Source organism: Ictidomys tridecemlineatus, unplaced genomic scaffold (genome assembly GCF_052094955.1).
Source record: "Ictidomys tridecemlineatus isolate mIctTri1 unplaced genomic scaffold, mIctTri1.hap1 Scaffold_4136, whole genome shotgun sequence".
In the NCBI taxonomy this organism is placed as follows: Eukaryota; Metazoa; Chordata; class Mammalia; order Rodentia; family Sciuridae; genus Ictidomys; species Ictidomys tridecemlineatus.
In genome coordinates, this window is record NW_027522680.1 from 11061 (window position 1) to 81731 (window position 70671).

At 46.6% G+C, this 70671-nt stretch overlaps 1 protein-coding gene across 1 annotated transcript; it reads left to right on the forward strand.

Moving 5' to 3' along the window:
* Positions 1 to 16053: 16053 nt before the first annotated feature.
* On the forward strand, positions 16054 to 52149 carry LOC144373488 (mitotic spindle assembly checkpoint protein MAD1-like). Its single transcript, XM_078036531.1, has 10 exons — positions 16054 to 16131; positions 19032 to 19194; positions 22504 to 22644; positions 25074 to 25253; positions 28051 to 28175; positions 28883 to 28964; positions 30954 to 31084; positions 31194 to 31308; positions 33248 to 33309; positions 51738 to 52149. The coding sequence occupies exons 2-10, from the start codon at positions 19045 to 19047 to the stop codon at positions 51757 to 51759; spliced, it is 1008 nt and encodes a 335-aa protein (XP_077892657.1). The 5' UTR covers positions 16054 to 16131; positions 19032 to 19044; the 3' UTR covers positions 51760 to 52149.
* The last annotated feature ends 18522 nt before the right edge of the window (positions 52150 to 70671 follow it).

A 70671-nucleotide genomic window follows, 5' to 3' on the forward strand; every position in this document is an offset into this window, starting at 1 on the left:
AAGATGCTTCTGCAAACCTGCATCCAATTTCTGCTATCTGTAACAGTCCTTCTGCACCCCAGTCTCCTACCTCTTCTCGCCTAACAGTCCTTCTGCACCCCAGTCTCCCAAATCTGCTCTCTGTAAGATCCTTTTGCAACCAAGTCTTTAAACTCTGCACTCTGTAAAAGTCCTTCTGCACAACAGTCTCCAACCTCTTCTCTCTGCAACGATTCTTCTCCACCCCATTCTCCAACATCTTCTCTCTGCAACAGTACTTCCGCACCCCAGTCTCCAAACTCTGCTCTCTGTAACAGTCCTTTTTTAACCCCAGTCTCCAAACTCTGCTCTCTGCAACGATCCTTCTGGAACCCAGTCTCCAATGTCTGCTCTCTGTAACAGTCCTTCTGCACCACAGTCCTCAACTTCTGCTCTCTGTAAGATCCTTCTGCACTCCAGTTTTCAAACTATGCTCTCTGTAACATTCCTTCTCCAAACCAGTCTCCAAACTCTGTTCTCTGCAAAAGTCCTTCTGCTCCCCAGTCTCTGAGATCTGCTCTCTGTAACAGTCCTTCTGTACCTCAGTCTCCAACCTTTGCTCTTCCTAACGGTTCTTCTACACCCCAGTTTCCAACCTTTGCTTGCTGTATCAGTATGTCTGAACCCCAGTCTCAAACCTCTGTTCTCTGTATCTAATCTTCTGCACCTCAGTCTCCAACCTGTGCTCTCTGTAAGAGCGCTTCTGCACCCCAGTCTCCAACATCTGCTCTCGATAACAATTCTATATCGCAGTCTCTAACGTCTGCTCTCTGTAAAAGTCCTTCTGCAACACAATTTCCAAACTCTGCTTCCTGCACCTGAGTCTCCAAGCTCTGCTCTCTGTAACACTCCTTCTACACCTCAGTCTCCAACCTCTGTTCTCTGTAACAGTCCTTCTACACGTCAGTCTTAAAAATCTGCTCTGTGCACGATCCTTTTACACCCAGTCTTCAACCACTGCTCTCTGTAACAGTCAAGCTACACCTCAGTCTCCAACCTCTTCTCTATTTGAGATCCTTCAGCAACCCAGTCTCCAAACATTTCTTTTTATAACAGTCCTTCTGCACCCCAGTCTCCAACATCTTCTCTCTTTACCAGGACTTCTGCACGCCAGTCTCCTTCTGCACTTAAGTCTTAAAACTCTGATCTCTGAAACAGTCCATCTGTACCTCAGTCTCCAACATCTGCTCTCTGTAAGATCCTTCTGCACCCCTGTCTCCAAGCTCTGCTCCTTGTAACGATCCTTCTGCACCCCACTCTCCAACCTCTGCTCTATGTAACAGGACTTCTGCACCTCAGTCTCCAATCTCTGCTTTCTTCAAAAGTCCTTCTGCACCCCAGTCTCCAAACACTGCTCTCTGCAACAGTCCTTCTATGATTCAGTTTTCAAAATCTGCTCTCTGTAACGGTCTGTCTGAACCCCAGTTTCCAACCTCTGCTCTCTGCAACAGTCCTTCTGCACCCCAGTCTCCAAACTCTGCTCTCTGTAACAATCTTTCTGCACCTCAGTCTCCAACCTCTGATCTATGTAACAAGACTTCTGCACCTCAGTCTGACACGTCTCCTCTCTGCACGGTCCTTCTGCACCTCAGTCTCCAACCACTGCTCTCTGTAACAGTCCACCTGCACCTCAGTCTCCAACCTCTTCTCTTCGTAAGATCCTTCAGCAACCCAGTCTCCAAATTCTACTCTCTATAACAGTCTTTCTGCACACCAGTCTCCAAACTCTTCTCTCTGTAACAGGCCTTCTGCACTCCAGTGTCCAAACTCTGCTCTCTTTAGCAGACCTTCTGCACCCCAGTCTCCAAAATCTGCTCTCTACAACAGTCCATCTGCACCTCAGTCTCCAAATTCTGCTCTCTGTAAGATGCTTCTGCACCCCTATCCAACCTTTGCTCTCTGAAACAGTCCTTCTGCACCCCAGTCTCCAACATCTGCTGTCTGCAACAGTTCTTCTGCACACTGGTTACAAACATCTGCTCTCTGCAAGATTCCTTCTGTACCCCAGTCTCCAACATCTGCTGTCTGCAACAGTTCTTCTGCACCTCAGTCTGAATACTCTGCTCTCTGCAACGACCCTTCTGCACCCCAGTCTCTTACCTCGGCTCTCCGTAACAGTCCTTCTGCACCTCAGTCTCCCAACTCTGCTCTTTGTAAGATTCTTCTTCAACCCAGTCTTTAAACTCTGCACTTTTTATCTGTCCCTCTGCACAACAGACTCCGAATTCTGCTCTCTGTAACAGGACTTGTGCAACCCAGTCTCCAACTTCTGCTCTCTGTAACAGGACTTCTGCACCCCAGGCTCCAACCTCTTCTATCTGCAATGATTCTTCTCCACCCCAGTCTCCAACATATGCTCTCTGCAACACTTTTTTTAAACCCCAGTCTCCAATCTCTGCTCTCTGTAAGATACAACTGAACCCCAGTCTCCAACCTATGCTCTCTGTAACAGTCCTTCTGCACCCATGTCTCCGAACTCTGTTCTCTGTAACAGTCCTTCTGCACCTCAGTCTCCAACCTCTGCTCTATGTAACAGTCCTTCTGCACCCCAGTCTCTAAAATCTGCTCTCTGCAAAAGTCCTTCTGCACCCCAGTCTTCAACATCTGCTCTCTGCAACAGTCCTTCTGCACCCCAGTCTCCAAACTCTCCTCTCTCCAACGATCCTTCTGGACCCCAGTCTCCAAACTCTTCTCTCTGCAACAGTCCTTCTGCACCACAGTCTCCAACATCTGCTCTCTGTATGATCCTTCTGCACTCCAGTTTCCAAACTCTGCTCTCTGTAACATTCCTTCTCCACCCAGTCTCCAACCTCTGTCTTCGTCAACAGTCCTTCTGCTCCCCAGTCTCCGAGATCAGCTCTCTGTAACAGTCCTTCTGTACTGCAGTCTCCAACCTCTATTCTTTGTTACAGTCCTTCTACACCCCAGTCTCCAACTTCTGCTTTCTGTATCAGTCTGCCTGAACCCCAGTTTCCAAAATCTGTTCTTTGTATCTATCCTTCTGCACCTCAGTCTCTAACCTATGCTCTATGTAAGAGTCCTTCTGCACCCCAGTCTCCAACTTCTGCTCTCAATAACAGTCCTATACCGCAGTCTCCAACCTCTGTTCTCTGTAACAGTCCTTCTGAACCTCAGTCTGAAACCTCTGCTCTGTGCACAATTCTTTTGCACCCAGTCTTCAACCACTGCTCTCTGTAACAGTCAAGCTACACCTCAGTCTCCAACCTCTGCTCTCTGTAAGATCCTTCAGCCACCCAGTCTCAAAACACTGCTCTCTATAACAGTCCTTCTGCAGCCCAGTCTCCAAACTCTCCTCTCAGTAACAGGCCTTCTGCACGCCAGTCTTAAAAATGTACTCTATGCAAAGATCATTTTGCACCCCTGTCTCCAACCTGTGCTCTCTGCAATGATCCTACTGCACCCCAGTTTCCAAACTCTCATCTCTGAAACAGTCTTTCTGCACCTCAGTCTCCAACCTCTGTTCTCTGTAAGATCCTTCAGCAACCCAGTGTCCAAACTCTGCTCTTTGTAACAGGCCTTCTGCACGCCAGTCTCCAAACTCTGCTCTCTGTAGCAGGCATTCTGCATCCCAGTCTCCAACCGCTGCTCTCTGCAAAGATCCTTCTGCACCCCAGTCTCCAACCTCTGCTCTCTGAAATGATCCTACTGCACCCCAGTCTCCGACCTCTGATCTCTGCAACAGTTCTTTTGCACCTCAGTCCCCAAACTCTGCTCTCTGTAAGATCCTTCTGCACCCCTGTTTTAAAACTCTTCTCTCTGTAACAGTTCTTCTGCACCCGAGTCTCCAAATTCTGCTCTCTGTAACAGGACTTCCGCACCTCATTCTGCAACCTGTGCTCTCTGCAACGGTCCTTCTGCATCCCAGTCTCCAAACTCTGCTCTCTACAACAGTCCTTCTACACCCTAGTTACGAACATCTGCTCTCTGCAACAGACCTTCTGCACCCCAGTCTCCAACATCTGCTCTCTTCAACAGATCTTCTGCACCTCAGTCTGAAAACTCTGCCCTCTGCAACGAACCTTCTGCACCCCAGTCTCCTACCTCTACTCTCTGTAACAGTCCTTCTGCACCTGAGTCTCTCAACTCTGCTCTCTATATGATCCTTCTCCAACACAGTCTTTAAACTCTGCACTCTGTAACAGTCCTTCTGCAAAACAGTCTCCAACCTCTGCTATCTGTAACAGGACTTTTGCAACCAAGTCTCCACACTCTGCTCTCTGTAATAGGCCTTCTGCACCCCAGTCTCCAACGTCTTCTCTCTGCAACGATTCTTCTCCACCCAAGTCTCCAAATCTGCTATCGGCAACTTTCCTTTTGCACCCAAGTCTAAAAACTCTGCTCTCTGTAAGATCAATCTGAACCCTAGTCTCCAAACTCTACTCTCTGAAACAGTCCTTCTGTACCCCAGTCTCCAAACGCTGCTCTCTGTAACAGTCCTTCCGCACGTCAGTCTCCATCCTCTGCTCTCTGTAACAGTCCTTCTGCACCCCAGTCTCTAAAATCTGCTCTCTGCAATAGTCCTTCTCCACCCCAGTCTCAAACATCTGCACTCTGCAACAGTCCTTCTGCACCCCAGTCTCCAAACTCTTCTCTCAGCAACGAACCTTCTGGACCCCAGTCTCCAAACTCTGCTCTCTGCAACAGTCCTTGTGCACCACAGTCTCCAACATCTGTTCTCTGTAAGATACTTCTGCACTCCAGTTTCCAAACTCTGCTATCTGTAACATTTCTTCTCCACCCCAGTCTCCAACCTCTGTCCTCTGCAACATTCCTTCTGCTCCCCTGTCTCCGAGATCTGCTCTCTGTAACAGACCTTATGTACTGCAGTTTCCAACCTCTGCTCTCTGTAATGGTCCTTCTACAACCCAGTCTCCAACCTCTGCTTTTTTGAATCAGTCCTTCTGAACCCAGTCTCCAACCTCTTCTCTTTGTATCTGTCCTTCTGCACCTCAGTCTCCAAACTGTGCTTTCTGTAACAGTCCTTCTTCACCCCAGTCTCCAAACTCTGCTCTCTGTAACAGTCCTTCCATACTGCAGTCTCCAACCTCTGCTCTCTGTAAGGATCTTTCTGCACCCCAATTTCCAACCTCTGCTTTCTGTAACAGTCCTACTGCACGTCAGTCTCCAATATCTGCTCTCTGTAAGTTTATTCAGCAAACCAGTCTCAAAACTCTGCTCTATGTAACAGTCCTTCTGCACCCCAGTCTCCAACGTCTCCTCTCTGTAACAGGCCTTCTGCACTCCAGTCTCGAAACTTTGCTCTCTGCAATGATCCTACTGCACCCCAGTCTCCAACCTCTAATCTCTGCAAAAGTCCTTCTGCACCTCAGTCTCCAAATTCTGCTCTCTGTAACATCCTTCTGCACCATAGTCTCCAACATCTGCTCTCTGAAAGGATCCTTCTTCTACCCATTCTCCAACCTCTGCTCTCTGTAACAGTCCTTTTGTATCGCAGTCTCCAACCTCTTCTCTTTTTAACGGTCCTTCTGCTCCCCAATTGCCAGAATCTGCTTTCTGTAACAGTCTTTCTGCACCCCAGTCACCAACCTCTTCTCTCTGCAACGATCCTTCTGCACCTCAGACTCCAACCTCTGCTCTCTGCATCAGTCCTTCTGCACCCTAGTCTCCAGACTCTGCTCTCTGGAAGATCATTTTTCATCACAGTCTCCAAACTCTGCTCTTTTTAGCAGCTCTTCTGCACCCCAGTATCCAAACTCTGCTCTCATTAAAAGTCTTTCTGCACCTCAGTCTCCAGCCTCTGCTCTCTGTAACAATCCTTCTGCACCTCAGTCTCAAATATCTGCTCTCTGTAACAGTCCTTCTCCACCCCAGTCTCCAACATCTGCTCTCTGCAATGGTCATTCTGCACCCCAGTCTCCAAACTCTGCTCTCTGTAACAGTCCTCGTTTAGTGCACTCTCAAAAATCTGCTCTATGTAACGGTCCTTCTGCACCCAAGTCTCCAATCTCTGCTCTCTGTAACACTCCTTTTGCACCTCAGTCTCCAAACTCTGCTCTCTGCAACAGACCTTCTGCACCTCAGTCTGAAAACTTTGTTCTCTGCAAAGATCCTTCTGCACCACAGTCTCAAAACTCTGCTCTCTGTAACAGTCCTTCTGCACTCTAGTCTCCAACCTCTGCTCTCTGTAACAGGCCTTTTGCACCCCATTCTCCAACCTCTGCTCTCTGTAATAGTGCTTCTTCACCTCGGTCTACAAACTCTGCTCTTTGCAACAGTCCATCCGAACCCCAGTCTCCAAACTCTGCTTACTGTATGACTCTATATGCACCACAGTTTCCAACATCTGCTCTCTGTAAGAGTCTTTCTGCACCTCAGTCTACAAATTCTGCTTTATTTAACAGTCCTTCTGCACCAAATCTCCAACCTCTGCCTCTGTAACAGTCCTATTGTAACCCAGTCTCCAAGCTCTGCTCTCTGCAACAGTCCTTCTGAATCCCAATGTGAACCTGTGCTCTCGGCTACAGTCCTTATACACCCCAGTGTCCAGCCTGTGCTATCTGCAACAGTCCCTCTGCAACCCAGTCTACAACATCTCCTCTCTGTAACAATTTTTCTGCACCTCAGTCTTCAACCTCTGCTCTCTGCAATGGTCCTTCTGCACCTCAGTTTCCAAAAACTACTCCCTGTAAATGTACTTTGTCAAAACTCTGCTGTCCGTAACAGGCCTTCTGCACCCAGGACTCCAACCTCTGTTCTTTATAACAATCCTTCTGCACCCCAGTCTCAAAATTTTGCTCTCTACAACGATCCTTCTGCACCCCATTCTCCAACCTCTGCTATCTGTAACAGGCCTTTTGCACCCAAATCTCCAACCTCTACTCACTGTAACAGTCCTTTTGCACCTCAGTCTCCAACTTCTGCTCTCTGCAACAGTCTTTTTGTACCTCAGTCTCCAAACTCAGCTCTCTGCATCGATCTTTCTGCACCTTAGTCTCAAAACGCTACTCTCTGTAACACTCCTTCTGCAAACCAGTCTCAAACTTCTGCTGTTTGCAAAGATCCTTCTGCACACAAGTCTCCAACATCTGCTCTCTGCAACAGTTCTTCTGCACCTCAGTCTCCAACCTCTGCTCTCTGCAATGATCTTTCTGACCCTCAGTATCCAACATCTGCTCTATGCAACAGTCCTTCTGCTCCCCTGTCTCCAACCTCTGCTCTTTGCAACAGTCCTACTGCAACTCAGTCTGAAAACTCTGTTATCTGCAACGATCCTTCTGCACACCAGTCTTCAAACTCTGCTCTCTGTTATAGTCCCGTTGCACCTCAGTCTCGAAACTCTGCTCTCTGTAAGATCCTTCTGCAATCCTGTCTCCAAACTCTGCTCTCTGTAACAGTCTTTCTGCACCCCAGTCTCCAACCTCTGCTCTCTGCAACACTGCTTGTAAACCCCAGTCTCCAAACTCTGCTCTCTGCAACAGTCGTTCTGCACGTCAGGCTCCAACTTCTGTTCTCTGTAACAATCCTTCTTCACCTCAGTTACCAAACTCTGATCTCTGCAATTATCCTTCTGCACCCCAGTCTCCAACCTCTGCTCTCTAAAACGATCCTTCTGCACCCCAGTCTCCAACCTCTGCTCTCTGCAACAGTCTTTCTGCACCCCAGTCTCCAACATGTGCTCTCTGCGATAATCCTTCTGCACCTCAGTCTGCAAACTCTGTTCTCTGCAATGATCTTTCTTCACCCTAGTCTCCAACCTCTGCTCTCTGTAACAGTCCTGCTGCACCTTGGTCTACAACCTCTGCTCTCTATAAGATCCTTAAGCAACCTTGTCTAAAACTCTGCTCTTCGTAACAGTTCTTCTGCACCCCAGTCTGCAACCTCGGCTCTCAGTAACAGTCCTTTTGCACCTCAGTGTCCAAACTCTGCTCTCAAATCCGATTCTTCTGCACCTCAGTCTACAAACTCTGCTCTCTGCAACAGTCTACTGCACCTCAGTATCCAAGCTCTGCTCTCTACAACGATCTTTCTGCACCTCAGTCTCCAAACTCTGCTCTCTGTAACAGACCTTCTGCACTCCAGTCTCCAACCTCTGCTCTCTGCAACAATCCATTTGCACCCCAGTCTTCAACTTCTGCTCTCTGTAAGATCAATCTGAACCCTAGTATCCAACCTCTGCTCTCTGTAACAGTCCTTCTGCACCCCAGTCTCCAAACTCTGCTCTTTGTAACATTCCTTTTGCACCTCAGTCTCCAACCTCTGCTCTCTGCAACAGTCCATCTGCACTCCAGTCTCAAACATCTGCACTCTGCAACAGTCCTTCTACACCCTAGTTTCCAGCCTCTGCTCTCTGCAACAGTCCTTCTGCACCCCAGTCTCCAAACTCTGCTCTCTGCAACGATCTTTTTAGACCCAAGTCTCCAACCTCTGCTCTCTGCAACAGTCCTTCTACACCCCAGTTTCCAACCTCTGCGCTCTGTAACATTTTTCTATACCGCAGTCTCCAAACTCTGGTCTCTGTAACGTTTCTTCTGCACCCCAATTTCCAAATTCTAGTTTCTGTAACAGTGTTTCTGCACCTCAGTCTCAAAACTCTGCTCTCTGTAGCAGGCCTTCTGCACCCCAGTCTCCAATCTCTGCTCTCTGCTTTGAACCTACTGCACCACAGTCTTTAACCTCGGATCTCTGCAACAGTCCTTCTGCACTACAGTCTCCAACCTCTGCTCTGTGTAACAGTCCTTCTGAACTCCCGTCTCCAAACTCTGCTTTCTGTAAGAGTCTTTCTTGACATCAGATTCCAACCTCTGCTCTCTGCAACAGTCTTTTTGCACCTCATGTCCAACCTCTACTCTCTGCAACAGTCCTTTTGAACCCTAGTCTCCAAACTCTGCTCTCTGCAACGATCCTTCTGGACTCCAGTCTCCAACCTCTGCTCTCTGTAAGAAACCTTCTGCACCACAGTCTCCAAATTCTGCTCTCTGTAAGATCCTTCTGCACTCCAGTTTCCAAACTCTGCTCTCTGTAACATTTCTTCTCCAACCCAGTCTTTAACCTCTGCCTTCTGCAAGTGTCCTGCGGCACCCCAGTCTCCAAGCTCTGTCCTCTGATACAGTCCTTGTTCTCCCCAGTCTCCAACCTCTGCTCTCTGTATCTATCCTTCTGCACTTCAGTCTCCAACCTGTGCTCTCTATAACATTCCTTCTGCACCCCAATTTATAACCTCTGCTTTCTGTAACAGTCCTTCTGCAACTCAGTCTCCAAACTCTGCTCGCTGTAAAAGTGCTTCTACACCTCAGTCTCCAACCTCCGCTCTCTGAAACAGTCCTACTGAACCTCAGTCTGACACCTCTGCTCTCTTCATGATCTTTCTGCACCCCAGTCTCTAAACACTGCTCTGTGTAACAGTCCATCTGCACCTCAGTCTTTAACCTCTGCTCTCTGTAAGATCCTTCAGAAACCCAGTATCCAAACTCTGCTCTCTATAATAGTCCTTCTGCACCCCAGTCTCCAACCTCTCCTCTCTGTAACAGGCCTTCTGCACGCCAGTCTCCAAACTCTTTTCTCTGTAGCAGGCCTTCTGCACCCCAGTCTCCAACCTCTGCTCTCTGCAATGATCGTACTGCACCTCAGTCTCAAACCTCTGATCTCTGCAACTGTCCTTCTGTACCTCAGTCTCCAAATTCTGCTCTCTGTAAGATCCTTCTACACCCTTGTATCCAACCTCTGCTCTCTGTAACAGTCCTTCTGCATCCAAGTCTCCAACCTCTGCTCTCTGTAACAGTCCTTCTGCAACCCAGTCTGCAACCTCTGCTCTCTACAACAGTCCTTCTGCACCCGAGTTACCAAAATCTGCTCTCTGCAACAGTCCTTCTGCGCCCCAGTCTCGAACATCTGCTTTCTGTATAAGTCTGTCTGAACCCCAGTCTCCAACGTCTGTTCTCTGTATCTATCCATCTGCCCCTCAGTCTCCAACCTGTGTTCTATGTAACAGTCCTTCTGCACCTCAGTCTCCAACATCTGCTCTGGATAAAAGTCCTATACCACAGTCTCGAACATCTGCTCTCTGTAAAAGTCCTTCTGCACCCCAATTTCAAAACACTGCTTTCTGTAACAGTCCTTCTGCACCTGAGTCTCCAAACTCTGCTCTCTGTAACAGTCCTTCTACACACCAGTCTCCAAACTCTGCTTTCTGTATCAGTCTTTCTGAACCCCAGTCTCCAACCTCTGTTCTCTGTATCTATCCTTCTGCACCTCAGTCTCCAAACTCTTCTCTATGCAACAGTCCTTCTATACTGCAGTCTTCAAACTCTGCTCTCTGTAAAGGTCGCTCTGCAGCACAGACTCCAAACTCTGCTTTCTGTATCAGTCCTTCTTCACCCTTGTCTCCAAATTCTGCTCTCTAAGAGTCTTTCTGCACCTCAGTATCCAACCTCTGCTCTCTGCAACAGTCCTTAAGCACCCCAGTCTCCAAACTCTGCTCTCTGCAACAGTCCTTCTGCACCCCAGTCTCCAACCTCTTCTCTCTGCAACAGTCCTTCTGCCCCCCAGTCTGCAAACTCTGCTCTCTGTAACAATCCTTCAGCCCCTCAGTTTCCAACCTCTGCTCTATGTAACAAGACTTCTTCATGCCAAGTCTCCAAATTCTGCTCTCCGCAACAGTCCTTCTGCACTCTAGTCTCCAAACTCTGCTCTCTGCAACAGTCCTTCTGCATCCCAGTCTCCAACCTCTGCTCTCTGCAAAAGTCCTTCTCCACCCCAGTCTCCAACCTCTGCTCTCCTAAACAGTCCTTCTGCGCCAAAGTATCCAAACTCTGCTCTCTGTAAGATCCTTCTGCACTCCAGTATTCAAACTCTGCTCTCTATAACATTCCTTCTCCACCCCATTGTTTAACCTCTGCTTTCTGAAAATGTCCTGCAACACCCCACTCTCCAACCTCTGTCCTCTGCAACAGTCCTTCTGCTCCCAGACTCCAACATCTGCTCTATGTAACAGTCTTTCTGTACCACAGTCTCCAACCTCTGCTCTCTGTAACATTCCTTCTGCACCTCAGTCTCCAAACTCTGCTCTCAGTAACAGTCCTTATACACCTCAGTCTCCAACCTCTGCTCTCCTTAACAGTCCATCTGCACCTCAGTATGACACCTCTGCTCTCTGCATGATCCTTCTGCACCCCAGTCTCCAACCACTGCTCTCTGTAACAGTCCACCTTCACCTCAGTCTCCAACCTCTGGTCTCTGTAAGATTCTTCAAGAACTCAGTCTCCAACCTCTGCTCTCTATAACAGTCCTTCTGCACCCCAGTCTCCAACCTCTCCTCTCTGTAACAGGCCTTCTGCACACCAGTCTCAAAACTCTGCTCTCTGTAACAGGCCTTCTGCACTCAGTCTCCAACGTCTGCTCTCTGCAATGATCCTACTGCGCCTCAGTCTCCAACCTCTGATCTCTGCAACAGTCCTTCTGCAACTCAGTCTCCAACTTCTGTACTCTGTAAGATCCTTCTGCACCCCTGTCTCCTACCTCTGCTTATTTCAACGATCATTCTGCACCGCAGTGTCCAACCTCTGCTCTATGTAACAGGATTTTGCACCTCAGTCTCCAACCTCGGCTCTCTGCAACATTCCTTCTGCAGCCCAGTCTCCATCCTCTGCTGTCTGCAACAGTCCTTCTGCACCCCTGTCTCTAACCTCTGATCTCTGCAACAGTCCCTCTTCACCCCAGTCTCCAAACTCTGCTCTCTATAACAATCCTTCTGCACCTCTGTCTCCAAACTATGTTCTCTGCAACGGTCCTTCTGCACCTCAGTCTCCAACCTCTACTCTCTGTAACAGTCCTTCTGCACTTAACTCTGCAACCTCTGTTCTCTGTAGGATGCTTCTAAAACCCAGTCTAAAAACTCTGCTCTCTGTATCTATCCTTCTGCACCTCAGACTCCAACCTCTGCTCACGGTAACAGTTCATCTGCACCTCAGTCTGACAACTCTGCTCTCTGCACGATCCTTCTGCACCCCAGTCTTTAGGCACTGATCTCTGTAACAGTCCACCTGCACCTCAGTCTCCAACCTCTGCTCTCTGTAAGATCCTTCAGGAACTCAGTCTCCAAACTCTGCTCTCTATAACAGTCCTTCTGCACCCCAGTCTCAAACCTCTCCTCTCTGTAACAGGCCTTCTGCACGAGAGTCTCAAAAATCTGTTCTCTGTAGCAGGCCTTCTGCACCCCAGTCTCAAAACTCTGCTCTCTGCAACGATCCTTCTGCACCCCAGTCTCCAATTTCTGCTCTCTGCAATGATCCTACTGCACCCCAGTCTCCAACCTCTGATCTCTTCAACAGTCCTTTTGCAACTCTGTCTCCAACTTCTGCTCCCTGTAAGATCCTTCTGAACCCCTGTCTCTAAGCTCTGCTTATTGCAACGATCCTTCTGCACCCCAGTGTCCAACCTCTGCTCTATGTAACAAAATTTTGCACCTCAGTCTCCAACCTCTGCTCTCTCTAAGAGTCCTTCTGCAACTCAGTCTCCAACATCTGCTCCCTGCAACATTTTTTTCTGCAGCCCAGTCTCCATCCTCTGCTCTCTGCAATATTCCTTCTGTACCCCAGTCTCCAAACTCTGCTCTCTGTAACAATCCTTCTGCACCTCAGTCTCCAAACTCTGTTCTCTGCAATAGTCCTTCTGCACCTCAGTCTCCAACCTCTACTCTCTGTAACAGTCCTTCTGCACTTCACTCTCCAAACTCTGCTCTCTGTAGGATCCGTCTAATACCCAGTCTCAAACCTCTGCTCTCTGTATCTATTATTCTGCACCTCAGTCTCCAACTTCTGCTCTCTGTTATAGCTTTTCTATACCGCAGTCTCCAAACTCTGGTCTCTGCTACCATCCTTCTGCATGCCAATTTCCAACCACTTCTTTCTGTAACAGTCCTTCTGCACCTCAGTTTCCAAACTCTAATCTCTGTAACAGTCCTTCTACACCTCAGTCTCAAACCCCTGCTCTTTGTAACAGTCCTTCTGCAACTCAGTCTGACACCTCTGCTCTCTGCACGATCATTCTGCACCCCAGTCTCCAAACACTGTTCTCTATAACAGTCCTTCTGAACACCAGTCTCAAAACTCTGCTCTCTGTATCTATCTTTCTGCACCTCAGTCTCCAACCTGTGCTCTTTGTAACATTCCTTCTACACCCCAGTCTCCAACCTCTGCTCTCTGTAACAGTTTTTCTATACCGCAGTCTCCAAACTCTTGTCTTTGTAACGGTCCTTCTGCACCCCAACTTCCAACCTCTGCTTTCTGTAACAGTCCTTCTGCATCTCAGTCTCCAAACTCTGCTCTTTCTAACAGTACTTCTACACCTCAGTCTCCAACCTCTGCTCTCTGAAACAGTCCTTCTGCACCTCAGTCTGACACCTCTCCTCTCTGCATGGTCCTTCTGCACCTCAGTCTCCAACCACTGGTCTCTGTAACAGTCCACCTGCACTTCAGTCTCCAAACTCTTCTCTCCGTAAGATCCTTCAGCAACCCAGTCTCCAAACTCTGCTCTCTATAACAGTCGTTCTGCACCCCAGTCTCCAACCTCTCCTCTCTGTAACAGGCCTTCTGGACACCAGGCTCCCAACTCTGCTCTCTGTAGCAGGCCTTCTGTAACCCTGTCTTCATAATGTGCTCTCTGCAACGATCCTTCTGCACCCCAGTCTCCAACCTCTAATCTCTGCAACAGTCCATCTGCACCTCAGTCTCCAAATTTTGCTCTCTGTAAGATGCTTCTGCACCCCTCTATCCAACCTCTACTCTCTATAACAATCCTTCTGCACCCAGTCTCCAACCTCTGCTCTCTGTAACAGGACTTCCGCACCTCAGTCTCAGACCTCTGCTCTCTGCAACAGTCCTTTTCCACCCTAGTCTAAAACCTCTGCTCTCTACAACAGTCCTTCTGCACACTAGTTACCAACATCTGCTCTCTGCACCAGTCTTTCTGCACTTCAGTCTCTCAACTCTGCTCTCTGTAAGATCCTTCTGCAACTCAGGCTTTAAATTCTGCACTTTGTACCTGTCCTTCTGCACAACAGTCTCCAACTTCTGCTCTCTGTAACAGGACTTCTGCAACCCAGTCTCCTACCTCTGCTCTCTGTAACAGGCTTTCTGCACCCCAGTCTTCAACCTCTTCTCTCTTAAATGATTCTTCTCCAACCCAATCTCCAACACCTGCTGTCTGCAACAGTCGTTTTGAACCCCAGTCTCCAAACTCTGCTCTCTGTAAGATCCATCTGAACCCCAGTCTCCAACCTATGCTCTCTGTAACAGTCCTTCTACACCCAAGTCTCAAAACTCTGCTCTCTGTAACAGTCCTTCTGCACCTCAGTCTCCAACCTCTGCTCTCTGTAACAGTCCTTCTGCACCCCAGTCTCTAAAATCTGCTCTCTGCAACATTCCTTCTGCACCCCAGTCTTCAATATCTGCTCTCTGCCACACTCCTTCTGCACCCAAGTCTCCAAACTCTGCTCTCTGCAAGGATCCTTCTGGACTCCAGTCTCCAACCTCTGATATCTGCAACAGTCCTTCTGTACCTCAGTCTCCAAATTCTGCTCTCTGTAAGATCTTTCTGCAACCCTGCATCCAGCCTTTGCTCTCTGTAACAGTCCTTCTGCACCCCAGTCTCCAACCTCTGCTCTCCGCAAGAGTCATTCTGCACCCCAGTCTCAAAACTCAGCTATCTGCAACAGTCCTTCTGCACCCTAGTTACCAACATCTGCTCTCTACTACAGTACTTCTGTACCCCACTGCTCTCTGTAACAGTCCTCCGTTACTGCAGTATCAAACCTCTGCTCTCTCTAACGGTCTTTCTGCACCCCAGACTCCAATCGCTGCTTTCTGTATCAGTCCTTCCATACCTCAGTTTCCAAGCTCTGCTCTCTGTAAGAGTCCTTCTGCAACTCAGTCTCCAACCTCTGCTCTCTGCAACAGTCCTTCTGCACCTCAGTCTCCAAACTCTGTACTCTGCAACATTACTTCTGCACCTCAGTCTCCAACATATACTCTCTGTATCAGTCTTTCTGCACCTGATTCTTCAACCTCTGCTCTCTGTAGAATCCTTCTCCAACCCAGTCTCTAACCTTTGCTTTCTGTAACCATACTTCTGCACCCCAGTCTCCAAACTCTGTTCTTTCCAAGGATCCTTCTACACCTCTCAAACCTCTGCTCTCTGCAAAGATTCTTCTGAACCACAGTCTCCAACCTCTGCTCTCTGCAACAGTCCTTCTGCACACCAGTCTCCAACATCTGCTCTCTGCAACACTCCTTAAGCAACTCAGTCTAAAAACTCTGCTCTCTGCAACGATCCTTCTGCACCTCAGTCTACTACCTCTGCTCTCTGTAATACACTTCTGACAACCAGTCTCCAAACTCTGCTCTCTATAAAAGTCCTTATGCAGAATAGTTTCCAAGTTCTGCTCTCTGTAACAGGAATTTTGCAACCCAGTCTCGAACCTCTGCTCTCTGTAACAGGTCTTCAGAACCCCAGTCTCCAACCTCTTCTCTCTGCAATGATTTTTCTCCACGCCAGTATCTAACCTCTGCTCTCTGTAACAGTCCTTCTGCACCTCAGTCTCCAAACTCTGCTCTCTGTAACAGTCCATCTGCACCTCAGTCTCTAAAATCTGCTCTCTGAAACGATCCTTCTGGACCCCAATCTCCAACTTCTGCTCTCTGCAACAGTCCTTCTGCACCACAGTCTCCAGACTCCGCTCTCTGTAAGATCCTTCTGAACTCCAGTTTCCAAACTCTGCTCTCTGTAACATTCCTTCTCCATCCCAGTCTCCAACGTTGGTACTCTGCAACAGTCCTGCTGCTCCCCAGTCTCCGAGATCTGCTCTGTGTAACAGTCCTTCTGTACCGCAGTCTCCAAACTCTGCTCTCCGTAATGGTCCTTCTACACCAGAATTTCCAACCTCTGCTTTTTGTAACAGTAGTGGGCGGCTCCGGGTGGGGACACGGAGCCCCAGGGGGTGAGGCGGGCAGACTCGGTTCTTTATGGCGGGCCTCCAGTCGGTCTCGCGAGAGCACCGGCTCATATCTCCGCTAAGTGGGCGCGGGCGGAGCGGAGGGAGATCCGAGCAGAGGCGGCAAGCGCGAGCAGGCGACTGAGGTGAGCGGTGGAGGGCTAGGCGCGGGGTCGCGGGCTCAGGATCCTGGGGGCTGGGCGGCGGGGCGGAGAGGGCCCTGGCCCGGGGCTGACCGCAGTCGGCGCGGGTGCTGCCCCCTACGTCCCAGCGGTCTGGAGACCCCACGTCCCTTTCGCACCGCTAGAGATTGGGGCGCATCCCTTGCTGTCCTAGCAGGGTCCGTCGTTCTGTTGGGGTCTGCGCGTAGCCCTGTTCTGGAGACCCCTGGTCTACCCTCGCCACCTGTCCCTGCCCCTGTCATGACGGGGTCTGTAAGCGCTTTGCCTGAGAGACCCCCGCCTGCACTCGCCCCCTAGCCGCTCTTAGTGATCTGGGCCAGTCAAGTTGCAGCTGTGGCTCCTCTGAGCATCCATTGGCAAGAGGCCCCTAGGGAGCTAGAGACTGCGCGTGGAGAGAAGTGGTGACTGCTGTCCCCCTGAGCCGCCCCAGCTGTCTGCACTGGCCAAGCAGGCATCTTGTTGGCTTCTGGAGGCACCGTGTGCCCAGAGTCCAGCTCTTTGGGGTAGTGACGGGGATAGTGTGTGTTTAGAGAAGGCAGGATTCACCAGGGGATCAGGGCAGTGAGTTTTCTTGGACACTTCTTACTTTTAGTTTTATTTTTTTGATATTGGAGATTGAACCTAAGAGCGCTTTACCACTAAGCTACATCCCCAGCCATTTTCATTTTTTGAGATAGGGTTTCGCTAAATTGCTGAGGGTCTTGTTAAGTTGCCTAGGCTGGCCTCTGCATTTGCAGTCCTCCAAATGATTGGGATTACAGGCTTGCACCACTTTGCCTGGATCTTGGTCACTTATTTAAATTTTTTCTGCCATTTCTCTTTTGAGGCGGGAAGGGTAGTATGCTCCTGACTCCCATATCAGGGGCTGTCCAGAGGTGTTGGGGGTTCCACCTTCAGGTGGCTGGAAGGTTTTGAGCCTCAGGTGTGTATGGTGTGGATGGAGCAGCCTGGTTCCAGGAAGTTGAAAATACAGTGTTCTTTTCATTTTAGTATATTAATGGGTCAATTCTCAGGGGATGGTGTTTGGAGAAGAGGATGGAAAGTGTGGCTCTGGTCTGAACTTGGAAAATAGATTTGGGCTTGGAGGGTAGAGCCTGTTTCCTGCCTGGGTTTACCAGGCTCACAGCACTGAAAGCGCAGATCGACTCCATTCTCAAGGTTCTTTTAAGTCAGAAACTCGGAGACAAGCTAAGTTATTGTTATTATTTTTTTTCTTCTGGAGACAGGGTCTTGCTTTGTTGTCCAGGCTGGCCTCAAACTTGAGATAGTCCTTCCTCAGTCTCCTAAGTAGCTAAGATTATGAGCACCCAATCAAAAAAAAATGTTTTTAAAGGGGTTTGTGTGTATTTTCATTCTGATACCAAAGGGAAATGAACTAGCACTGCCCCTTCCTAAGGGGAGAAATAGTATGTGCCTGTGGGGGGAGTTCAAGCCTCTTGGCCATAAATGTACGTGGGATGTTCCACACCTTTTGGCTGGTGGCAGCTGGCATGACATGTAGGAAGCACAGGTGTTGAGGAAGCAGTTCTGTACCTTTTTTTTTTTTTTTTTTTTTTGTGGTACTGGGGCTCATTACCACTGAGCCACTTCACCAGCCCTTTTTATTTTTTATTTTGAGACAGGGTCTTGATAAGTTGCTTAGGGCTTGCTAAGTTGCAGGGGCTGGCTTTGAACTTGTGATGTTCCTGCCTCAGCTTCCCCAGCCTCTGGGATTATAGGTGTGTGCCACCGCACCCAGCCGTTCTGTACTTTTTTTTTTTTTTTTTTTTTTTTAAAGATACCTCCTCTCCCAAGTTTACTGCAGCATTATTTATTGAGGATTTTCTTTTTAATATTTACTTTTTAGTTTTCGGCGGACACAACATCTTTGTTGGTATGTGGTGCTGAGGATTGAACCCGGGCCGCACGCATGCCAGGCGAGCGCGCTACCGCTTGAGCCACATCCCCAGCCCCTGTATCTTTTTTTAAATTATTTTTTCCACAATAGTTTTATTCTATTTATTTATTTTTATGTGGTGCTGAGGATCGAACCTAGGGCCTCACACATGGTAAGTAGGCGCTCTACCACTAAGCTACAACCCCAACCCCAGTCTTGTTCTGTACCTTTCCGAAGCTTCAGTTTCATCATCTGTAAAATTTCTAAGAAGACTGAATACACCAACTTGTTTTGAAGATTGAGCTGTTGTTTTCTAATGTATAAGCAGAGTGCTGGTCAAATGTGAGGTGACGGTTGCACAATCTACCATTTGGGTACATGTGGGATGCCTCCTCTCTGGGACTTGGTTGGAGGGAGTGATGGCACTTACTGCTGTTGCTGTTAATATGAAGTCACACTTGTGTTCCTGTGCCCACCATTGCCTTTATCATGCTGTTGCATGCTTTGTTTCTGATTTCCCATAGGCTACTGGGCTGCTAAGCATCTTCTCTAGAGAGCTGGCTGTCCATTTGTTTTGTTGGCCAGTATTCAAATAGTGACTTGGTGACTGTTTTTTTTCCCCCAGTTCTGAGCATTGAACTCATGGGCTTGTGCATGCGAGGCGAGCACTTTGCTACTGAACTATATCCCCAGCTCTTTTTATTTTGAGACAGGATCTCACTAAATTGCTGAGGCTGGCCTCAGACTTGTGATTCTCCAATCTCAACCTCTTGAGTCATTGAGATTACAGGTATGGCTACTGAGCCTGGGGTTTGCATGCTTTTATGCCTCTTTTCCTCTTGGTAAATTGGTGGCGTGTACTCTCTGTTTCCTTTGAAGAAAGTGGTTGTGGGCTCTGAGAAGGCATTAGGGCTGTCTAGAAGCATTGCTGATGGTGGCATCTGATGATCTGTGGAAAGGCTGACTCTGACTTTTTTTGTTCTCCCAGAAGGAAAGTGACCATGGAAGACCTGGGGGAGAACACCACTGTCTTGTCTACCCTGAGATCTCTGAACAACTTCATTTCTCAGCGAGTAGAGGGAGGATCCGGTCTGGATGTGTCTACCTGTGCCCCAGGTTCTTTGCAGATGCAGTACCAGCAGAGCATGCAGGTGAAAGGCTGGGTGGGGTCTCTGTTAAAGACACCTAGGCTCAGGTGGGGCCTGTTCAAGTTCTACACAATTGAGGTAGGTGAGTATTAGGTAGGCTTAGAGGCCAGTTGTGGTCTTCCAGATCTCATCCTGGGCATTTATCATTTGGGGTGCTAGTTGGAGACCAGGACCTGCCCTGAACTGTCATGGTTAAAGGCCTGCCTCATAAGCACCCCAAGAGTGGACATGTGCATAGCTGTGGGTTCATACTGATATATTCATGGATGCCAAAATGCCAGTCTATTCATTTAATTGAGGACAAAACCCAACTGCGTAGGAGCATGAGTGCCAGAATTATGAGCATACTGTCCCCTTGAAGATGTAACATAGAGAGGCTGTATTGTAAACACAGGCACCTGGTCGCCTAGTCAGCCTAGTGAGAAAGCCAGGGCAATAAGCGGAGGGACTGGATATTCTGTTTTAGCCTATAGGGGGAAATTTGCAGATCCTGTGATTTTTGCAGTTTTCTCTGATTCCAAGTTCTTGAGAATGCTCACTATGGATATAGTTGCAAAGGGTTCAGGTCTCCTGAAGGACTTCAGGCCCTAGAGAATCATGGGCTTAGTCCTATTCTGGGCTGGGACATCTGGGCCCCCAAGGAAAGAAGTGGTGTCTTGGCCTTGCCTGAGCCCTGTCACTGCACCATTGCTGTACCATCCTCCTCTCGGTCTTCTCTGCTTGTGTCTATCTTTCTCTTGTCCACTCTGCATGTGCTCTGGATTCTGTGACCCATGTCAACTGAACCAGGTAAGGCTCATGTACTGATTGGCACAAAGGATGGTGTTTGTGTGGTTTATTCAGTGATGGAATTACTGTTAGTTAGAGCACTGAGCTGCACACTGCTCTTTCTTGGGTCATTATTCTGAGATTAGACCTATTATACTTTTTGTGGTTTAAAAAAAAAAAATTGTGTAACCTGGGAATTGAACTCAGGGAGCACTCTCTCACTGAGCACATCTAGCCCCCTCCAGGCGCCGCCCCCCCCCGCCCCCCCCCCCCCGTTTTTTAAATTTTGAGACAAGGTCTCACTAAGTTAATGAGGCTGGCCTTGAACTTGGAGGTTCTCTTATCTCAACCTCCTGAGTCACTGGGATTATAGGTGTGTACCACCACTTTTATGAAGAGGCAGTGTTAATAGGTGGTTATTATCTTTGATTTCTGGCAAAATAAATTGGTAACTTTGGTCTTAAAAAATGCTATGATTTTAAAAAGTGGTATAATGTTATTGATGCAAATGTCTGGGAAATTTAGCTTGTCAAAATCCATGGGAAAATGTATGCCAGATATCGAGGCGCACGCCTGTAATCCCAGTGGCTCAGGAGGCTGAGATAGGAGGACCGTGAGTTCAAAGCCAGCTTCACGGTGGCAAGGTGCTTAGCAACTCAGTGAGATCCTGTCTCTAAATAAAATACAAAATAGGGCTGGAGATGTGGCTCAGTGCCTGAGTGCCTCTGAGTTCAATAATCCCTGATATAAAAAAAAAAAAAAAGGAAAATCATGGGATTTTTTAATCAGAATTGGACCTTGGAGGTCCCCATTGTTTACTGTTACAGACTTCCTCAGGTAAGGATCAGTGATCAGTCTGTACCCAAGTAAGGTAGGTAGGAATCATGATTACAGACCTGTCTGGGACCTGACTCTGGTCATGTCCTGCCCTGGATGCCAGGCATGGTTCTTTTTCTTCCTTTCAAGGCTCCCTGAGTTGTAGTGAGGGACCTGAGGACAATCTGGGGAATTTGGAGGCAAAGATAGATGGGGTGTCTTGTCTGCCAGGTGCCTGCCCCTCTTTTTAGCCCTTGTTTTAGTTGGGAGTGTTTAGTTGGGAGTGTATTAGAAAACTTCAGTGTTGTTTAAACACAAAGGAAAGTTTTAAGTTGTTCTTGACACATAGCCGGCGGGCAAGTATGGTGCCCTTGGTCCCTGTGTGGTGACATCCCTATAGACGAAGAGATTCTGGCTTTCTGAGACAGAGTTAAGAATGAGAAGGCTAGTGAGTATGAAGAATGAGCTTAGGAACCTCCAAATATCAACAGGTCAGAGTTACAATGAGGTGAAATGTAATAAGAATAAAGAAAGAACCCAGGTGGGAGGGCCAGGGGAGGAGCATTGCTTTAGCCAGGGCCCTCACCCTGTGGGCACTGTTGGCATGGGGCTGGGCACTTTTTTTTTGCAGAACTTTCCTGGGCACTGTCAGATGTTTAGCAACAATCCTGGGCTTCTGCCCTTGTGTATCGGTGGGCAGCAGCACTACTAATTCCATTCTGTAACAATCAGAAGTGTCTCCAGACAGTGCTAAGTGTCCCCTGGGGCAAGTTTGCCCCTGTAGGGGACCATGCTAGCCCAGTGGTTTACAGACTTTAATGTGTATGTGAGCCTCCTGAGAATGTGTCTAGAACTGATTCTGATTCAGCTCAAGGGTCTGTGTAGGTTAAATGTTTGGGAGGTTCCAGGCAGCAAGGCTTTGGTCCCAGTGAAAACAGTGACTCTGAGAGACTGTGGGCATGTCCTCTGGGGCCCTTTGAGGCTTGAATCACCTGCAAGTACTTATCTCTTGTGGGCCTACTTCTAAAGTAGCCCCCAAATGCTGGCCCCATCGTAGACTCTAACCTTCTGGTTACTCAATTGAATGCTAACTTGGTGTTGTTGCAGTGGGATTTCGAAGATCTAATTAATGTTGCCAATCAATCAGTGGACCTTAAGTTGGGGAGGTTCCCTGGGTTTCTGATCTAATCACATGAGCCCCTTAAAAAGATTGAGTCCAGATGTTAGAGTCAGAAGAGTTGGACTCAGTAGGGGAGGGAGTAGGGCATGTGGTGAGGGGGGTGGGCAGCTTCCAGGTACTGACAGATAGCTGAGAAGTGGATCTTGTCTTTCACTGGTGGGCTAGCTAGGGGTTCCTGCCAACTGCCTTAATTTTAGTCTTAAGAGACCTTTATCAGAGAACCCAGCCACATGTCTGCACTTCTGATCTACAGAGCCCACCGCCTGTTAATGAGTGGTGTTTTTAGCTGTCCAGTTTGTGGCAGTTTATTATACAGCTATAGAAAATGAACACACCTTCTTTCCTAGAACAAGCTCACCCAATGTCATCTTAAAATGTGTCTCCTTCTGATTCTCTTAATCTTTCCTTGCTTGTTGCCTCTCACCCACTTCCCACCTGGGGACCAAGACCTTGCTGGAGTGGCACTTGGGGTGCATTGAGCGGAGCAACTTGCCTTGTTTGACGTGGCTGCTGAGGATTTTCTTTATCTTTGGGTACGACCTTCTCAGTTGGAGGAAAGAGCAGAGCAGATCCGTTCGAAGTCCTACCTCATCCAGGTGGAGCGGGAGAAGATGCAGATGGAGCTGAGTCACAAGAGGGCTCGAGTGGAGCTGGAGCGGGCAGCCAACACCAGCGCCAGGAACTACGAGGTGGGTCCAGGTGGGCAGTGTTTGTCCAATCAGCCTCTGGGGACAATAGGCTGGATGCATGCTTACCAGGCTGTAAGAAGTCAGGAACCAGCCAGGGCCAACTGAGGCACTCTGCATGGGGATTGCCAGGTTGTTCCTCTGAGGATACCTATGGTGGGTCCATGTTAGCTGTGCTGGAGAAGGGTGGCTTGATATGGGGAGAGCCACAAAGTGGGAATTCTCTGGCTGTGTTTACTGCTCAGTGAGGCCACAGTGCCAACAAATCTGCTGGGTGTCTTGGTTTCCTCTGTTCTCTGGAGAAATTGGAATGCAGATCTGGCAGATCTACCAAGTGGTGCAGGGGTGACAGGCTTAGAACATTACTGAGTTGCTTGAATTGTCTCACCAGGGTGGTTGTAGGACCTCAGGAAAGTGCCCTACTCTCGCTGCTGTGCTTGCTCTTGGCTTCCCAGGACAGCAGGAAAGTGCAGCCTTGCAACTCCAGGAAGGCTCAGTCCAAGAACCTTCTGTCGGCATCGCTTTGATTAACAGTCCTTTGCCAGGTTTTCACTAAGTGCTGATCAGTTGTGAAAAGGCTGCCAAGATTCAGCCAATGCCACAGACCAGGGAATCTCTCAGGCCTTCCTTCCTTTCTTTTCTGGCCCCCACTTGCCGTGTATACATGTACTCACAGTTTCCTGTCCCTGTGTAGATCTCCTCCAGGGTGTAATGCAAATTGGACTGTTAGAGCCAGGAATGTAGATTCCTGCCTTGGTGTGCTGTCTGGGCTCATGAGCCAAGACTTTGAAGTGCCATTTGTTGAGTGGACAGACAATACCAGGGGCCCTTGGACTGTATGAATATGCAGTGCTAATGGAAATGGTCCTGGCTCTCAGGCAGAAGGATGGGCCCTGGAACTATTGGAGTTTCTCTGGGCAAAATGCCTTGAAGGTAGGGCCTGTGTGCCTGCCCTGGATCTCCAATGTCTGGCACATTTGGTGGTGCCTTGTGAGTACCTAAGAGCATTTGAGTGAGGAGTTGCAGCAGGGTCTGTTAAAGCTCAGGGGCACAGAGTGACAAACTTGGGAACTTGAGAAGCTTTTCATGACCACAGACATGCTGAGGGGCCCGGGAGCCATGGAAATTAGTCGTTTTCAGATTGTCCCTGGAGTCTTGGCTTCTACATTGTTTTTTCAGGGGCTGCCAGGTTGCTGGTAGGTGAGTGTGGAGGACAGGCACTCCTCTTCCTGAAAATGGTGGTAAGACCTAGGGTCTGAAAGCCTACCTGGGCTCCTCATCTGTGTTTGACTGGCAGAGCAGTAGTGATGTGTGGGAGGGCCCTGGGCTGACAGAGCAGTTTCTTTATTTTGGGGGGCTAGGATCAGGCCCATGTAGAACTCATGTGCTCTACCACTGAGCTATACCTCCAAGTCCCCTAATGGAAGATTCTTATTCTGTCTAGCAAAAGGGTCCCCTGGCTATTTTAGAGGCTGCACTTGAAGTTGCATCCCCTTGAGTCCCCTTGTGGTGGAGATTGGCCGTCTTTCCATAAAGCTTCAGCCCTATGTGTGTGCTTTTATTAAACCTATGTGTGTGCTTTTTGGGCTGGAATGTCCTAGGAAAGGGTGGCATAAGCGTTTACTCTGAGTAGGACCTGGGGGAAGTTCCTGGTGGTCCTAGGAGGGAGCTGGTGCTGGCAGCTTCCTGCTGAATCAGGCTGGTTGAGCTAGAAGGCAGGGTGCTGGGTGGGTGGCACTCACCATCTTTCTTCTTGGGATCTGATTCCTACTATCTGGTCCTTTTTCAGGGTCTGAAGGTGAACCCTTCAGGCCCTCATGAGTTGTCACAGTGGCATGTGTCCTAGTTCTATCCCTTCCTCACCAGCATAAGCAACATGGCCTCCCTGAGGGTAATGATATGTGGTATCTTTGAAGGGCCACGTGATCAGATACACTTGTGGCAGATCTAGCTCCCCTGTAAATGGTTCTGTTTGCAGGCTGACTTCCACCTGTCCCTGCTCCAGTCATTGGCTCGTTGGGAAGTGCAGACTCATTTTAATGATGGCCTGAGTGTAGTTCGACAAGATCTGCTGGTGCTGCAAAAGCTCAGCTTTTTTCCAAGGTCGATTCTGAATTTTACATTTTCCATGCTCCATCTCATCCCTGCTCATCACTGAGCAGTCAGTTTAATGAGTGTGTGGTGTCATCCATGCTGAGTGCCCTCCAAGGGCCCTGGTTTCTTTCAGTGGGAACTGTTATGCTACTGTGGCAGAAGCACTGGCACTGCCATCCCAGTCCCAGGTTTTCACCTGGTTTTGCTGGGGACTTGGCTGATGGTTCTGTCTGGCTATTCTGTGGGCCTGAATGGCCTAAGTCGGGTCTGGAGTGTCCTTGTCCTGATACTCCTTTGGGATTTCAACTCTCTCTGGCCATGATCTTCCTTCTCCATAGCGTGAGGTTGACCGCAACCAGGAGCTCCTGGCGCGTATTCGGCAGCTTCAGGAGCGGGAGGCTGAGGCCGAGGAGAAGATGCAAGAGCAACTGGAGCGCCATAAGCTGTGCAAACAGAGCCTGGACGCTGCCAGCCAGCAGTTGCAGGAAAAGGAGGATGGCCTGGCTACAGCCAGCGAGGTAAGCATGGGCCTGCATGCAGGCCCTGGGGTTTGCGTTCTTGCCTTCAGCCATTTTCCAAGGGAAAAGAACAAGTGACCTCCCAACTTCACCTAGTAGCAAAGAGGCATCCTTTAAACTATGCTCCTCACATGTGCACCTGTAGTTTTTGCATGGTCATAATCAGAGTAAATAAATTAATTTTCCATTCTGTGATTTTCAATTAGTAAGTGGAGCCCTTTTTTGTTCTTTGTAAATATGAATTTTAATGGTTGGCTAATCCATTTTTGTCCTTTTTCCAGTGTTTGGTTTCCTTGTGTTTGCCCCGATAGCTCCCTGACAGGCAGTTTTGTGCATGCACCCTGTTTATTTCTGTTATGTTTTGTTTGGACAGACCCGAGGAATAGGGTGGCAGACCCAGTCATAGCTCTGTGGTGGTTGTTGCTAGTTGCTGGGTTGTGTTGATAACCACCACGGAGTATCTAGTATTGCTGTAGCTTTCACTGTTCGTAGATGGTGGTATATTCTGGAAATACTTTTTTCTTTTTTTCCAGAAGATGTAAGTAGGTGCCTCTGGATTTGCATTTCTTTGATTATCAGCGAAGTCTTTTAGCATCTCTCAGCATCAGAGACTGCCTTTGAACCAGGATGTATATGAACTGTAGTCTCAGGGACAGCTATGTATGTTGTAGAGACAGCCTGAGCGTTAGTGCTGGTGGGTACTGGACTCCTCTGACCTTCCTTGTCCCTCTTCTGTGGTGTTCAAGATCACAGGTGCCGAGAGGAAACAGATGAGAACCGCCTGAGGAGGGGGGAAACACCATGTTGCATCATTGGTATTCTGTCTCCATGTGGCTTTCTCCACTTGATAGATCCTCAGGAGCGGGCTGTAGGTTATTTTTGCCTTGGCAGCACTGGGGAGCATGTTAAGGTTGTTCCCACATCTGTCTTCTGAAGTGAGTGTTGGCAGGAGAGGAGATGTGATCAGCTTCCAGAGAAGCTGGCTCCTGCTTCTGGAGAAGTGGGCTCTCTGTGGGCCCTGGGATCTGCGTTTTGGGCTGTGTCGCTGTTCTGTGGTCAAAGGGAGCTATACATACACTTCAGTGAAGGGTAGAAGAGGTGGTCCTGAGTGGGGCCATGTCCTCAGAGAAGCCCTCTCTCATCACTCAGTTCAAAGTCATAGGTCTTCCCCGTTGACTGCCATCTCCTATCACAGTGCCCCAGTTTATGTTACTTGCCACTCTGAAGTTCTCCGTTTTATCTGTTTACTTGCTGTTGGTCTGACTTTCCCCAGGATGTTTGTCCTCCATCAGGGCAGGCTGGCTCTGGTGTAGTGCTTAGTGCTCAGTGCATGTTTACTGAACTCAGCAGGCCATTGATGGATGTGTGTGTGTGTTTTTAAAATATATATATATATTTAAATATATATATTTAGTTGTTGATGGATCTTTATTTTATTTATATGTGATGCTAAGAATCAAACCCAGTGCCTCACACATGCTAGGCAAGCACTCTACAATGGAGCCACAACACCAGCCCAGTGGATGTGTTTTTAATATCTCCATTTCTTTTTTCTTTTTCTTTCTTTTTTTGGTATGGGGGTTTAACCTTAGGGCATCCCTAGCTCTTTTTATTTTTTATTTTGAGACTGGGTCTCACTTGTTTAGGGCCTTGCTAAATTGCTGAGGCTGGCCTTGAACTTTTGATCCTTCTGTCTCAGCTTCCTGAGTTGCTCTGATTATAGGCGTGAGCCACCATGCCTGGCACCTCTGTTGTTTTTTGAGTCCCACTGTGGTGCTCACTCTTGTGATAAAGTGAACCATACAGATTGTTGAGTATGAGGTGCCCCATGTGTGTCCCCTAGAGGGTCATGCTTTGAATAGCACCAGTGTGTTTCCCTGGGTCCTGGGTTGGGTACAGTTCTCAGGAAAAAGAAAGGAGTGCTGTGGCTTCTCTGCAGAGGATGCCACCTCGGGAGACCCCTTGCCCCCTACAGTTCTACCCAGTGTGACTTACTGTGGTGAGGTTGCTGGACCCACTGTCTTGCCCTCTGTGTGGGCTCCCTAGGGTGGAATTTAGGCTGTGTTAGTTTGCATGACAAGGAACAGGGCTGGTTTTTTGTGTTGGCTTGACCAGCATGCTCTTTCCCTCAGGAAGGGGTTGGTGGTGGATGAGGTGATGTCAGAGCAAAGAGTGGTGGTTCCTTCACATGCCTATTCTGTGGTGTCAGGTGGACTTGTCCCTCCTGGAAGCTGCTGGATGGGCCCTGCTGGTTTTGCTCTGGGACTGTCTCTTTCTGAGTACTGTAGCCAACCCAGCTGGTTCTAAACCACCTTGCTGGCCTGGGAGTGCTGCATCCTTACTGATGGTTGGAATTGTGGTGTGAGGATGGGTAGAGGAAGAATTCTGGGTTGAGAGCATAATGAGAGCCAAAGAGTGGAGGGAAGGCTAAGGTGGATGCATGGTGTAGGGACACTGTGGGCCTAGGATAAGGGGTATAGAGGCCACCAGGCCTGAGAGGCTAGGCCCATTCTGGCTAGTGGCAGCTTTGCTCTGGGAGTCCCAGGACTAGCTTTCCTCGAGGGCCTGGTTGTAACCCAGATCTGTCTGTCAGCTTGTGGGGACTATGACCCAGGGTTCTGGCCTGCAATACTTCTGAGAGTGTCTGTCTCATTTACCCAGGTGTAGGCTCCGCAGGGGTGGGCTCTGTTCCCACCCCATGGTAACAGGCAGGAAGTGATGGCTCTTCCTTTCACTGTAACTTGCCGGGAAGTTACGTTTGCATCCATGAGCCACCTGGAATCCCCTCTCCTTTCAGACCATCAATGTGTTAAAGGGTCGTGTCTCAGAGCTGCAATGGAGTTTGATGGACCAGGAGGTGCAGGTGAAGCGCTTGGAGTCTGAGAAGCAGGAGCTGAAGGAGCAGCTTGAACTGCAGCTCAGGTGAGGGAAAAGGAGCTTGGGGATGCGGGGCTTTGCCTCTGTGTCTGTGCCAGGCCCTGGATGCTTTTCTCACCGCAGGCTGCAGGAGGGACTGACACAAGGCCTCTGAAACTGGGATTCTGAGTGCTAGGATAGGGGGTGTTTTAAATGTTTTTGAGCCAGGATGAGGGCAGCAGCTCCTCCTTCTCAGGGTGGCACACCTTTTCAGAGCAGGCTTCCAGAGAAGATCTTATGCTGAGCTAGGTTTTGAAGAACATGCAAGACGTCCCTTGAGTTTGTGTGGGCTGTTGATGGGAAAGGACATTTTAGGTTTGGGGGACATGGTAAGCAAGATAGATGTGGGAAAATCTAGAGGATGGTGTGGTCAGGAGGCTTTGGGTTCTCTCCTGAGGAGTTGACCCTTCCCTTACCAGCTGTAATCTGAGTTTTTTGCTTCTTGGGGAAAGGGGTGATCAGGTCTGAGTGGGTCCTTTCTGTGGTTGCATCAGGTCTGGTGATCACTGGTGGAGGGTGAGCAGTGTGTGGAGAACTGTGGGGTGCTGTCAGTGGCCGATGTTCATCCACGGCAGCACCATCCAGATGAGAGCCACTGCAGGGGCTACTCCAGGACCTGGGTGTACCCTTGTAGTGGCCTTGTTTGTGCCAGGAGCTTAGGCTGAGAGTATTCTTAAGGTGTTCCTTCATGTCATGCACTCTTCTCTGAACAGGAAATGTCAGGAAGTTAATCAGAAAATTCAGGAACTTCAGGCTAGCCAAGAAGCAAGAACAGACCAAGAACAGAAGATTAAGGTGGGTTGCTCTGTGTCAACCTTGTGTGTGTCCTGCAGGCATCTCAGGGGTGGTCTTAGCCCTTCTGCCTCCCACTATTTGCAGGCCTTTCTGAGCTGAAGATGCCCTCAGTGGATGTTAGCCACTGTCCTATCTTCTAGGTACTGTGCTGGCTGCCAGGAGGCCAAGGTGAGTGAAATAACCATTTCTTTGTTTGTATGTGGTGCTGAGGATCGAACCCGGGTCGCACGCATACCAGGCGAGCGCGCTACCTCTTGAGCCACATCCCCAGCCCTGAAATAACCATTTCTGCTCCCAGGAAGCTTGTGTCCTAGTGAAGAAAGGCCCACTAGAAACACAAGGAAAAAGTGACATTGGAGATGGTACAAAGTAGACCTACAAAAGTTGAAACCCTGCCCATAGTCACATACTGGAGAGTCACTGAAATGGGTCCTCAAGCCAGGTCCATCTGATGGGAGCTCAGGCCACATGTTTCACTGTGGAGGGTGTTGCCAGAAAGATGATGCCTTGAGATCCCTTCCATGGCCTCTTGTTGCCTTTGGAGTAACAACCAGGCCCTTCAGGAGACCCGTGGCCATGGCTCCCTACAGCTTTCCACTGTGCCTGCTTGGGCAGGTTGTGCGCTTTGCTCCTGCTCTCCTTGGCTGCCAGCCTGCTTGGCACCCCCACTTGCCCCCCACAACTCACCTTCTTGGTTAGCTTCTCCTGAACCTTGTCCTTCCCTCTATGACCCTTAGCCCACCTCTCAGTCTTTGCTTGCCTGATTTGTATTCTGTGTCACTCTGCCTCTGCCTCTTGACTTAGCCCCTTACAGAGCTGGACTCTGTGACACTTATTATTATTTTTTTTTGTCGGTGTAGGAGGGATTGAACTCAGGCACTTGACCACTGAGCCACATCCCCTGCCCTATTTTGTATTTTATTTAGAGACAGGGTCTTACTGAGTTGCTTAGCACCTCACTAAATTGCTGAGGCTGGCTTTGAACTTGCAGTCATCCTGCCTTAGCCTCGTGAGCAGCTGGGATTATAGGCATGCACCGCTGTGCTTGGCTTTAGTGGCACTTATTGATAGACCAATTTGGATATTGTTTGTACTCAGCCTGTTTGGTGATTGTCACTAAATGCCAGTGTGCTTCTGTTGAGTCCTAAGGTGACAGACGTTGCAAAGAAGTCTGTTCTTGCAGTTGAAATGGACTCAGTTGCTGCAGGAGTGCTGCTGGTGCAGAAGTGACTTCATGTAATGAGAACGTTATGTCCTTGCTGAGTGTCTTTGGTCCAGGTGTGCCAGTGGTTCCTTCTGGATAAATAAGTCTGGGAGGAACCAGATGGATGGATGCATTTATGTGGTGTGGATGGATGCTGGCACAAATGGGCAGGGCTAGAGGTGGCTGAAGAGGACACAGCCAGAATCACATCAGGTGCAATCTCAGGAGGGATCTGGGGTTGGGGCCTAATCCAGGGAGATTGCCGAGGTTCTGGTACTGTTATAACTTAGCAGAGGAACTTTGTGGTTCCTATGAGTAGACTTTATTTTTTAGAAAAGTTTTAGGTTCACAGCCAAATGGAAGAGAATATAAGAGGATTTCCAGACCCCTTGTCTCCCACCATCATCTCCCCGCAGTTAGCACCCGCTTCAAAGTGGATCATTACCACAGTTGACTAAGCCGCATTGACTCCTCATCACCTACTCCACAGGCTACACTGGAGTTCACCCTTGGGGGCCACATTCTGAACAGATGCACCCTGACATGTGTCCCCCATTGTAGTGTCTTGCAGCCCTCCGAGCACCACTTGCTTTTCCTCCTCCCCCTGAGGACCACTGCTATCTCACTGCCCCATCCTTCTCTTCTCTCCAGAGTGTCCTGCAGGCAGAAGCCACCACATGTGCCTTTTCAGACTGGCTTCTCACTTAGCTGAGACTTGCGTTTCCTAGGTGTCCCCTGGCTGCTCACTCTTCTTTCCTTTCTTCCTCTCTGCCTGCCTCTGTCAGGACCTGGAGCAGAAACTGTGTCTGCAGGAGCAGGATGCTGCCATGGTGCGGAGCATGAAGTCTGAGCTGCTGCGGCTTCCCAGGATGGAGCGGGAGCTAAAGCGGCTGCGGGAAGACAATGCACACCTGCGGTGAGGAGCTGGGATGAGGCCCAGCTGCTTCCAGATGTGACTGGGGTTCATGGGGTGGGTTTGTCCCCTGTATATGTGGCTGTGGGAGTGACAGTTTCTGGCCTTGCAGGGAGATGAGGGAGACCAACGGGCTGCTCACAGAGGAGCTGGAGGGACTTCAGAGGAGGCTGGGCCGCCAGGAGAAGATGCAGGAAACTCTGGTTGACTTAGAACTGGAGAAGGAGGTAAGGGTTCAAGTGGGCAAGCCATGCCTATGGGACTGTCCTTAGCCCTCTCCAGAGGACTCTGGCCATTTCCATCTTGTGCAATAGCTGGTTACCTGTAATGTACTTATTGTCATGGCAGTGTGGTAGGAAGAACAATGGCCCTCAAGGGGTCCATGTCTTAATTCCAGAACCTATGAATGCATGTGACAAGGTTGAATCTGCTAATCAGCTGGCCTGCAGTGGGGGAGGATCCTGGTTGTCAGGTGGGCTGCATGGTCTAAGGAAGTAGGAGAGGAAGACCTGCCTGCCATTGCCAGCTGTGAGGGTAAAGGCAACAGGTGTGGGCAGCCCTAGAAGCTGGAAAAGACAATAGATGGATTCTCTTGGGAGCCCCTAGAAGGAATGCAGCTGGCCCACACATGAATTTTAGCTCAGTGAGAACTAAGTGGGATTTTAGGCTTAAGTATTGTAGGAAACTATGTTGAAACCACTGAGTTTATGCAGTTTAACTCAAGGCTATAGAGGACTGGCACAGAGGGTGTGCCAGCAAGGAAATGGCACACGGTGCCTACATGTGAGGACGTGATGGAGAGCCATGCTGGGTGTTTTCTTCTGATCTGTCATTGTAACTTACCAGTGACGCTGTGTGGGAAAATGCCATTGCTGTACAGTATTGGAAAGTCACCTTGTGGTTGGAGGAGGAAATGGAGGGTCAGTGTCCAGTGAGTTTGGACCAGAGCTAAGGATTCCTGGCTCCTGCCTGGAGTTTTTGTCCTTTTTACTGCTTCTCCTGAGTCACTCTGTTGCTGTTCTACCCTGGTTTGTCTGACATGCTCCACGCCACTGTTCCAACCATCTTAACCATCTTTGGCCGCCCTGAATTACACTGGCTACTTCCTGACCTGGGAGCACTCTTTGTCCTTTTTTGGAGCTTCAAGACAGCTCAGAGCCATTTGGGGCCACGGAGCCCTCTGAGCAGCTGCTGCGGCTGTTTGCCATCAGTGGGGCCTTCCAGGGCAGCTCCTCCTCAGAGGTAGCTTCTGTAGGAGTGTATTGGAAAGACAACTGTCAGCCAATTGCTCTTCTCTTTTTTCTCCGGACATAGTTATTTTTGAAATTGTTTTAAGATTTCGGGGTTTAGAATTACATTGCTTGTAGTTTGAAGTCCTGCTGTGGATGCTTGCTGGCTCTTTGACTCTGGGCCAGTTCCTTAACCTGTTTGTCTCTTCATCTGCAGAGTGAGGAATAGTGACAGTGTCTGCCTCATGTCAAGTGTTCAGAGCAGGGCCTGGTGCATAGTAACTTGACCAGCACTGGCTGTAGGAAAGTTAATAACCAAGCATGTGCTTGGTACATAGAGGAGATCTGGAAATACTCGAATGAATGGTTTGTAGTAGCACTCAGCTGGTTATGGGAGGAGGTGACAGGAGGTCAAATCCAAGTGGTTCTTCCTTCAATTGCTTCAATTCCAGAAGGGCAACTTTCTGGGCTTTGGGCCAGCATTGAACAGGCGCATTCTCTTGGGGCTTGCTGGTCCTAGTCTGCCATAGGATTGGGGAAAATTTGTCTGTTAGACTGAGTCCATCTGTCTGGGGCTTGGCATCCTGAGAGGTACTTGGGAGAGGGGAGAGGTGAGTCCTTAGGGTTCAGCTGCCCAGATCTGCACCCTGGGCATAAGAGACTGCAAAACCTTTGCACCCTCATGTTCCTTGTAGCTTGCTGGATTCACACTTGGATATACAGGTCCAGGAAGGAATGAGCTGTATGCCGCATAGCTTCAACAGCTGGGAATAATACCTGATTGCTTTGGTGCATCCTTGGAGCAGCCACACATCTGAGCTCAGAGATAAGGGGCAGATCCTTCCCTAAGATTGGGGGCTTAGTGTCTGTGTCATAGTGTTTTTGTGCCAGTTGTCTGACACATGGTGATAGGAGACCTGCCTATACTGTTTTTCAGAGGCTGCTGGCGAAGCTGCAAAGCTGGGAGAATCTGGACCACACCATGGGCTTAGACCTCAGGTAGGTGGGCGCTGTCCCCCATCCCTACCTCTCTGGGTAGTTGGCTTCTGTATTGACAAGGCAGCCCTGCCTCTTTGTTCAGAGTCCTTTCCAAATAGGGGTAGGAGCTTTGGACTCACCCTGCCTGTGTTTAGTGAGGCATTTCACAGTGGTAGGGAAAGGGAACTGATGGACTCTTCTTGTCTAAGTCTCAGTAATGCCTTCATTGAAAACCAGATGTCCTTGAGCAGAGCAGGGGCAACTGTCCGATTGCCTTGCATTGTCAGACTTTGTTAGAGGACTCTGTACATGCCCAGGAAGTAATTGCTTTGGGAGAAATAATTTCTTTTGTGTGATTGTAACCTGAGAGGTTGGGGATGAAGTGGATTTAGGGTTAAGCCATGATAGTGGATGTTGTCCTACTCGGGCCCCTGGAGCAGCCTCTGTAACTTGTCTGTGCCAAGCTCATTGCCAGTGGGTGGGTGGAGGGATTCAGAATGGGCTGCATGTTGGAGCTGCTGGCCATCATGTTCTGACACATACAAAGGGCAGAGCTGTTCCTGTTACCAGTCCCATCTGTCTTCTGTCCCGTCTTTCTGGGTACCACTGCTCATCTGATACAGCACTGGCTTTGTGGTCCTCTGCCTGTTAGCTGCTGTGGCCCTCTGCAGATTGATTGCCTCCCAGCCTTGGTCCAGCTCCCCCTTCTCAGTTCTCAATGTGTTCTAAGTCTCAGGGAGAGTGTGGATTGATCCTTTTGAATGAGTCATTGGACCCCAGAACACAGGCCTGTGAAGTTTAAGGAGCCGTTTGTTTTATTTGCTCAGGGGATTGTAAAACTTGCAGTTTCCTGGTGTCTTTCCTGCTGCTCTGGGAAAGTGAGGACTGAGACTTACTGAGCTGTCCTTTGCTATAATTATACATCGACTGCTGGCTCTGGAATCTGCCACCTTCTGATTGGCAATGTTGGCTTCAGTTCTGTTCCTTGACAATGCCTCTTGATTTTCTTTTTGTCTTGAGAAGTCACAGAGGACAGACCAGGCTGCTGTTTCCTCTTGAACTCCACCTGCAGAATCTGGGCTCATGGAGAGCTGGCCCAGCAGGGCTGATGCTGTTTGTTTCCTCCTGTTCTCTGAACTTGCTAGGTATCCAAATGGGTCTTGGAGCTTCTCTGATCACCCGACACATCTCCATTTCTTACATTTCTTGTAAGGGAGATAAGAAGCCCCTTGTGCCTGATTGGCTCTGTTGGAGAGGTCTGCCAGCAGCTTCTAGCATCAGTCAGATACGTAGAACTGATGTGTCTGGCTGCCATTCTGACCAGAATGGCACCAACTTCTCTGTCCAGATTGGAATGTCCAGCTGCTCCTTGAACCATTTGGACCCATCCCTTCTGTCTGGGGACCCTGTTTTGTGGCTGGCATGAGGGCGGGCTGGTTCTTGGGAGGCCACATGCTATGTGTGTTGTTCTTCCTATTGTCCCAAGTCCCTGGCGGTGGTGCCTGTTGCCATCCTGGGGCTGGGCAGGAAGAAGGAGTGGGCACTGCGGGCACTGTGTGTCCCCATCTAGGGCAAGTGGATCTGACCTTTGCCCCTTAGCTAGTGAGACCCTTACCAGGGGCCACACCACTCTAGGCCCCTCTTATCATGGCTGAAAATGAGCACAGTATTTCTCCCACTCAGTGCTTGTGAAGTAGAGCCAAATCGCATCCCTAGGACATGCCTCAAGGTGTTACTGTCCTTTTGGAAGGCAGAGGGGTGCCATCCTTACTGTGGTGGACCCTTGGGCTCCTGAGGTTCCCTTGCTGGGGGACATCTGTGAAGGGCAGGTCTTTCTCCTGCTTCATGTGTTGTGCCTGGTTCTCTTTGGGCTGTTGTGGGGGCCTGGTATCTTGGAAGCCTCTGTGCTACTTGCTTACATTCCTGCCCCCCCCACCCCCCCACTGCCACCCAGCTGTCTGAGCACCCACCTTCTTGGGGCAGGCTTTGAGCTCAGGTGATTTGAGGGCCATGGTTATGCTTGTCCTGTAGGTCTGGCATACAGATCAGCTGCATTAGATGAGGCCCTTCATCAGAGTCACCTAGAGCTTGGGCCCTGGGGTGCAATTCAGTGTCAGAAAGGTGCCGTTAGCATGCATGAGGTGTTGGGATTGATCCTCAGCACCAAAAAAGAAGAGAATAATTTCTCCACTTAAACTGGATGTGGTGATGAATACCTGTAGTCTATTACTCGAGAGGCTAAGGCAGCAGGATCTCTTGAACCCCTGAGTTTGAGGCCAGCCTGGGCAGCATAGTGAGACCCTGTGTTAAAAAAAAAAATCATCTGGAGTTTGGAGAAAGTAGATTCCTGGGCTAAGCTCAGATCTAGTAGGTCAGCATCCCCAAAGGCTGGACTTAATATTGGGGTGACCTTGAGAACTGCCATGATGAGGATTTTGGCTTTTTTTCTTTTCTGGGGAAGCAGGTTTTGGGCAGTAATTAGGGCTTTCTTTGTAGGGTGGGTGATTCGGCAGAGCTTTGTACTTCCTGAGATTGAAGCTGGTGTCGGGAATGGGCACCAGGGGAGCAGGGAACAGTTGAAGCCCAGTGCTCTGACTTGGGGTCTTTGCAGGAGCAGTTGCATATTTGCATGTTTACACATTTGTGCAAAGACACACGACTCAGTACCAGTTTAGGGACCCACCACTTGAAATCCATCCAGGGACCTGAGATGGTCAGCCAGCTGTCACTGAGGAAGACTGTGTGGGAGTGGGTTTTGGTCTCTGACATTTAGGCTGAGGCTCTGCCATGATTTTGGGGCGTGTTTGTCGCTGGCTCTATGGGTTCCAGCCACCACTAGGTGGCACTACCCCCTTGGTGATCTGACTTTCCTCTCCGAGCCTTGTGGGTACCCTTTGCAGCCTGTCCTTGGGCCATTTGCCCTCCTATACAGACTTTTTCATTAATACCAGGGGTCTGACTGACCAGGGTGCAAGGATTCTTTTGTCCCAGTTTCTGCCATTTCTGGGGTGCGTTGAGGGGGCAGGCAGCAGCTCTCCCCTGTCAAGTGCCTGCCATGTCCTTGATGAGTCTCTCTAGGGGTCTTGAGCCCTCTGGGGTCTGTGTGCTTCTGGTGCTGAAAGCAGGTACTATCAGTGTGGGTGCTCTTCTGAAAACTGAGGTCTGGCTTTCCTGAGATTGTCAGGGGATGTGTGGCTTTAGACTCTGGCTTAACATCAAGTTCTCTATAATGTGACAGTGATCACCTTCCCAGTTTGGGATTTTTTATGTCTGAGAAGGCCAGGGCTGGGACTGGGGCTGTAGCTCAGTGACAGCGCTTGCCTTGCATGTGTGAGGCACTGGGGTTGTCAATCCTTAGCACCACATAAAAATAAATAAAGGCATGCTGTCTATCTACAACTACAAAAATATAATAAAATGAAATAAAGTAAGATAAATAAAGCCCAGAGATATTAGGAGAGATGGTTGGGTGAGTTGGATGAGTTGGCTGGGGTGGGTCTTTTGGCACAAACCATGAGGAAGACACTTTGGGCTGAGGTACTGTGTCTGTCATATGAGGATGTATCCAGTGCACAGGATCACATGGGCTAGGTGCAGATTAGGCTTCCTGAGAGTCCCAGGGAGGGAGGAAATGGCAATGTGTGTGTGATGCTGTGGCATGGGGTGACAGGGACCTGTGACCCAGCAGGGATGGAGAGCATTGGTGCTAGGAAGCATGTAAGCATGATATCCTCATCCTGAGGGGCTTTGAGAGTTTACTGAAGGATTCAGCACAGTGTGGGGTGGCGACATGATGAACTTGGTCTTTCAAGAGCTCTGTCTGTCTAGGGAATGACTTGAAGTACGGAAAGTGCACAGTTGGAGGCGGTGGTGACCAGGAAGGACTGCCTGGGGCCCTGATGGAATCGTAGAGACGGGCTGGTAGGAAAGATAGAGTGGAGTCCATCCTAGGAACCCAAGGGTGCTACTTTTTAGAAAATGATTTGAATAAGATTAATTAATAAATTATTTTAATAGAAAAATCCTATTGACACATTTCAAGATGAACAGAAGTATTTGTGAAAATTTAACAATTATGATTGAAACTCTCAGCCAGCTAGGAAAAGAAGGGAAATTCCATAAGCAGATAAAAGCCATTTGTGAAAAACAACAATGAATATAATATTGAAAGACTGACCACTGCCCTGACATGGGGACGAGGCAGAGCTGTCATTGTACTGAATGTCCTCGCTGTGCAATCAGGTAAGAGAAAGAAAAGGTTAGACAAGCTGGATAGAACAAATGAAACTGTCTCCATTTGGAGACAACATAATTATTTATGTCAGAAGTCTTGAGGAGTGAATAAAAAAGTATCTAGGGCCAGGCAGAGGGAGGCTGAGGCAGGAGGGTTGCAAGTTCAAGGCCATTCTCAGCAATTTAGTGAGACCATTTCTCAAACAAACAAACATACAAACAAAAACTCTGGAGGTTCAGCTCAGAGGTAAAAGCACCCCTGGGTTCAATCTCCTGTATTACTCCTGCCCCTCAAAAAAGTACCTGGACCAATTAGAGAGGTTAAGAGGGTCATAGAATGCAGGAACAATATACAAAAATAGATTATATTTCTGTGTACTAGCAGCAAACCATTAGAAATACTGTTTGTGTTGTACTGTTTACAATAACATCAGAACCCAGTGGTGCATGCCTATAATCTCAGCTACTCCAGAGGCTGAGGCAAGAGGATCACAGTTTTGAGGCCAGCCTAGGCAATGTAGCAAGACCCTGTATTTAAAAAAAAGAGTGAGGGGTAGAGGGGGGCACTGCGGTTGTAGCTCAGTGGTAGAGCACTTGCCTAGCATGTAGAAGGCCCAGGGTTCCATCCTCAGCACTGCAAAACAAACAATCTACATGTAAAATACTTAGGGATAAATTTAACAAAGTGTTTAAGATCTGCACTCTGGAACCCATAAGATGCAGCTGACAGTAATTAAAGATGACCTAATAATATAGGGAAATGGAGAGAAACCATAAGAGGAAAAAATAAACTCCCTGTGCTCTCAGCACAGCACTCCGATACCAGCTGTGGTTTTCCACACAGCAAGCTGTCCTCCATGGACACCAGTGAGTGGCTGCAGTTCAGTTCAGACACTGTCTACTTGGAGTTAGTGTCAGATTCCCCCAGGTAAAAGGCTAAGGAACCTTCAGTTGTGCAGCTGTCTGGAAGCTCTGTGGTTTTTGGGGGGCCTTCCTCTGTAGGCATAATCGATGGCATCATTGACCATTGTGGCCAGCTACCTCCTGCTGCTCTCTCCTTTGTGGAGGGTGAGTGCCAGCTTGACATCCTGCCTTGCTCTATCTTTTTCTTTTTTTTTTAAGAGAGAGTGAGAGAGGAGAGAGAGAGAGAGAATTTTTTAATATTTATTTTTTAGTTTTCGGCGGACACAACATCTTTGTTTGTATGTGGTGCTGAGGATCGAACCCGGGCCGCACGCATGCCAGGCGAGTGTGCTACCACTTGAGCCACATCCCCAGCCCCTGCCTTGCTCTTTCTGGTGAAGTGCCTCATCCTGAAGTTTCCTAGGGCAGCCCGTGGCCAGCTGTCTCATTAGCATACAAAGGACCATTATCCCTCTGGAGATTTCAAGGGTTTTAGGAACTTAAGTCAGGAGACAGTGAGAAAGACCAAATATGTTCCACAGCATCATGGAGTGATCATGTTTGTATTAGAAGAGCCAATATTGTTAAGATGGAAGTTCTCTTGAATTAATCCTTGTATTCAGCACAGTCTCAATAAACTGATTTCTAAAATTCATATCAAAACATTCAGGACCTAGACTAGCTGTAACAATTTCAAAAAAAGGTAGAGGGCTTATATTGGCCAATTTCAAGGCTAGCTATAAATGTAGTGTGTTAAAAGAGTATCGTATTGGTAACTCAGTGGAACAGAGTGGAAAATTCAGAAATAATTCTAGAATGCAGTATCAGTAGATTTTTGTGGAAATTGTAAAAAAAATTTAGTGGGAGGTGCCAGGCTCTGGTGCACACCTGTAATCACAGTGACTGAGGAGGCTGAGGCAGGAGGATTGTGTGTTCAAAGCCAGCTTCAGCAACTTAGTGAGGCCGTAAGCAACTCAGTGAGACCAGTCTCTAAATAAAATACAAAAAAGGACTGGGGGTGTGGCTTAGTGGTTAGGTGCCCATGGGTTCCATCCCTGGTTCAAAAAAAAAAAAAAGAATTTTGTGGGAGAACAATAATCTTTTCAACAAATGGTTGTAGAACAATAGTGTGTCTGTGGTGTGAGCCTGAACACTCACCTCACACTGAACACAGGATTTAACTCAAAGTGGGCCACATACCTATGCATTAAAGCTAGAACTTCTGTATTTGGCAAAGAGTTCTTAGGACATACAGAGCATGAATTATACATGAAAAAATTCGATAAATTAGACTTCATTAAAATTTAAAAACCTCTCAAAACACACAAGAAAGTAAAAAAAGCAGATCATGGACTAGGAGAAAATATTTGTAATACGTGTACCCAACAGAAGACTTGTATCCAGAACATACAAATATTACTTATGAATCTATAAGATGACCAGATTAAAAAGGGCCAAAGAGTTTGAACAGATGCTTTACATGAGAAGATATATGCATGGTAAATAAGGACAGTGAGAAGACGCTCAGCATCATTTGTCATTAGGGGAATACAAATTACTCATGTTGAAATACCACTACGTACCCAACAGTCTGCCCAAAAATAGAAACACTGGCCCTCCCAGCTGTCGGTAGCGATGGGGAACAACCAGACCTTGTAAACATTGCTTTTGGAACTAGGAGATGGTACAACCATTTTGGAAATGTTTTGGGAGCATTTTTACAATTAGAACATGACCCAGTGATTTTACTTTTAGATATTTACCCAAAAGAAATGAAAGCATGACTTCGCGAAGGCTTGTACAAGGATGTCCTAGGAGCTTTGTCCTGCCTGTCGGTAGGAGAGAGGAGAGTGTACCATGGGCTGCCCACACAGTGGAAGGCCACCCAACAGTGAGGAGTGCAGAAGCATGTGTGAGCCTCTGGCTGATAGAAGGAACTTCAGCTTGGACTGTACGACTGCATTTACTTGTAGTGTTAGAAAGGGCAACGCTGACCTGTAGTGACCGGAAGCAGGCCAGATTTCTCTTGAGAGCACAGGGAGTCTTAGGGTGCTGGGAATACTCTAGCGTGAGGGAGGTGCTGCCTGCATGGGCATGTGCAAGTCAGGACTTGCGGTGCTGCAGCTTTAAAATGGGTATAAGAGAGGCCTTGAAGAAGCTGATTTGTATGTTGGAAAGCCTTTGGGGATTACTTGGACTGGACTGGAGAGAAGATGGAGCTGCTGTTTAGAGTCAGCCTTGTTTTGGGAAGGAGTCTGTCCCTTAGCTTGTTGAAGGCCATGGCAGCCTGAACCTCCTGGGCTGCTTTTAGTGCCAGGCTTCCTCAGTCTGTCTGGGTCTTTGGGGCTTAGGGCACTAGTGCTGTGGAAGTGGCATTGGATGAGTAGTGGCAATGTGGAGTCCAGGCGTCGGCTGCAGAAAGGCAATTTTGCATGATTGCCTAAAATCAAAAACAGTCATGTGGCAAATGTGAGTGGCTAAAATGAGTAGTATGGCGTGGTCTTCATCCGTCACCTCCACCAGGGGAGCTCATCCTGGGGTGGCTGTCCTTGCCAGCTTCCTAGCCCTGGGACATTGTGTTCTAATGTTCACGGATGCCAATCACACAACAGTAGAAGGGACAGTTTCCCTGTCCATCTTTCCAGGTAATGCCTGATAACTTTCTCATCTGTCTTTCTAGAAGCATGCGAAGGTGCAGCTTGCTGTTTGTGCATTTCTTTTTAGGTGGGGCTTTTTCTGTTTTGTTGTGCATCTGTTTTTCACCTAGTTTTTGTATTTTGGTGCCTGCAGTGAGGAGCTACCCAGGATTCCATAGTATGAATGGACTCTTATTACCTTCAGTCCTCTGTTGAGGAGACAGTAAGGTTGTTTCCAGTTTTTCCCCAATCAGCAGCGCTGTGTTGGTTGGATGAATTCTTAAAAGCAGAATTTTTAGTTCAAAACATATGCACATTTGAAATTGATAGCTCGTGCCAAATTGCCCTTCAAAACTGCTGTACATTTCAATCATCATATGTGAGTCTCATTGCTTAATTGGGGTAATGTGCTTTGGAAGGTTGTAGCAGATTCGGAGCAAGTCACAACAAAGTGAGATGAGCAGGCATCTTCAGTGGCTTGGCTTTTTAAAAAATTGATTTAGCCATTCTTATTGAGAGAAGAGCCTTATTAAATAGGCATGGAGTGGGGCTGGGGATGTGGCTCAAGTGGTAGCGCGCTTGCCTGGCATGTGTGCGATGCTGGGTTCCATCCTCAGCACCACATACAAATAAAGATGTTGTGTCTGCAGAAAAGCTAAAAAAAATAAATATTAAAAAAAAATTCTCTCTCTCTCTCTTAAAAAAAAAAAAGGGCTGGGGATGTGGCTCAAGCAGTAGAGTGCTCGCCTGGCATGCATGCAGCCTGGGTTCAATCCTCAGCACCACATACAAACAAAGATGTTGTGTCCGCCGAAAATTAAAAAAAAAAATATTAAAATTCTCTCTCTCTCTTTCAAAAAAAAAGGGCATGGAGCGAGCGTCGGGTCCCTTTGTAGTCAAGTCTCTGCTTTACAGAGAGAACAATTTGCCTGTGGCCAAGATACCTCTGTGGTTTGGCTCCTGGCCCTGTCCCTTTGTGCCTGAGCCTGGCCTTTTTTCAGATCTGCTGGTGGGCATCATACCTGTTAGGTGCATGGGGCTTGCTGGGAACCCAGGAGGGTGTGGAGGTTGATGGTGTAGGGGGATGGAGAGCAGGAGGTCTATGTCAGCTCTGAAGCCTGGCAGCTGTGACCACCTGAAACTGCTGACCCGTCACCAGGAGTCAGTGGAGAACCTCCAAGTGCTGACCTGGACATTTTCCCAAAACATTTGTAGCCTGGCCAGATGTCAGGTTTTGGGGACCTGCTTCCCTGATGTGCGAGACCAATTAGAAGGACAGCAAGGGGGAGTGCGTGGTCTCCTTCTAAGGAAGGAGCTAATTGACCCGCCGGGATGCTGTCGTTACCCTGATTTGTGTGTTCATGGTACATAATTACCAGGGCTTTGGGTTGATTAGTGCAAGGAGCTCTGTTGGTGCTTGGGAAGGTGGGTGAGCTGTCAGGTGTCTTGGCCCTTTGTCACTGGTCTTGGCTTGGTTTTCTTTGAGGCTCAGAATCAGAAAAAGAGGAAAGAAACATTCGACTCCTGGGTGCTTGTGGCCCTTTCCCCTGCTTTTCTTTTGGGCTCTCTCTTCTTAAAGTTAAGAGTCCTTAACTGTGAGCTTTTCCTGTCAAGCCCACAAAATAGTGAGGGAGGGACCTTCAGGCCCCTTGTCTGTAATGGGCTCATCCCCACACCCAGGAGCCCCAGAACTGAGGGCCTCTTGAGCTAGTTGACAGCTCCTCACAGGCTCAGGCACCTTAAAGGTCAGCCTGTTCTCCTGTGGTAGAACTGGTTGCTTGCTGCTTTCTGTTTGGTTGGCTTTCTTTAAGTGCTGTCCTTTTAGCTGTTTGGGATTGAAAGGTAGGCCTTGTCTTCTGAGCCTTGGTGTGTGCATACAGCAGGCATTCACTGGTGTTGGGAGAGGGAGAGGGGTGTTCATATGTTAGGCGTGGTACAGGCTGGAACCCTCATCTCCCAGTGGGAAGCAGAGCAAGGGAGCCCCAGGGAGGCAGCCCATCTGCTTCTTTGCCCCTTGTGAAGTTTGGGTGCCTGTTCTCGTGACATTGGTGGCCACCCTGATGTGCTGATGGCTTCAAGAGGAGAAAGACAGGCCATGGCTATTTTATTCAGGTTAAGTTGGGCAGGCTGGGATGGGGCTGTCCCCTCTGCTTGTACTACACCCTGAACAGATGTGGTGGCAGGGTGGAACATAGAAGAGAAGCTTTCCAGGAGAGACGCCTCCTGTGGCCCAGACAGTTGTGCACTCTGCAGGGCGAGTTTCTGACCTGGAATTGCTTTATACTTCTTGTTTTGTTCCTGGTGCCCTAAGCTCTTTCTGGGGCTTTCCTCCACATTTCGAAGATAGGGCTCTTCTACTGTGTCTCCTTTTAAATTGAGATAATAAAATCTAAAGCCAGATGGTAAAAGGATTTAGCTCTTGGAGGCTGTGATGATTCCCAGGGGATTGTATTGGAGGTACAGTGGCATTTCAGGTGTCCAGGTTCGCTTTGCCTCAGCAGGCCTGCTGGGTCCTGCCACTTGTTGGCTCTTCCTTGTCAGCTGCAGGGTCCTAAGACTTCTCTCTGCCCCAGGAAAACACGGAGAGCCTTGGAACCCAGCATGAGAAAGGGTCAGTTCATTCAGAGAAGCTGTGTGTGGGGGGTGGTGGTGGTGGTGGTTGCAGTTGACAGAAAGTTGAAGCCAGCTGAGCACAAGCTGTGCCCAGGTAGCTTCCAGATGACATGTGGCCTTTAGAGGGCCAGTGTCTTAGGCCTGGCTTTCCCCTTAAGCCTTGAGGCTGTGAGGGTCACCCTGGATCACAGGGCCCTGAGCCATGGTGTCTTTCCTCACAACATGCCATCACTTGCATCAGAAACTACAAGTCCTGCTCTTGCCGTCCTGCCTGTCCCAGCTTCCCATGCTGTCCTGCCTGGCCAGAGCACATGTTCCCTTGCTGTTGAACCTCCCAGACCTGGTGCCCAGGTCCCCTGCCTCCTGAGCCCTGCATTGTTCTGCCTGGGAATCAAGTTCTGGTCCTTCTGAGACAGGTGGGAGGTGTAGCAGGGGTTGGAGGGTGGCTGGCCACTGTGTACACTGTGGAAAGCTGGTGCTGTGGAGCAGGCTGTCCTTCAAGAAGAGTCTGTTGTTCAGACATATCGGGGAGTAGGTTTGTACTAACAGCTGTGAAATGAAATGATTATTTAAATGGCAGGCACAGGGCTGTCTGAGAGGTTGCAGGGCATTGGTGGTCTTTCTTGTTCTCTACATTTTCCTTTGTGATGTTTCCATTGGATCTGGGTGCAGAGCTCTGAGCTGCCCCTGAAGCCCGAGTTCCCATGTACATTTTGAACACCTGCAAAATGCCTTGTTCTGCATAAGCTCTGCAGCCTGAAATGCTGCTGGTATCTTAGGAAGGAAGTCTAGGCCTTCTGTGTGTAGGCTCTTGCCAGACAGTGGGGCCTGCTGAGGCCATGGAGCTCTTATCTGATGAGGATCCCTGAGGGATGAAAAGGAGGAGGATGAGGTGAATGAGGTACCTGACTACAGGGATGGTGGGAAACAGCATGGGCAGGTGTGGAGTGATTTGGGTGGAATAGGGTGCTGTCCACGGGTCAGGTCAGTGGCGCTGAGTCAGCATCATGCATGACCTGAGTGAAGCTTTACTCTCATTGAGACCTTCTGCTTCCCATCATGCTGACCAGCGGGAACATTGAGATATACAGAGGCTTTGAAGGCTTTGTTGTCAGTGACCATAGTGGAGTTCTCTGTCTTATTCTTCCTAGTGCCATTGGACTCTGGTTTAAAGTACTTTGCATTCCTGAGGAGGTCAAGCCATACTGTGTTGGGTTCTTTTTATGGCCTGGATGTGTCTATGTGTAGATCACTTGCTTTAGTGAGCTTTCTCTCATTGTAACAAATACCTGAGATAATCAACCTACCAAGAGAAAAGGTTTATCTTGGTTCATAGTTTTATAGGTTCCAGTCTCCAATAATTGGCCCTGTTGTTTTGGGCCTGAGGCGAGGCAGCACATCATGGTGGGAGCCTGTGATGGAGTGAAACCACTTATGTCATTGCCTAGAAGCAAAGGAGAGGAAAAGGAAGAGACTAAGATCCTACAGTCCTCTTCAAGAGCATGCTCCCAGTGCGCTAAGGACCTCCTAATGGACCCTGCCTCTAAAGGTTCCACACCCCTGCATGTAGTGCCACACTGAGGTCCATGCCCTTAACAGAGCTCTTTCAGGGGACATTTAAGATCCAAACTATAGCACTGCCCTTCCTTGTATCTGCATTGAGTTCTTTTTTGGGCCTGGATATATGTCTGTATAGGTAGCCATGCATTCATCTTGGCATTGTGGACTCAGGATGTGGGGGTCCTTGGGGTGGCACTCTCAAATTGCCACTTGTGATGATTTCTGGTGCATCTGTAGAGGCACAGATGTGGCATGACCCTTCCTCCCCACTTTCTGCTGGCCATGCTATGGATAGTACCCGGGGCCTGTGCATGCAAGGCAAGTGCTTGATCACTGGGCTGCACCCCATCCCTAGAGGCATGCTTTCTGAGGCACTGAGACAGAGGTACCCAGATTGAACTGAGCCTACCCTCCCTTCTGGGGCCTTTGTGGGGTAGTTCTGACAGGCTCTTTGTCATAATAACTCAGATGGCACCCAGACAGAACTGAACCAAAATTGCACTTCACCCACATGGACAAGGATGTGGTGCTGTGGACAAGTGCAAATTCCTGTTGAAGAAGAAAAGAGGGGCTAATTCAGTGGTCCCAGAAGACCTGAGAACACAGGGGTCTGTAGCAGACCTCTTGTGTTGTGTTCTGTGCTGTTTCTGCCTTGACTTTTGCTGCCTGTGCTCCCTGTCCTTGCAGAGGATGCTCTAGTCTAAAGGAAGACTGTGCCTGAAAAGCCACCTAACTCACAGTCTGTGGAGGTCAGGTTCATGGTGTGTGCATTGATTACCATTTTCAGTGCCAGTGTGTGATGTGGCAGGTTCGTGGGGTAAGTCCTGTAGCCTCAGCACTGTGGGACCGGGTCTGGAAGGCACAGTTGCCTTCAGGTCTGGACCCCTTCGTTCAGGTTCTTGCCCAGCATGATGTTGGGATGTGTGCAGATGAGTGGTGGGTTAGCTTGGGTCTTCTGTTGAGAGACAGGGCTGCAGATGAAGAGGCCATCCTGCAGGACCAGGACTCAGGAGCAGGAAGTCCTGGGAGGTCCTGCAGCCTGTGGTGTATCTAGAAGATGGATTGAGAACTTTTTTGATTATTGTGCAGATTTTGTTTTCTTTCGGGAGTAGAGTCTCCCAACTTTGGGGATACTGTTTTGACACAGATCTCTTCTTAGGTGTTCTGTGAGGAGTCTTAGTTGAGAGGGAAGTGTGTTGGGGTACCATCAAGCTGATACCGTACAGGTGTGCTCTGGCCCAGAGGGATGCTGCAGGGAGGAATGTGGAGGGAAGACCTGTCTCTTGTCTTCAACTTGCACACACCACAGTGTATCTGTCCTTAGTCTGTGCGCACTGGCATCCTATGGTCTCTCTGTTCTCCTGGTGGCTGGGGTATTGGAGCAGTTACTCTGTTACTTGGAGTTAGAGAGGGGCAAGAGCCTGGAGGGAGCCAGAGGGTCTGACAGACAGGTGGTCATGAGAGCCTGTGACTGTCAGCCTTGCTGCGAATGTCATACAGTGGGCAAGAGGGAAATCCTCTGTGGCGGGGTGAGTCAGTGTCTGCCTCGTGGACAGTGGCTATCTTACAGCCTGGGAGAAGGCCCAGCATTTGTGGCCTGCACTCTGGACCCAGGGGGAAGTACTCATGGATGTTGAAAGTACCTTGGTTGCTCTTGGGCCTTCTGGAAAGCATATATGTGTCCTGCTATTTGGGGACAGCAGAGTGTCTGGTATTTATTTGCTCAGTAATAGGAGTGATGGGAGGCCTGTGAAGGAGCTGGGGTTGGCGAGAGCAGATACCCTGGGCAGACTTGGAGGGTTTGTTGTGGGAGTGTGCTTTGGGCCTGAGGAGAGGCCTTGACTTACCTGCCTCTGGCTTGGGTTCTGGTTTCTGGACTGTAGGAGGAAGATGGCATCTAAGCATGTGGCATGCGTCAGGTGTCTACAGAGTGATTGGTAGGTGGTGGCTGTTGTGTTTGTTGGTGACTGTCTCCTGTTGGGGTGAGAATAGCCCTGGCAGCAAGGTGCCCTGGGGACATTCCTGAACCCAGCACCTCAGAAAGTCTCTATATCTCCTTGAATGGACTTTCTTTGTGCATATGTTCAGTCTGAAGAGGAATCTCCTTCCCTGTCCTGCTATTTACCTGCATTGTTGAAAATGAGAGATGCCAAAGGTCAGGGTGGACCAGGTAGAGTGAGTGGGCCAAAGCGGGGGCTATAACTGTGACTTTGGAGGTTAAGCAGGAGGGGCTGAGACCCTGAATGGTGTCTGTGTCCATCTAGCACCTGAGTCTGTTAACCTCCTGGGGAAACTTGGCATGCTGACATCCAGCTCCTCTGGGGCTCTAGGGTGAATTTGAGGGGCAACCTCTTGCATTTATGTATGTACCTGAGACTTGGTGAACACTTCCCACTGTCTACTGCTACCAGAGGTGGAGAGGTTCCTGCAGGCACAAGGGAGCCCCAGAGTGCCTGTGGAATTACCAGGCTGGATCCTGTCTGCCTCAGGCTCTCCACTTCCCTGCCAGGTCCTCCTGTGCGGATCCTGTTCCCACACACAGGTGCTAGTATGGTGGGGGTGGGTGTCTGTGGGGACAGTGGGGTTTGCCTTCAGATTGATGGTCAGGATTGCATCGTGATGTCTCACATGATGCTTGACCTTCTTTTGTCCATAATAGAGTGTTTCTTGAGATCCAGGATGCAGCAGGCCTTGTCCTAGATGCTGGAGATGCAGCTGCAAGTCAGGGTTTGTTTCTGAGCAAATATCAGTTGGTGCCTCCCAGTAGGGGTGATGTTTGAATGCCAGGTGGGCGTTACAGGCAGGGTAAGTGGCTTAAGAGACTTGTATGTTTGGGAAATGTTATGTAGTTCCAAATGGTTGTAACCACAGTGCATGTGGGGGTGTATAAGCAGCTCAGGAAGCAGGCAGGGATCCATCAGGAAGGTACTGTGGGTGGTGCAGGGAGTTCAGACAAGTGCAGATGATGGGGATTGACAGAAGGTTCTGGCCAGGGAATCTCATGCATGATGTTTGGACAGAGGCCCTTCCCTGGCTTCTCAGAGTGAGACCTTGCTGCTTGTCAAGGCCCTGTTTTGGATGTCCTAGGTTGTTTGACTCACTACAGATGCAGCAGTCCTGTGGCCATGGGAAGACAGGTAGTGCAGTCAGAGGGCTTGGTGGCAAGAGCAGTGTGTTAGTCGGTGGTGGTGAGGCCTGAAGAGTCGAGGTGGGGCTGTTCCGGGCTTTTTGTACTTCTGCATGATTCTGACGCTGACTGTCTTATTTCTTCTCCTGCTCCCTCGTGACCACAGATTCTGTTGGTAGCGCTGTGATTTTGGAAACCTCACTTATTTTCCTATTTTTTGAGCATTTGTTTGGGTTCCTGCCACTTGCCAGGCTTTGGGCAGCCCTGGGGATGTGGTCATGAGCACAGCATGGTCCCACATAGCAGGAGAAATAGCTTTTCTAAGTGCCAAGAATGAGGGGGCTCCTCTTGAGGCACATGAGTGGAGGAAACTGCAGGAGAGCTTACTTGGTTGGGGATAAACCAAGCGAGATCTGTTGTGTCTTTGCTAGGTTTGACGTTGGTGGGATTGGAGACCAGGCATTTTCTCTGGTCTGGAAGCAGGTGTTTTACAGAACACTCACGTGGTGTTCACTTGCCAGCAGATGAGCACTGTTCCCAGTGGTGGTTGCTCTAGAGAAATGTTGTGTAGCCCATTTCTAATTAGTGTCTACTTGCTTGATGGACTAGGCGGGGCCAGCTCTGATACCTCTACTTGACAGGGGAGGAACCAGAGGTTCTGAAAGGGACCAACTGGCCCAAGGTCATCCAAGTGACTCTGTTGCACCCTTGCTGGGTTGCTTGGCTGGTTTGGAGCATGGTGGGCTCTGCCCTCAGTAACCTCCATCCATCTGCTGGCTGCATGGTGCTGTGCAGCTGGTCCTGTGTCTTTGTGGCTGATCAGCCCAAAGCTGGCATGTTCAGACTCCTGCTGGGGGCCGCCCATTCAGTTAGCCTGAGCAGAACTCAGCTCACTGTGGCAGGAAGCCCACCAGCTGATGGCAGCTCTCGAAGACCTGCGGGCTCAGCAGCACCTTGGCAGGGAGGGCCTGCCAGCCTACGGCAGGGCTGGCCCACCAGCCTTCACTTGGAGGTGAGGGCCTCCCGGCAGGGCCTGGGCTTGTACCTCTGTGCAGGAGGCTGCACGGTCGAGCAAGAGTCAGTACTCGGGAGAGGAAGCGTTTAACTTCCGAGGCAGCAACACAATACTGTCTTGTTCGCAGAGGCGGCTGAGGTTGAAGATTAGCAATTAATTTTTTATTATGTGCACACTCCTCTTCAGTTCCATGGAATCAACAGCCCTCCCACAAGCAAGGAGGGGCAGGCTTCCACCTCGGTTAATTTTTCAGTGAGCTTCTGTATGTCTGCCTCTGAGCTGATAGGAATTGTTTACGAGTCTATGTGGAAGACATTTAGACACACAATTCTCTGTATTCCCATTTGCCCCTTCTAGTTTTTACTTTTTTTGTATTGCTAGAGTTTATTGCACTTTGGTCTCAGGAGTATTTTGTCTTTTATTGGGATTGCAATTACAAAATGCAGGTATCAACCATCTTTTAGAATAGACAAGTCGTAGCATGTTTGTTTCAGAGTAGTTTCCTGTGAATCAAAGCTTCTCTCCCCCCTTTTTTTTATTGCCTTAAAAGAAAATTAGAGTTAAGAAGGGAGTCACTGGTAGCTATTGCTTGTATTTCTTACTGTTGGGGTATTTTTATTGTTTACTGCAGCTTAGCTGCAATGATGTAGATATCCCAGTAGGGGTTGCTACTAAGTCATCTGCAAATGACCAAAGCTTGCTTGATTCTTTGGGTACAAAGACTTCATGATAGAAGATGTACTTTCCCTTGTTTCATCCATTTAGTAGATTTGGTTTTCTTTTTGTATTTTTGTAACTTAACAGTTGGTAGCTGTGATGGGATGGGTTTAGGGCAGAAGCTGGCGAGTTTTTGTCTATCAGACTAGTTTTCAAGATTGTGTGGAAATAGAATCTCTACAGCTCTGCACTTGTAGTACAAATGGGACCACCAGCCGTCCTTCTTTTCCCAACTAATGACTTTTGCCTGGGAGGCGGGACTTCAGGCACTGAAACTCGGTGGCCTAGGACAAAACAGGATCATTGGTTTTCCTAGTTTGAAAGCCACAGTAGAGAGTGTGTGAATGGATGTGGCTGTAAAATTTTATGTTTTTGCTTGCTGGGGATTGAACCCATGTGTGCTTTACCATTGAACTATATTCCCAGCTCTGTTTTAAATTTTTTTTTTTTTTTTTTTGGGTACTTGGGATTGAGTTTAGGGACAGTTGACCACTGAGCCACATCTTTGTGTTTTGTTTAGAGACAGGGTCTCACTGAGTTGCTTAGCACCTCCCTGTTGTTGAGGCTGCCTTTGAATTAGCGATGCTTCTTTCTTAGTCCCCCGAGCTGCGGAGATTATAGGCATGTGCCACTGCACCCTGCACTTTTTAAAAAAATTTTGAGACAGGTTCTCACTAAGTTGTTCAGACTTACTTTGAACCTCCTGCCTCAGCTTCCTGAGTAACTGACTTTACAGGTATGGCTGTGTGCCTAGTACTAAAACTTTATTTTCAAAACAGTGGGGACTGGAGGTATAGCTCCGTGGTAGAGTGCTTTCCTATCATGTGCAAGACCCTGGATTTGATCCCCAGTACTGCAAAATAAGGAAAACTAGAACTCAAAATAGTCCATGGGAAGGTATGGCCTGAGGGCCCGAGCCTGCTGATTTTTTTTCTTTCATTCTCTTGGCTGGGGAGAATCTGCTGTCAGGGTATGTCCTTGCCTGAGAGTAGATTCAGAGGGGTCCAGTGTCGGGGGTGGGGGGGCACTAGCCCCTAGCACCTGCTCTGGCTGGAATCTTGACCTGCAGCAGAAGTCTCATGCAGGGACCTGGAGTTATCTGAACACCAGTTATTTGTCACCTTTCCATGAAGAATTCTGAAGGGCAAAACCCTTGTCCAGACTTGAGTCAGGCTTATTTCTGTCATGTCTTTTTCTGATAGCTAAGTTCTTAGGAATTGGTCTGATGACCAAATTCATTCTATTCAACAAATATTTGTTGAGAGCTTACAGTGTGATGTGGAGTTTGAGATGCAATAGAGAAGAGGAATTTGTGGTTCCTACATTGGCAGCCCATGCAGCACTGCGATGCCGGGCTCTAGGAGCTGAGAGTGGGAGGCCCTTGAGGGCTCTGGGCCTGGAGAGCCCTCTGGGAAGGAGAAGTTTCTCCTAAGAGGGGGTGGGCTCTTGGAGCTGGGGTGTGGAGTGTCTGTCTCACGCCAGTGGGTTGACAGTGGGTCTCTGGGGTGCATGTCCAGTTGTGAGCAGGGGCTGGCCGGGAGCTCCTGCTGCTGTTGGTGAGACTCTTCCCCACATGCTGGGCAGATGGTCCTGGGTCTCTTCTGGAGGGTGCAAGCCATACCATTTCCCCGTCTCTTCCTTGCAGGCCACCTAAGCTCTGTGGCTAAGGGTTGGGGAGAGGAGTTCCAGTCTTCCTGTCTCTCCTGGGTGAATGATGAGCTTCACATTTGTCTGTACAGTAAGAATTGCTTTTGTTTCCATCAAAAACATGAACCACTGTTTGCAGCGTTTCCATTTACTGACAACCCTTGCCAAATTAATTTTATTTAATTATCTCCCAGGGCTAAGCTTGAATACATTTTGTGTTAAATTCAGTTTTTCCCTTTTCTAAACGAAATGGACTTAATATCCTTGTTAAAATCTGATTAAAACTAAAATTGAGTTTTTTGAAGTCTGATTATCCCATGAAATGGAATTTTTAAACCTAATTATGGGTGGATTTGCATATACTTTTCAGCACCATTGAAAAGAGAGTTGAAATAAATTTATTAATGACATCCTTTTCTCCTGTTTCCTTGGGGCATGACGTTAGTTGGGAGCACGAGGGAGGCTGGGAGAAAGACTGCTTTTCTCCCCACCCTTCCTTGGGAAGAATTGTTTTTAAACTTGATTCCTGGAGAATCATTTCCTGAAGAGGTTGAGCTTGTTTTCTCTCTCTTGGCTGCTCTGCCCGTTGATGGTGTCTCTGGACTCTTTCCTGCTTCCCTGTGTTGAGAGCTTTAATTAAGGAGAGAAAAGGTACCTGATCTCTAGAGCCTCTCTCCAGCCCCAGATTGGGACTATAATTAACACCCTGCCTCTACCCTCATTCTGGATCACATTTGGATTATTAAATAAGACTGAGCTCATTCCTGTGCCATTGTGTGTGATGAACATGGGATTTCCAGGGTCACAGATGGTTATTTGCTGTGTCACATTTGGAGTCATAGCGCCTGCTCTGCTTTCCTATTGCTAAGTTAGGAGCAGATGGCGCAGCTTTACCTGCCCTCAGTTTGTCCCTTGCTGTGGTTCTTTTGTCTGGAATTATGTGGAGACGGGATCTTGGTGCATGTCCTCATCCAGGTGCTCGGTGTTTCCTACAGCACCTGCCAGTGTGGCCGCCTGGACCCATGCTTTCTCCTCCTCACAATGAGTGGATGTACCATCATATTTTAATTCCTTCTTTTGCTCTTCTGATAAAGCTTCTGTGAACATTTATGTACATGTCCTTGTACACGTTTTCCTATCTTTCAAAAGTCACCTAGGAGCGGGACTCCTGGGTGATTTGGTCATTGTATTTTAACTGTGGTAGAAGTTGCCTAACCCTTTTCCAGAGTGACTGTGCTCTTCTGTCTTCCGCCAGCGCCTATGAGTCCATGGTCCCCACCCTGGGCCTGTCCTCTCCCGTCTTCAGCTGTTCTGTGGGAGGGAGGTGTGTTGCACTGTGGTGTTTCTCCTGGGCCCTGTGACTGGTGGTGCCGGTCATCTGAGTGTTCTATGACATCTTGCGTCTTTGGGGATATGGCTTCCAGAGGCTTTGGCCTGTGTCTGGTTGGTGGTGGTGCAGTACATTCCTGAATGGTGGCTCCTGTCTGGGGTGTGGGGAGCGCTTTCTCTTAGGCTGCAGCTTGCCTTTTCATTTGCTTAGTGTCTTTTGAAGAGTAAAAGGTTTTAATTTCATTCAGTTGGATGTATCAGCTCATTTCTTTTATGGTTTCTGCTTTTTGTGTCTGTTAAACTCAAGCTTCTAGAGGCTTTCTAGGTTTAGCTTTTATGTTTGTTTTGAGTTAATTTTTGTGTGCAATGTGATGACAGTTGAGGGTCACTTTTTTCAATCCAGATGTCTATTACCTCTTTGAATTATGCTACCTGATAGAAGCTAGTGAGCCACATGTCCGTGGGTCTGTCAGCAACCTATTCTTTCTATTGGTCCTCGTGTCTGTCCTTTGCTGGGTCTTGTCATAACTGTAACTTAATAGTAATTTAAAAAATAAGCATGTTAACTTTTGGAGGAAGCCCCCCACCTTTTTTTCTTCTCTGTAAAAATGGTTTTTGTGTTGTGTGTGATGGCGTACACTTGCAATCCCAGTGGCTCAGGAGGCTGAGGCAGGAGGATTGCAGGTTCAGAGCCAGCCTCAGCAATTTAGCAAGGCCCTTAGCAAGTTTGCAAAAACCTGTCTCAAAATCTAAAGGGCTGGGGATGTGTCTCAATGGTAAAGCCCCAGGGTTCAATCTCTAGTACCCATCCCCCTCCCCCCAAAATTGATTTTGGCCATTTTAGGGATTTTTGCATTTTCATATAAATCATCTTTTTAAAAAATTATTTATTTTAATTAGCTATGTATGACAGAATGCATTTTGATTCATTGTACATAATTGGAACACAACTTTTCATTTCTCAGGTTGTACACTATGTGTGCAGTTATACATGTACCTAGGGTAGAGATGTTGATCTCATTCCACTATCTTTTCTGCCCCCATGCCACCTCCTCTCCCCTTTGCCTAATCAAAGTTCCTCCATTTTTTCCATGCCACCCCCCATTTTGGATCAGCATTCACCTTATCAGAGAGAATATTTAACTTTTGGTTTGTTGGGATTGGCTTACTTCGCTTAGCATGATATTCTCCAACTCCATCCATTTACCCACAAATGCCATAATTTTATTCTCTTAATTTAATGCTGAATAATATTGTGTATATATTCCACATTTTCTTTATCCATTCATCTATTGAAGAGCATCTAGGTTGGTTCCACAGTTTAGCTATTGTGAATTGAGCTGCTATAAACATTGATCTGGTTGCGTTACTATAGTATGCTGATTTTAAGTCCTTTAAGTGTAGACCGAGGAATGGGATAGCTGGGTCAAATGGTGGTTTCATTCCAAGTTTTCTAAGGAATATCCATACTGCTTTCCAGAGTTGCACCAATCTGCAGTCCCACCAACCAAGTTGAGGGTACCTTTTCCCCTACATCCTTGCCAACACTTATTATTGTTTGTATTCTTTTTATTTTATTTTATTTTTTGGTTGTTGTTTGTATTCTTAATGACTATCATTCTGACTGGCATGAGATGAAATCTTAGAGTAGTTTTGATTTGCTTTTCTCTAATTACTAGAGATGTTGAACATTTTTTCATATATTTATTGATTGAATGTATATCTTCTTTTGAGAAGTGTCTGTTCAGCTCCTAAGCCCATTTATTTTTTTAAATTTATTTTTATTTATTTTTTATTGGTTATTCAAAACATTACAAAGATTGCAGAATCACATTGGTTACACATCCACATTTTTACATAATGCCATAATAGTAACTGTTGTATTCTGCTACCTTTCCTATCCTCTGCTATCCCCCCTTCCCTCCCGTCCCATCTTCTCTCTCTACCCCATCTACTATAATTCATTTCTCTCCTTGTTTATTTTCCCATTCCCCTCACAACCTCTTATATGTAATTTTGTATAACAATGAGGATCTCCTTCCATTTCCATGCAATTTCCCTTTTCTCTCCCTTTCCCTCCCACCTCATGACTCTATTTAATGTTAATCAGGTTTTTCTCCTGCTCTCCCTCCCTGCTCTGTTCTTGGTTGCTCTCATTATATCAAAGAAGACATTTGGCATTTGTTTTTTAGGGATTGGCTAGCTTCACTTAGCATAATCTGCTCTAAAGCCATCCATTTCCCTGCGAATTCCATGATTTTATAATTTTTTAGTGCTGCGTAGTACTCCATTGTGTATAAATGCCACATTTTTTTAATCCATTCATCTATTGAAGGGCATTGGGGTTGGTTCCACAGTCTAGCTATTGTGAATTGTGCTGCCTAAGCCCATTTATTGATTGGGTTGTTTGTTTGGTGTTAAGTTTTTTGAGTTCTTTATATATTCTGGAGATTAGTGCTCTATCTTTTTTTTTTTTTACCATTTTAACCATTTTTTAAAATTTATATATGACATTGGAATACATTACACATCTAGAGCCCAATTTTTCATATCTCTGGTTGTATACAAAGTATATTCACACCAAGTCATGTCTTCATATGTGTACTTTGTATAATAATGATCATCACATTCCACCATCATTTCTAACCCCATGCCCCCTCCCTTCCCCTCCAGCCCCTCTGCCCTATTTAGAGTTTGTTTATTTCTCCCATGCTCCCTTTCCCTATCCCACTATGAATCAGCCTCCTTATGTTAAAGAAAATATTCGGCATTTGGTTTTGGCGAGGATGTGGGGAAAAAGGTACACTCATGCACTGCTGGTGGGATTGCAAATTGGTGCAGCCAATATGGAAAGCAGTATAAAGATTTCTTGGAAAATTGGGAATGGAACCACCATTTGACCCAGCTATCCCTCTCCTCGGACTATACCAAAGGACTTAAAAACAGCATACTACAGGGACACAGCTACATCAATGTTTATAGCAGCACAATTCACAATAACTAAACTGTGGAGCCAATCTAGATGCCCTTCAATAGATGAGTGGATAAAAAAAATGTGGCATATATATACAATGGAATATTACTCAGCAATAAAAGAATAAAATAATGGTATTTGCAGGTAAATGGATGGAGTTAGAGAAGATTAATGCTCCATCTGATGTGCGTGTGGTAAAAATTTGCTCCCAAAATGTAGACTCTCTCTTCACCTCATTGATTATTTCTTTTGCTGAGAAGAAGCTTTTCAGTTTGAGTCCATCCCATTTATTATTTCTTGATTTTATTTCTTGTACTTTAGGAGTCTTGTTAAGAAATTCGGGGCCTAATCTAACATGATGAAGATTTAGGCTTACTTTTTCCTCTATTAGGTGCAGGGTCTCTGGTCTTAATTCCCAGATCCTTGATCCACTTTGAGTTGAATTTTCTGCATGGTGAGAGATAGGGGTTTAGTTTCATTTTGCTGCATATGGATTTCTAGTTCTCCCAGCACCATTTGTTGAAGAGGCTGTATTTTCTCCTATGTATGTTTTTGGCAACTTTGTCTAGTATGAGATAACTGTATTTATGTGGGTTTGTATCTGTGTCTTTTGTTCTGCACCATTGGTATACATATCTATTTTGGTGTCAATACCATGCTGTTTTTGCTACTATAGCTTTGTAGTATAGTTTAAGGCCTAGAATTGTGATGCCTCCTGCTTCACTCTTCTTGCTAAGTATTGCTTTGGCTATTCTGGATCTCTTATTTTTCCAAATGAATCTCATGATTGCTTTTTCTATTTTTTAAAGAATGACATTGGGATTTTAATTGGAATCATATTGAATCTGTATAGTGCTTTGGGTAGTGTGGCCATTTTGACAATATTAATTTTGCTTATTCAAAAGCATGGGAGATCTTTACATCTTCTAAAATCTTCTTCAGTTTCTTTAGTGTTATGTAGTTTTCATTGTAGAGGTCTTTCACCTCTTTTGTTAAGTTGATTTCCAAGAATTTTTTTTTTGAGGCTATTGTGAATGGGGTATATTTCCTAATTTCTCTTTCTGAGAATTCATCACTGATGTATAGAAATACCTTTGATTTATGGGTATTGATTTCATATCCTGCTACTTTGCTGAATTAATTTATAAATCAGTTTTTAATATTTTTTTCTGCATGTTTTTTTCTTGCCCTGTGTACTCATCAAGACCTCAGTAGAAGGGCTGGGCTATAACTCAGTAGACAGCAACACTTTGCACACACAAGGCCCTGGGTTTGATCTCCAGCTCCACAGGAAAAAAGGCCTCCAGTGCAGTTTTAACCAGAAGTGGTGAGAATGGTGCTTTTTGTTTTGTCAGGGAAATGCTTAGTTTTTTTTTTTTTTAAATCAAGTATGATGTTAGTTGCAGAGTTCTGATAGATGTTCTTTTTCAGATTGAAGATGATGCCTTCCTCATTTTTTTTTTACTATGGTAAAATTTACATATAACAAAATATACTGTTTTAACCATTTTTACGTTTAGTGGCATTAAGAACATTCACATTGGGCTGGGGATGTGGCTCAAGCGGTAGCGCGCTCGCCTGGCATGCATGCGGCCCGGGTTCGATTCTCAGCACCACATACAAACAAAGATGTTGTGTCTGCCGATAACTAAAAAATAAAAATATTAAAAAAAATGTTTTAAAAAAAAAGAACATTCACATTGTTGTGCTACCATCACTATCATCTATCGTCAGAATTCTTTTCATCTTACAAAATGGAAATTCTAAACACATTAGACTTATTTCCCAGCTCTGTGCCAACTCCTGTTCTATTGTCTGTCACTATGATTTTGATGGCTCTAGTGACCTCACAGAAGTGGAATTATAGTATTTGTCCTTTGTGTCTGGCTTATTTCATTTAGCAGCACACCCTCAAGGTTCATATACATTGTAACATGTGTCAGAATTTCTTTCCTTTTAAAGGCTGAATAACTTATTGTATGGACATACCACATTTATCTGACTATTATCTGTCCATGGGCACTTGGGTTGCTTCCATATTTTAGCTGTTAGGAATAATGATCTGACATGGGTTTGCAAATACCTCTTCAAGATCCTACGTTGAATTTTGGGTGCATGCCCAAAAGTGGAATTGAGAGATGATATAGTAATTCTACTTTTATTTATCTTAGGAACCACAATTATATTTGCTACAGTGTTCAGCTGTGATATAAGGCTTCAGAAATACTCCCACCCAGGCCCAAGTGCCCTTGAACCATGTGGCAGGAAGACTTGGGCCAGCAGTGTATCTGTACTTAGATGGTAGTAGAAGTCTCCTGTGAGTGGAGTGGAGGACACCTTGCCATGTTTGGGAATGAAGTCCCAGTCCCACCCGTGTCCTGGGATTAAAGGTGGCATCTGCTTTAAAGAAACCAGTTTCAGGAATCTTGAAGTATAGGACTGAGAATATATTTGGTGGTAGAGTCTGTGCTTAGTATGCTCAAGGCACTGGGTTTTGTCCTTAGTGTCATAAAACAAACCTAAACAAAAACAGCACAGAAATCTTGAAGCATGTGGATAACTTCAGCCAATGCTCTTGTGTTGCCAGAGGCAGCTCTCCTGTTTTAGCATGATATTCAGTACCGCCTTTAAACAGATACAAATGAGGTTGTTTCAATTTCCTTGTAAATTTTTATTTGTATTTATATTTATTTAATTTTGAAACAGGGTCTCACTGTATTGCCCTGCCTGGCCCTGAAGTTCTGGGCTGTGTTCCTCCCTCCTCACCCTCTCGAGTGCTGGGACTACAGGTGTGCCACTGTGCCTGGCTTCCTCTTTAAATTTTTGAATTGAGATGATAATTCCAAGCAGTGAAAAAGAAAAATCCTGTGATCCTAAGTTTATAATTCGACAAGTGTTGAAAACATGCCACCTGGAAGCCACATCCTCAGGCAGTGTGCAGAGCATTCCCTTACTCCTTCCTGTTCCTTCCGGGCAGTTTCTGTTTCCAGGTGATGTGGCCGTCCTGATTTCTGTACCTTGGATTAGTTTTGTCTGTCAAGATGGCACTCTGTTCATCCTGTAATTGCTGCCTTCTTTTGCCTGGGGCTGGGCCTAGGCCAAGGCCTGGGGATGGGGTGGGGCGGCTGCTCCCAGTGTGGGGTTTCAGAGATGTCCAAGTCAGTACCTGGCATCTCTCTTGCATCAGCCTCCTCCTGGCTGTGCTCTTGTTCCATATAAGACTTTTGAAATTCAGCCCCATTTTGGGGTGTATGGGTGGTTCATTCTTCTTTGTTGTTGAATAGCCATCTATTGTATGAATACGCTTATCTTTCTTAGCCCTCAGTCCATTTTTGCATTGTTTCTGTTTGTTGGCTGTTGTGAATCTGGCTGCTGTTCATTTGCATCCAGATATGTACACGGTGTCTTCATTTCTCCTGAGTCAGCAGATAGGAGTAAAGTTGCCAGACCATTTAGTAATAAGCTTGGGTCCAACTCTATAAGCAGCTGCCAAACTGTTTTCATTGAAGCTGTGTGATTTTATGCTTTTCCTGTAGTGTATGAGATCCAATGACAGTGTTTTTCATCAGTATTTGGTGTGGTTGTTTAGTTTTTAATTTAATTATTCCCGTGGTTTGAAATGCTAGCTATTTTGAATTTTAATTCACGCTTCCCTGATGATTGGTTCCTTAGTGACTGTGTTGAGCTCCTTTTCCTGTGCTTATTGACTTTGCATATGTTCTGTGGAAAATACCTGTGTCTTTATAAAGTTATTATTATTATTTTTTCCTGGTCCTGGGGATGGAACCCAAGACTTTGTCCATGCTAGGTAGGCGTTCTACCACTGAGCTATATCCCCAGTCTTTTTTAAAAATTATATTTTGAGTGTGCATGTACGAATATGATGTAATGAAGCCCACTATTAAGTATAATTATAATGTACCAATAAAAATTTAAAAAGTAAAATTATATTTAGAGATAGGGTCTTGCTACATTGCTCAGGCTGGCCTTGAACTTGTGACCCTTTTTCTCAGCTTCCCAAGTAGATGGCATCATAGGTGTGCACTACCATGCCCGTCTTTTGTATTTTTATTGAGTTGCTTTATTTTTGTTATTGATTCCTTTGTGGTCTTTATCTGGGTACAAGTCCTTTACGAAGTATTTGTCTTGGCAACACTCTCACTTGAGTGGTTTGCCTTTTCATTTTCTTAATTTTTAATTCTTGTTGAAATATAATATATAATCTGTAGAATGGACACTAAAGGTATGTGGTTTAGTAGTCTCTAGTGTGTTTATAAGGCTGTACAACTGTAACTGCAGTCTGATTCTATGATATCACTTTCATGATACCCAAAGTTACCTCATCCCTAGGCAGCTGCTGACCTGTTTTTGTCTGCACGCACTTGCCTGTGGTGGGTATTTCATAGGAGTGCAGTCATATAACATGTGGCCTTTGTGGATGGCTCCTTTCACTCAGCGTGGTGTTTCCAGGTTCTTCCACATTGTGGTGAGGGTCAGGCCTTCGTTTCTTGTCCTGGCTGAATGATAGCCATGTTGTGGATAAACCATATTTGGTTCATCCATTCATAAGCTATGGATGTCTGGTTGCTTTGTTTTTTGGCTGTTTTGACCAATGCTGCTGTGAACATTCATGTACAAGTCTTGTAGGAACATATATTTTCAGTTCTCTTGAGTATATCCCTAGGAGTGAAATCGCTGGGTCATCATGTGGAAACTGCGTATTTAACTGCCAAACTCTTTTCCACAGTGGCTGCACCATTTTACATTCCTTCCTGCAGTACATGACAGTTCCAGTTTCTCCTCATCAACATTTGTTTTTATCTGCTTTTTGATTACAGTTATCTGAATGGACATGAGTGGTACCTCACTGTGGTTGTAGTTTGTATTTTTACAGCCTAACTGAGTGGATATTTCAGTGGCTACATTTGACAGAGATGCCACCATTACAGAGTTAGTTTAAAAAAATAAACTAGCAGCCACAGCCACAAACCCCAGGGAAGGTACAGAGTTGATCTCCAGAGTTGCCACAAAAATTTCAGGACATCCAAAGAACCAAGAAAGTATAATTTGTATATAGAGAGGGGAAAACAGTGAGTAGAAATATAATATCAATGAAAAGAAAGTATAAAAAGAAACCAAGTACAAATTCTGTAGTTAAAATATATACAACCTGACATGAAAATTCCATAGACAAACTTAAAAGCAGATACAAGCCTCAGAGAGAAAGGAATTAGCAAATTAGAAGGTAGATGAGTTGAGATTATCCAGTATGAGGAACATAAAGAAAAAAATGAAGACTAGAGAAAAGATACCTTTGCTAGTTTGGTTCAGCACAGGATTGGAGGTGCTGTCCAAGGCCTTTGTGCAAAGTAAGACACTGAAAGACGGCTGGACTGGAAAGGAAGAAGGAAACTCCATTTGTAGATGACCTGAATTTACACACACACACACACACACACACACACACACACACACACACACGTTTTAACTAATAATTTGAGTAGAGTTGTAGGGTATAAGATTCTTTTTTCTTCTGTGGTACTAGGGATTGATTGAACCCAGAGGCATTTTACCACTGAGCCATATCCCCAGTCCTTTTAATTTTTTATTCTGAGACAGGGTATCACCAAATTGCTTAAGACCTTGCAAAATTGATAAGGCTGATCTTGAATTTGCAATCCTCCCGCCTCAGTCTCCCAGGTTGCTGGGATTACAAGTATGTGCTCCTGCACCCAGCATACAAGATTTGTATTTTAAAATCAGTTGTATTTCTGTTCACTAGCAATGAACAGTCCACTAACAGTTGTTATCCTTGGAGATTTCTAAATTGCCTTTTTTGTTTTCTCTTTGGGTCCTGGGACTTGAACCCAGGGCCTCACAAATGCTAGGTAAGTGCTCTGCCACAGAGTTATATCCCCAACCCTTGTTCTTATTTTATTTTCTTGTTTTTTGGGAGAGGTACTGGGGATTGAACTCAGGGGCATTTGACCACTGAGCCACATCCCCAGCCCTATATTGTATTTTATTTAGAGACAGGGTCTCACTGAGTTGTTTAGTGCCCTATTTGGTATTTTATTTAGAGATACGATCTCACTGAGTTGCTTAGTGCCCCACTGTTGCTGAGGCTGGCTTTGAACTCACAATCCTCCTGGCTCAACCTCCCAAATCTCGGGGATAATGGGTGTGCACCACCACACTCAGCTTTATTTTATTTTGAAACAAGCTATCAACTGAATTTCCTGGGCTGACCTCAAACTTGTAATTCTCCTGCCTCAGCCTCTGGAAGTTTAGTATTACAGGTGTATAACTGCCCAGTCTCTTAATTCCCTTTTGATTTTTGTTTCAGAAGCCATAGGGATTTCCTCAGTAATTGTGTTGTTCATATTACATAGTCATATCAGGTATTTCACATTTGAAAATTATTATTACAAAGTTAACCAGACAGTAAGTATCTATTTAATCTATGGATAGTTTTTATTTGACTCTGATGATTGACTGAAAGCTCATTGTAAATGATAGACTAAGGTCTATCACATTATAGATGTGTTTCAAAATGAATATTAGATTTCCTGAAATGACCGTCTTTGAGGCTCTGGTGCACCTTGGGCCATTGAAGCTCTGCCTCAACCTGCACCTCCTGCTGGCTCAGAGACTGTGGGTGAGCAAGAGCCATTACAGGCCCTCCTGAGCATGTGCACAGCCTCAGTGTGTGTCTTTGGCCCCTAGGATTCCGGGAGCATACTGGAGCTTTTGCCATCTCCTGTGCACATCTCATTTCCCAACTTTTTCTTTTAAGCTTTTGTTGGTTTTTTTTTTGTTTGTTTGTTTGTTTTTGGTACTGGGCAGTTATACACCTGTAACACTGAGCCACATCCCAGCCCTGTTTTTTTTTTAATTTATTTTTTAGTTATAGGTGAACACAATATCTTTATTTTATATTTATGTGGTGCTGAGGATTGAACCCAGTGCCTCATGCATGTTAAGCGAGCGCTCTACCACTGAGCCACAACCCTAGCCCTGCCAGCCCTGTTTTGTATTTTATTTAGAGACAGGATCTTACTGAGTTGCTAAGTGCCTTGCCATTGCTGAGGCTGGCTTTGAACTTGCCATCCTCCCATCTCAGTCTCCTGAGTTGCTGGGATTACAGGCGTGTGCCACCACACCTGGCTTTATGTACTTTTTGTTTGCAACTGCTGTTGTTCATCACCTGCCGCCTCTCTCCCTTGTCTTGTCCCCTCTGTCCTCTGAGCTGGTAGCCCTACATTGAGTCCAGTGAGAGAAAATGAAGATGAGCTGTCAGTGGGGTCTCTCACAGGTTAGGGGCTGCTCTCCTTTGGGAATGATGTTCTGAGTGATGCCAATCCTGAGCCCTTGTCCTGGAAATGAGGGCTGTGGTTTTTCTAGGCTGCCTTGGGGATCTGGACTGGGTGCTGGGACTGGACTGAACTAGGATACCACGAAGCTGTGTTCTCAAAAAAAAAAAAAAAAAAAAAAAGAAGCTGTGTTCTCAGGCTTCAGCTGACTTTTTTGACTTTTTTGGTATTCCTTGAATTGCTGTAAGCCTTTGGTTAGTTTGCAGAGTTTTAAAAGGTTGGTTCTGTCAGTTTTAGTCATTTAAAATTTTTTTTTAAAATTTATTCTATGGAGGGGTGAATGATCATAATAAGCTCCTACTGTGAAATTTTTTTAAGGTCTTTAAAAACATTTATTTATTTATTTATTTATTTATTTATTTATTAGTTGTAGTCAGACATAATACCTTTGTTTTATTTATTTATTTTTATGTGGTGCTGGGGATCAAACCTAGTGCCTCACATGTGCTAGGCGAGTGCTCTACCCCTGAGCCACCACCGCAGCTCTTAATTTATTTTTGAGATGGGGTCTTGCTGAGCTGCAGAGGTTTTCACTAAGTTGCTGAGTCTGGCTTTGAATTTGTGATCCTCCTGCCTCAGCTTCCTGTAACTGGGATTATAGGTGTGTGTCACTGCGCCTGGCAGTGGTTGGTGTTTTTTTTTTTTTTTTCTTTCTTTTTTTTAAAAATTTTTATTATTGGTTGTTCAAAACATTACATAGTTCTTGACATATCATATTTCATACATTTGATTCAAGTAGATTATGAACTCCCGTTTTTACCCCTTATACAGATTGTAGAATCACATCAGTTACACATCCACTGTTTTACATATTGCCATACTAGTGTCTGATGTGTTCTGTTGCCTTTCCTATTCTCTACTATCCCCCCTCCCCTCCCCTCCCTTCCCATCTTCTCTCTCTCTACCCCATCTACTGTAATTCATTTCTCCCCCTTGTTTTTTTTTCCCTTTCCCCTCACTTCCTCTTATATGTAATTTTGTATGACAATGAGGGTCTCCTTCCATTTCCATGCAATTTCCCTTCTCTCTCCCTTTCCCTCCCACCTCTCGTCCCTGTTTAATATTAATCTTTTCCTCCTGCTCTTCCTCCCTGCTCTGTTCTTAGTTGTTCTCCTTATATCAAAGAAGACATTTGGCGTTTGTTTTTTAGGGATTGGCTAGCTTCACTTAGCATAATCTGCTCTAATGCCATCCATTTCCCTGCGTGGTTGGTGTTATTTGAGAAGTAAAAATATTTGATTTTGATAAAATCCAGTTTATTGTTGTTATTATTTTGTGATAGTGATTTCTGTGCTTTAGGGACTTGACTTTTCATGATTGCAAAGTTAATTTCTTATGTTTTCTTCTCAAAGCTTTACTTTTTCATCTTTTATACACAGTTTATGATCCATCTTATTTATGGCCCAAGGCTAGGGTAAGGCTCATTTCTTCTCTCCACTTTTATCAATTTTTGGCATTAGTTTTGAGAAGTTACTCCTTTTGAATAGCAGTGAGTATTTTTGTCACTATTGTCAGGTAAACCTGCTGTATGCGCTGGTCCCTTTCTGAAGCCTGTCTCATTGCAACAGTGTGTGTTTGTCTTTAGACCCCTCTGTTTCTGTCGAGGTTGCTGGAGCTTTAGCTGTTTTGAAAGCTGCTGGTGTAAGACTCCTAATTTTTTTCCCCCTTTAAGATTGTTCAACTGTTAGATTCCTTTGCTTTTCTGTGTACATTTAGAAATAGGTCATTGATAGCTACAAAACATTGTTGCAGTTTTTATTAAATTCTTAGGCCAGTTTGGAGAGAATTGACATTGTAATCTTGATCCTTCCAATTTGTGGTTATGGTATACCTCTCTATTTGTTTCACTTTTCTCAGAAATCTTTTGTAATTTAAAATATAATGGTCTTACAATGATCTTGTGGGTTCTGCTTATCTGTTTATTTATAAGGTGTCAAATATTTTACTTATTAATTAATGAGGAAGCTAGTATGGTCTTAGGAGTGGTCCAAAGAGAATTATAGGTACTGCTTATTTATCATCAGATAGGGCGTGATGAAGCTAATTTATGAATATTTGCCAAACTGGGGTCACCGGTCCAATATCCTCAGGCCTATAATCATTTGCATTGTGCAATATAGAATTTACCAAATTGTAAAATAGCTTTTAAAGGTGATGAAAGTTAGAAATAACCATGTGCAAGTTAGACAAGAGACCAACTCATCTTTTTCCCTCCATATGAGTTTTTCACTTTGCCTGCTTCTGTGTGGTTATAAGTCTTGGGAAAGATTATTCTAGGTCACAAAAGAAGGCTGGTAGATAGGAAATGTAAGTCTAAATCTCAGTAGATCTGACCTTAGTATTTATGTAGGTATACTAAGAATATTAATATAGCATATAGGCCTTTTATTTGGTTTTGAAAAATCCTAGGTCTGTGCAGTTGGTCAGTTGCCAAATTGACCTGTGGAAAGCTTTATAGGAATCTTGGCTTGGATTGTTAAAAGCCACTGTTTGGGCTCTCAAGGCTAGGGACCTTACCTCAGTTCAGCTGCCATTTCTGTACATTTGAGTGAATTACCCTGTTGGTTGTCTCCCAAATATCTGAAGGTTTCTGGTCTTCCAGAATGTGCCCTTACCTCCTGTGAGGCTGGAACCCTGGAAGAAGGCACTGGGGCAGTTTTTCCTGGGGGGTAGTGGTGTCAAGGCTGTCTCAGTGCAGCCATCTTGGACCCTCAGAAGCAGCCTGCTGTGCTTCCTTGAGCAAGTGTTGTTCTCAGTGGCACTCAAGGGAAGGCAGTGGTTCTTGTTCAAGCTGTCCAAATAGTCATGCTGCCACGGAAAGTGGGGGGCAGTGGGGGGACTTGGAAGGGCTCCTAAATTCTGGACTGTAAGTAAGGGTCAGATACCACTTAGAATGTCTCCCTTTATTTTTATCAAAGCTGAATTCACTAATTCGTTGTAGGTTAAAAAGCTTTAGAAGAAAGCATAATTGCTCCCTTATGTATCCAGAAAATAGAACATAAAACCAACATCCACAAATGACCTCAATAAAATTTCCCTCTTTAGTTCATTCAGTTCTGTATAATTAATTCTTACTCGGTTACATCTTGGGTTAACAGTCTCCTAAAACCGTGTGCTTCTGGACTAAAAGGAGCTCAGAAGTCTTATCTCAGTTTGCTGATGTGTCTGGAAATAGTCTAGTGTTGCTTCTGCAGCCTGTGCCCTGTGTCACTTGTCCGAGGCCTGTGGTATCCCTTGCCTGAATGAGCCTCTGCATGTGCCCTTCTCTGTTGAGCATGGGAGCCCTGGTCTGCTGTTAACACCGAACTTCCAGGCAAGTGTTGTTAGAGCGAAGCAGAAGATGTCCAGAGATGATAGACTTACTGCCAATGGTAATTTATTACCGATAGTTTTCAAATGTGAAATGTCTGATATGGTTTTATAATAATAATAATACGAGTGATGAGGAAATTGAGTTGTTTCTGTGGCATCCAAAACAAAGATAAAAAAAGGCAATTAAAAAATTAGACATAATATCACTAAGGATACTGATTAAGCCTGTTTCAAAGAAGTTCATGGTTGTTAATGTCTGATTCATCGAAATGGATGAACATAATTTTTGTAGTGAAAACAGTCTTGAGGTACAACAAACACAGAATACTGAGACAAAAATTCCAGGAACATGTGAAAGGCTATCAAACGAGGAGATTCAGCAAGCTGGGGGAGTCCCCAGCTCCCCTACCCCACTTTTTTTCATGGAACATCAGAGCCTCATCTGAAAGGCTGCCCTCCTTGACCCCCAGCCTATATGATGCTAGATTCTGATTAAAGGAAGATAATAGCTTAAATTGCACCTTTACCTTTGAGCTTGTGGTCTTTGACATGGAAAAACTTAACTGGATTATTTCCTGAGAATTTTGCTTAGTGCTTTCCCTGAGATTCAAATGGATCCCCGGATGTGAAGGTAATCACGGACCTCTGGGACTCCCAGCTGAAGTGCTATTCTGGAATATGCACTGATAACATTTTGCCTGTGCCAGTCCAGCCTTGAGAAGGCTGATGTCTCTTCTGATCTTATGACTCTTGTAACACCACTCACTTAGCAATCGTTTTTCTCATATCTTCTTATGAAGAGATCTTGCATACCTTTCAGTAAATTTAACCCTAAGTATTTTGCATTGCCAATGCTATTTTGAATAGAAGTTTATAAATGTTGCTTTAGGATATTAACTGCTAATAGATGAGAAACGATTTTTTAAAAATAATTTCTATGAAAGCAATAGTGATGTTTGCAGATATAGACAATTTTGCATCTTTTTGATCTTTATGCCTTTTGTTTTCTTTCTTTCTTTTTTTTCCCCCTTCTTCATGGTGCTGGGGATTAAACCCAGGGCCTCATGCATGCTGGACTGGTGATCTACCACTGAGCTGTATCCCCAGCCCTGTTTCCCTGTTCTTAATGTAACCCACTGTTCAGGACATACCAGCATTAGGCTGAGTGGTAGTGGTTCTTGGTGGTGAACTTGGTGGGTGCGTTCCCTGCTTCACTGTTGTATGTTTTATGGATCCTTTTTTTTTTTTTAAATATAGAAAATTTTAAAAAGACAATAGATATTTTTAAAGTTAAGAAAATAAGAATGACAGAATGACCTGTCTGGGCTGGGGTTGTGGCACACTGGTAGACCACTTGCCTTGCATGTGTGAGGCACTGGGTTTGATCCTCAGCACCACATAAAAACAAATAAAACAAAATAAAGGTATTGTGCCCATCTACAACCCCCCCCCAAAAAAAAGAATGATCTGCCATTCCAACATATAGGAAATCTTCCATAACAACTTAAAATACAATAGTGTGCTGTCAGATTTTTTTTCCCCCCTAGGACCAATTAAAAAAAAACATTATAGGAAGGTATAATATAGAAGTAGATATTTCTTAATCTAACTTCCAGGTCTGCTGGACAGAAGTAACCTGCTTTAATGGTTCCTTTGCCTTCCTGACTTCATGTTTAACTGAGATTTTAATGTGTACATCTGGATTGCCAGATGTAATGGCCATCCACTTTTCTGTCCGGATACTGGCCATTGTGTCTTCTCTTTATCGTAATAATTATCTCTAGACATTGTCAGCTTTACTAGATTTTTTTCAAACAACTGAATTTTGACTTTGTGAATGCTCTCCATTGTATTTTTAAAATTTCCTTTGGTTTTAACCTGTGTTTCCTCTGCTTGGGTTATTTTGTATACTTTTTAGGTAATTGTGGGATTCATTGAGAACTGGAAGGACCAGAGCCTTGGAAGAAGGAATGATCTAGCCCCTGTTTCATGAATTCCTCAGCTTTGTCAGGTTCAGGTTCAGGTTCAGTGTGGGCCCTTCCTTGGGTGGTCTTCACATAAGCCTAAGGAATAGGCTTACTGGTGTTAGAAATACCAAGGTGCTGCAAGAAGTTTAACATGTGCTCGGGGGTGGTTAAGGCGACTTTACTTCTGCCAGAAGGGCATGCCACTGAAGCTGGCTAGCAAGTACACTTGGATAGGCAGTCTGCCTGCTTGTATCTTTGATGCAGTGTTCCCCCTTGCCCTATCAGGAGGAGCTCGAGGTTACAATCTCTGTACTTGACTAATTTTAAAATTAGGGTGGGCAAAGGAAAGGGCTGTAGATAAAAATGGCTACAGTTGGATATTTACATCCTAGTTATGGATAAATACTATGTTCTGAAAATGGATCATTGAACTTTCTCATACTGGTACAATGTGAAATTGTGCTGTCAGATTTTTTTTTCCCCTAGGACCAATTTGGGGGGCAGAGAAGGGTATGGGAGAAACTAAGGTAAACATGGTGGATTGGATATACACATCTGTTTCTCATCTTCCTGAAACCTAATCCACAACAGTAAAGAGAGTTTGTTGTAAAAGGCAAAAGCTCAGTTGGGCATGGTAGCACATGCCTGTAATCCCAGTGACTTGGGAGGCTGAGGCAGGAGAATACAAGTTCAAGGCCAGCCTGAGAAACAGTGAGATACTATCTCAATATAAAGACAAAAGGACTAGGAATGTAACTCAGCACCCCTGAGTTCAATCCCCTGTACCCCAAAACAAATAAGAGCAAAATCTCATGTGAATAGGGAAAAAGAAAAGAAAGCAACAGTGTCTGTCCTTTGGAAGGTAGAATATGTATTAGAAGAGTTGGCAATGGACTTGAGAAAACCAAGTGCTAATTTGGGGGAGGTGAGAGCCAACTTGATTTATGCCGCTGAGTTTTCCCACAGCTCAGGAGCTGCAGCATCCCACCCCTCCAGACCACAACGATGAATAAGAATGATTTGTGACAGACTTGGTCAGCTGAAAGGTGGGCAGCGCCCCAGGGCTCTCACCAGCTCAGTGCCCTGGCCAGGCTACTCTGCCCAGCCCAATGAAGACTGGAAGGTCCTGGGCAGAGGGTGATGCTGCTGTCCCTGTGACAGTGCTCTTGAGGGTGGCCTGCTTCCTGGAGGTTGGGGGAGGAGGCGAACTGCATGTGACTGATGCTGAGGTACCAGCCCTTGTCCTGCTTGGTCCAGAGCCTTGGGAGATAGATTCTTGTCCACTGAGCAAGAGATTAGACAACGTGGCCATGTCAAGAAGGAGTACGCAGTGGTGCTGAGACCTCTCAGCTCTCATGTGGGGAACTCTGCTGGATCCGTGCCTGGAGAGGTGCGCCCAGGTAAAGGAACTTAGAGGAAATGGAAATTACGCAAGGACAAAGCTTGAAGGAAAAAACCTTTTGTAAATATCCCCCGAGAAATAAAAGAAGGTATTTTAACAGGCAAAGAATTCTCTGAAAGAAGAACATTAGGTGAACCAGGAGAGCCCTGGGAAATCAACACTGAACAGATGTGGGAAGAAAATCAACGTACGTGTTGGGAAGCTGAGGAAATTTCCCAGAAAGAAAAGCAAAAGGATGAAGTGAGAAAAACAGAAGGTGAGGGTCGATCCAGATGGACCACGTTCAGATAGTACAGCAGAGAAATGGGAAGCACTTGACCTTGGAACAGTTCCAATATTCCCCAATATTCCCTAGAACTCAGGGCTGAAGACTGAAGGGGCCTGTCAGTGGATGAGAGTCGGCAATGCAGGCCATCACCAAGACACGTGTTGTGAGGCTGTGACTGCTGGGCAAAGCCCCTCTGCTGAGTTCTCAGAGGATGAGAGTAGAACACAGATTTATCTGGAGTCAGCATGGGCTTCACCCTGTCAGCAGCATCTGAGTCTAGTAGAGACTAGAGCAATGTCTTTAGGAG

Excerpts from the sequence above, each read along its gene's own strand:
- LOC144373488 (XM_078036531.1), top strand. The coding sequence starts at position 19,045 with ATGGAAGACCTGGGGGAGAACACCACTGTCTTGTCTACCCTGAGATCT. Across the intron at positions 28,176-28,882 it reads CAGCTTGAACTGCAGCTCAG|GAAATGTCAGGAAGTTAATC; the intron begins GTGAGGGAAAAG and ends TTCTCTGAACAG. Across the intron at positions 28,965-30,953 it reads ACCAAGAACAGAAGATTAAG|GACCTGGAGCAGAAACTGTG; the intron begins GTGGGTTGCTCT and ends TGCCTCTGTCAG.